At 35.9% G+C, this 72,089-nt stretch overlaps 3 protein-coding genes and 4 long non-coding RNA genes across 17 annotated transcripts; 3 read left to right on the top strand and 4 right to left on the bottom strand.

Moving 5' to 3' along the window:
• Positions 1-2,806: 2,806 nt before the first annotated feature.
• Positions 2,807-5,226, bottom strand: LOC116405835. The gene is made up of 4 exons (XR_004218927.1): positions 4,382-5,226; positions 4,133-4,288; positions 3,547-3,619; positions 2,807-3,431 (listed from the first exon to the last, which is right to left on the bottom strand). It is a non-coding gene; the product is annotated as an uncharacterized LOC116405835 (long non-coding RNA).
• A 3,207-nt stretch (positions 5,227-8,433) lies between these two features.
• Positions 8,434-11,611, bottom strand: LOC116405834. The gene is made up of 4 exons (XR_004218926.1): positions 10,819-11,611; positions 10,461-10,522; positions 9,886-9,947; positions 8,434-9,440 (listed from the first exon to the last, which is right to left on the bottom strand). It is a non-coding gene; the product is annotated as an uncharacterized LOC116405834 (long non-coding RNA).
• Positions 11,612-21,090: 9,479 nt separating this feature from the next.
• Positions 21,091-23,281, bottom strand: LOC116405800 (E3 ubiquitin-protein ligase UPL6-like). The gene is made up of 4 exons (XM_031889580.1): positions 22,986-23,281; positions 22,054-22,134; positions 21,356-21,429; positions 21,091-21,250 (listed from the first exon to the last, which is right to left on the bottom strand). Exons 1-4 carry the CDS (start codon positions 23,007-23,009, stop codon positions 21,091-21,093), a joined length of 339 nt encoding a protein of 112 aa, XP_031745440.1. The 5' UTR covers positions 23,010-23,281.
• Positions 23,282-37,900: 14,619 nt separating this feature from the next.
• Positions 37,901-39,308, top strand: LOC116405832 (phylloplanin-like). The gene is made up of 2 exons (XM_031889606.1): positions 37,901-38,185; positions 38,707-39,308. Exons 1-2 carry the CDS (start codon positions 38,014-38,016, stop codon positions 38,991-38,993), a joined length of 459 nt encoding a protein of 152 aa, XP_031745466.1. The 5' UTR covers positions 37,901-38,013; the 3' UTR covers positions 38,994-39,308.
• Positions 39,309-40,648: 1,340 nt separating this feature from the next.
• On the top strand, positions 40,649-47,373 carry LOC116405799 (condensin-2 complex subunit D3-like). Its single transcript, XM_031889579.1, is given in 15 exon segments — positions 40,649-41,422; positions 41,425-41,495; positions 41,497-42,183; positions 42,512-43,174; positions 43,900-44,129; positions 44,131-44,395; positions 44,756-44,847; positions 44,975-45,062; positions 45,158-45,227; positions 45,230-45,271; positions 45,371-45,497; positions 45,591-45,765; positions 45,883-46,108; positions 46,271-46,402; positions 47,363-47,373. Coding segments are annotated over 15 exon segments (3,615 nt in total). The 5' UTR covers positions 40,649-40,686.
• Positions 47,374-52,702, top strand: LOC116405778. 11 transcript variants are annotated; one of them, XR_004218876.1, is made up of 10 exons: positions 47,374-47,463; positions 47,842-47,921; positions 48,896-48,992; positions 49,068-49,157; positions 49,244-49,306; positions 49,412-49,616; positions 51,761-52,022; positions 52,109-52,221; positions 52,404-52,469; positions 52,559-52,702. It is a non-coding gene; the product is annotated as an uncharacterized LOC116405778 (long non-coding RNA). The 11 variants fall into 11 exon arrangements; XR_004218878.1 differs by having other exon boundaries at positions 49,388-49,616; XR_004218877.1 differs by having other exon boundaries at positions 49,379-49,616.
• A 12,951-nt stretch (positions 52,703-65,653) lies between these two features.
• On the bottom strand, positions 65,654-66,071 carry LOC116405826. Its single transcript, XR_004218921.1, has 3 exons — positions 66,041-66,071; positions 65,876-65,948; positions 65,654-65,690 (listed from the first exon to the last, which is right to left on the bottom strand). It is a non-coding gene; the product is annotated as an uncharacterized LOC116405826 (long non-coding RNA).
• Between the last annotated feature and the right edge of the window lie 6,018 nt (positions 66,072-72,089).

The raw sequence follows: 72,089 nt of genomic DNA, 5'->3' as shown, positions 1-72,089 counted from the left end.
GAGCGAAACGGAATTTGAGAGATAGGAAATCGCAGGGTTTGAGGAAGACGAAGAAGAGAAGGGAGATGAGAGGCAGAGTAAACCGATGGAGAAGAAAAAGGGGAAAGAAATTTGAAATAAAAGAGACGTTGAGGTTGAAGAAGAGGGAAAAGAAAATTGACCGTGGAGGAGAGTTATTTAATTTTTGGATTAAATATTTTCTATGAAAATTAAAAAAGAAAAAGTTAAAAGGCAAATATTTTTTACTTTTTTTATTATTTATTCTATGAAAATTCAATAAAAAAAAGCATCTATATTTGCTTTTGTATGGTTCACATTTTTATTTATTTGACAAAAATCTAACTAAATTATCATTCATTTTGATCTAATATTGCAAATATAAATTTATATTTTGCATCTTAACTACTCTTTGGCATTTATAATATCATTGTTCCACACCTCAATTTTTTATTGTTGTCAAAAATAAACCTAATCCAAAATGAATTAGCAAATTAGGGAATAAATGTAATCATTGTTTTTGGAGTTTGAGTTCGACCGTGATTATTGTTGAATTAATTTTCACTTAGACATGCACATTTTGCTATTTTAGCAATTTAAATTTAAAATTTTCTTTTATCAAAAGTAAACCTCTTGTTTTAATGTTTTTCTGGTCATCCCTTTTAAATACAACTAATGACAAATGAATATAACAATTAAGAAATTCGTAGATATATAACAACATTTTAAACTAATTGCTGCAGTTATTTTAAATCACATATGTCATTCGCTTATAAGCCATAAGAGTCTATTAACGATATAAATCTATCACAAATATATTTTGCTACATTTACAATTTTTAAAAGATATTGTTATATACTTAATTATTATTCATAAAATTGCTAATCCATTATACTTACCCTAAGTTAAATGAATAATGTCAAAAGTAAGTTTACTACGAAGGTAATTTGTGTGACCCTTTTATCCTAACGTAGGAAGTTTGTTCCACTCCATACCATTATTGAACTAAGAAGATTAAGTGTGTATTAGTATGTTTAAACAAGTATAATTATAGCAAAATCTATGAGTGATATATTTATATTAGCAATACAATATGTGTTACATATGCAAATATTTTGTATCTAATCGTTGTATTTGCAATTAACTCCATTCAAATATACAAATATAAACATAACTCTTTAACCTGAGTTTAGCTAGGATCACAAACTACAAAAAGAAAGTATGAATATATTAATTTGTTTTTTTTTCTTTGAAGAAAATTTGGTGTGTAGCACATTATATATTTTTCTTTCCTTTAAAAAACAGTATTGATCTTATAATATACGGCCTTGCACAATGTATTCACCATAAAGATCATATAATTGTAGAGATGTATAGAAGGTCTGATAAACAACATAAACGAAAAGTTCTAATCCTTGAAATTGTAAACATTACCCATATCCTACAATAAAAGTCACATCAACTTGATATTTGTTGAAATTTAACAAAAATGAAAAGAAAGCAACGATAAACCAATGACGATGGAAGAAGATACAGTTTTCAAACACAACCAGCTATCCAAATTATTCATAATATGGTATTAGAAAATATATTGCAATTTGTAACCTCATAAGTTTATAAACAGAGTAAAAATTAAAGGAAATTTTTTTATCAAGCTTATATTAGGACTTTATACTACTTATATGTAATTCTTAAGTTTTCTTCTTTTAGCTATAAAAGACACAAATTAAGAAAAAAAATGACTTGATTGTCCATGTAAAGTTATGCCCCAACTTTTTTCTTCTAACTTAAGAAAAGGAACACCAACAAATATCTATCCCCATAAACTAAAAAGCATAGGAAAATGATAGTAAAAGTAAAATCAACTTTTTCTGTTATCTTTTTCCTTCATTCATTTACTTCTAATTGAAAATAAATCAAAAGTCTAAAACCGATCAAATTATTGAAAACGAAAAAACAAGAAACATAACAGTGTGGAGAGGTAGTTATTATCAAGTATTTGATTTTGTTTAATAGATTCCAGTTGTGACAACCACAACAATTGTATGCATGAAGTTCATCATTCAAACAGATTCTGACAACAAATTTCAACACATCTGCAAGGCGAAAGAAGATAGGAATTAGGATAACAAGGTAATTAGAACACTGAAATAAATTTTAAAAATAATTTTATTGCCGATTGCTACTATAAGCATAATTATCTGCTTGTATAATTGTCTTGCATGATCTGACAAATACATTATGGTATTTGATATTCCATTCAGGTTGTATCTTGCATGTTACCAACAAAATCATGTGCTTAGTGATAAATTACTCTTAGACTGAGAAATACTCGAAAAAAAATCAAGAGTAACAACTCTTAGTTTCCCAGAAAAATTGAAACAAAATCATGACAAACCAACAACAAGAACTTCATAAACTTGTCTGATGAAAGCAACTCAAGAACAGTCTCAATGCAGATCATACATGAGTTCTTTGCTAAATATTTCCAAAGGCTAAAAAGAGTTAAGGAAAAAAAGAAAAACAATAATTACCTGTAATTTTCGTTGGTTCATGATCTTCTCTTGTCATTCCCTCACTTTAATCTCATAACTGAAAAGGAAAAGAGGAGGGAGGGGTGATTAAACTCATGCATGTACATAATGTCGAAACCAGCAAAATTACCACCCTATTAACTATGAAAGTCTGGTTGTGGTCGAAGTAGGGTGAAAGTCAGTGTAGATTAGGATAGATGTCACCGTGAAGCTCACTGTCGGTTGGGGGAGAACATAAAAATTGACTTTTTCTTTTATAACAGGCTGACTGACCTACAGGCTGGGGTGAACTGGCTGGCAAGGAGGAAGTGACATGCTACCACTAGGTTGTGTTAGGTGTGAACAATGGACAATGGTGGCTAGAAGTGAGGGAAGGGCTTTGTCAAAGGGTCGTGCAGGGCTGAACTCCAACTGTCCAATATTAGTTTGTTCGCTTACTTTCTTTGTTTCACCCATATCAATGTCTGCAAAAATTCCCACAATATATAGAAATGGAAATAAAGATCCTTAAGTTCTTTGAGAAAAATCATAAATATAGCCACAAAATTTCTCCAATTATTTGTTACTTAAAAAAGTATAGAAATTGTCAACCAAGCTCAACTAACGCCTGTATGTATGTACTTAGAACCAAGAGGTCTCGGGTTTAAATCCCTCTACCCCGAATTTGTACTCATAAAAAGAAAAATACATAAATTGTATGAATGAGGTGCACATTCACGTAATTTATACGATGATGTGAGAAATGCTATGATTGTAATGGATGCTCATAGTTTGGCTCGTAGCAATAGAAAAGCCCGAATCTTATTCTCAAGTTGAGTCCTTTCTTCAGTGCAAAAAATGTGGTTTCCTGTCGGCTTGGGGAAAGATCAATTGCTGTCTCCACCTTGTTGACATTTCGCCCTGCATAATTATTGACAACGAGAAATAAATAGAAAGGTTATTCTACCATTTTTTTGGTTTTATGAGAACAAATTCAGAGAGCTAATTGCAAGCAATATTTGAAGTAAAGTTACACCTCCTGCGCCCCCAGATCTTGCAGTAGTCAGTTCAATGTCCTTCGGATCAATCACTACTTCAACTTCATCTGCCTAGATGCAATAATAACATAAGCTCAACAAATCAAGATAAACATAGCTGATCAAGATGCAAATGCAACGGAGAACAAAGTCAAATAAGAGAAATTATCATATCTAAATTGTTAACACTCCTACAGAGAAACAGTACGAACACTATGAATATCAACTATATATAAGGATAACTGTATAGTAATGCACTTGGATTTTCATGTTAAGGCACTGGTGTGATATGACAGAACATTTTAATCGGCCACTCCACATTAATCCATCATCTAGGTATTTTTAACAGAGAGATAGCTTTTCACATTATAATTGTTAATGGCAAAAATGGAGCACAATAGCATATCAGGGACCTATAAAGGAAATGGGGAAAGAATTAACATTAGACAACTGTCCAGGACAAACTTAGCAAATTCAGGTAATATTCTACCACACATTAGTCTGATTAACGCATGCAATTCTTATTTGACAAGTATCAGACAGTTCTTATTTCACAATTTATAGTGAACTTATGGAATAGTTTACCTCTAGCATGATGACTACTGTAGTCGTAGAAGTATGCATACGGCCCTGTGTTTCTGTTTGAGGAATACGTTGAACTCAATGAAAACCAGACTCTTATTTCGATTTACTGTAGACACGTTATCCTTTGATTTCTGTCACATAAGTTTCGTGTCCCCCCTTTTCAGCCAGAAAAGTAAACAACGAAAATTCTTCAATATATATACAGAAAGCACTAGGATATTGACTTCTGGGATGTCTGGAGGCACATACCTTAGAACTTGAAACAGGGAAAAACTTCCATGAATTCCGCTCACTGTATTTCTGGTACATACGGACATGTTATATAATTGGAAAAAATGAGTTAGAGAAGAAGAAACGACAATGTAGAAAAATGTATTTGAGAAAAGAAGGGGGTAAAATCAAAGCAGGACAGGAACGGAAGAGACATCAGAGTTTGGACTATGTAACTTGTAAGTTTTACAAAGCCTAACTATCCTATTCACTGTTCAATTTTCTATACACTTATAAGGCCTAAATTGTTGGTAAGAAAAGATTGGAGCATAGGTCACCTCTAATGGATTGATGAGAAAATTCAAAATTTAACATCTTAGTCGTATCTTTTGAATAAAAATAAAAATAAAGCCCATCTTAGTTGTAATTATGTAAAAAAAAAAAAAGACAATTAATGTGATTATTCATGAATTGATTTGGGTGGGCTATTTCAAGATAAAAGTACCAAACAAAAGACTAGAATGGGTTATTTAGTTATGTAATCACAACTGCCATTTCTCCTCCATAAGAAAAACAAACAATTTCTCTAAATTTCATCTATATATATATGTATTTATCAAATGAATCATATCAATAAGGACGGGAAACAACAAAGAAAAATTAAAATGGCCAATAACTCTTGTCTCATTATTATCTCTCTCGTTGGAGTTCTTTCGTTCACCATCATTTCAAATGTGGCATCATCTAATGACGTCGTTTCCACCATCTGTCCAAAAACCTCAAATCCACAATTTTGTTCAAGTGTGTTGAAATCTGCGGGCACTACAAATCTAAAAGGCTTGGCTGTATACACCTTAAACCTTGCTCATACAAATGCTGAAAAATCTTTGACTTAGCCAACTCACTGGCAAAAACCGCCACCAATCCTCAACTTAAGCAACGATATTCGTCTTGTGCTGAGAGCTATGATGAAGCTATTGGTGACATTGAAAATGCCCAAAAGGACTTGGCACTTGGGGACTTTAATGGTGTCAATATTGTAACTTCTGGTGCCATGACTAATATTGGTGACTGTCAGGATAAGTTCGCACAGCCGCCTAAGGATACATCGTTGCTTTTGAAGAATGGCAAGACTCTAAATGATATATGCAGCATTATTTTGGTTATATCCAATCTTCTTTGAAGGCTATGTCTTGAAGATTTTAATCAATAAATAAAATGAAGTTTAATTTTTAAAATAATAACATTACAGTGGGATGGTGATCGGAATTGATTACTTTGGTTAAAATTTAAAATTAGATAAAAAAAATCAATTAATAGATAATTCCAACTAATCAAAATAACTAAATAAAAGACGAGATTTGAAAATATAATATCCTAATAGACACTAATAGACTTATATTAATAGATAATTTCCTGCCGATGAAAAATTACTAAAGTTGTACTATATTTTATAAATATTTTAACATAAACACTAATTAAAGTTGGGTTTAGTAGCAAAAAGTTACAAATTTATGGACACCTTCTTTTAGGGAAAAAATACAGAGTAATATTACCTTGACATGATGTAAACTAAATTTTCAGCGTTGAAATCTCTACTATATTAAATGCGCTCGTGGAGAAAAAAATTATATACATCTATTTTATTCTTAAATTGTCGAAAAAATTTATATTACTTTTTGTGATCTAACGTAGTTGTGACTTTTCTATTGTAAGTGTCCATTTTAATGTTTGGAAAGAAGATTTTTCCAATTTTTTAGTTTACAAAATAAAGTTCTATATTTTAAAAAATAAAACCTTATGTCGAATATGTGTAACTAATATTGATAGGATGTGACTAGTTGATCTTCGAGATACGATGCATTCTGTTTAGAGTGGAGATGGTTGCACACACATCAAATTGGTGCATTGATTCCTCCAAACTTACATGTAAAATGTACGTGTAAAAGAAAAACAAAATAAACTCTTGCAGTTACACATTAGAAAAAAAAAACGTCACGAAATCCCAAAGTTCAAAAGAAAACAAACACACACAAAAGGGGATTTAATTGATTCAAAGTAGTAACGAATTAATGGTGAAAAATTGCATCATTTCTTGTGATTTCACATTGACATATTAGAATAAAAAATTATCGTATTCTTATATATTGACAATATTGGATCACAATATTAATACATTAATTCAATTATTTAATTACTACAACAATGAATTTCTTTTTCTTTTTTAAATAATAATTTTACCATTAATATTGTATAATATTTGTTTATTATATGCTAAAGCATATTTAAAAATTAAATAGAATTAAGATATTTCACGTGAATATGTGCACGTGTTTCAATTGAAAAGATTGAAACAATAGTCACAAATGATTTTTTCATAAAACAAAACATTTGTAACCAAATCTAAATATGCACTTTCATAATAAAGGACCAAAACTCATATTGCGTAGAATTGAGCATGGTTTAAATGAAATTATTAAGAAAATACTTACACTTCACACCAGGTTTTTTGGCAACATATATAGTGAGAAAATTCAAAATTTACCCTCTTACTTGTATCTTTTCAATAAAAAAGTGCATCTTAGTTGTAATTATGTCAAAATAAAATAAAAAAAAGAACCCGTCAATTAACATGGTTATTCATTAATTGATTTGGGTGAACTTTTTGAAGATAAAAATTCCCTATTCTGGTGGTTGAGGAGCTTTTCGATGAATTAAATGGAGCAAACTGGTTTTCAAAGATTGATTTAAAGGCGGGGTTCCATCAGATCAAAATGTGTGGAGAAGACATCGAAAAAACAGCATTTCGAACACATGATGGACACTATGAATTTATGGTTATGGCATTCGGCTTAACTAATGCCACATCCACTTTCCAAGCTCTAATGAACTCAATATTTAAACCATTTTTGCAGAAGTTCATATTAGTATTTTTCGACGACATACTAATCTACAGTGAGAACTTGGAAAATCATCTGAAGCACATTGGGTTAGCATTGGAAATCCTGAGAAAGAATGAGTTATATGCAAACCAGAAGAAGTGCAGCTTCGCGCAAGAACGTATTGATTATTTGGGTCATATCATTTCAGGACAAGAAGTTGAAGTGAACCCCGAGAAAATCAGAGCAATCAGGGAATGGCCTATACCCAGTAATATAAGAGAGGTACGAGGATTACTAGGCCTCACCTGTTACTAAAGAAAGTTCGTTCAGCACTATGGCTTCATTGTCGCACCATTGACTCAACTACTTGGGAAAGGGGGATTCCAGTGGACTGAGGAGTCTAAGGAGGCATTCCAACAACTACAGAATGCCATGATGACCCTGCCCGTTTTGGTGTTGCCTGATTTCAATGCCACCTTTGAAATGGAAACAGATGCATCGAGATATAGGGTAGGAGTCGTACTCGTCCAAGCCAAGCGCCCCATAGCATACTTTAGCCATACGTTAGCCTTAAGAGATAGGGCCAAGCCTGTATATGAAAGGGAATTAATGGCAGTAATCTTGCCTGTGCAACGATGGCGACCATATCTGTTGGAAAGAAAATTTATTGTGAAGACCGATCAGAAATCCTTGAAGTTCTTATTACAACAAAGAGTGATACAGCTTCAGTATCAGAAATGGGTAGCGAAGCTAACGGGATACTCATTTGAGGTGGTCTACAAACCCGGCTTGGAGAATAAAGCAGCAGACGCCTTGTCTTGGATGCCTCCTACAGTTAACCTCGGTAGCATAACAGCTCCTACATTGGTTGACATTCTGGTGATTAAAAAGGAAGTCGAAGCGGATGAAAAGTTGAGCAAAATAATGGAAGAGCTACAAGCAATGGAAGAAGGAACAGAGGGTAAATTCTCCATCCGAAAAGGTATGTTAAGATATAAGGATAAGTTTGTGCTGTCCAAAACATCTACATTGATACCCACAATCCTACATACTTACCATGATTCGGTACTTGGAGACCATTCTGGATTTTTACGCACATACAAACGACAAACTGGTGAGCTATATTGGAAGGAATGAAGGCGGATGTTGAGAAGTATTGTGAGGAATGTGTAATATGTCAGAAGAACAACTCCCTAGCACTATCCCCACCGGACTGCTGCTGTCCCTGGACAGTCCAAACAATATTTGGAGCGATATATCTATGGACTTTATCGAGGGCTTACCAAGATCGAATGGTTTCGAAGTCATCTTTGTAGTGGTGGACAGATTCAGCAAATATATTTGTTAAGGAGATTGTCCGACTTCATGGCTTTCCCAAATCGATAGTGTCCGACCGAGATAAGGTATTCTTGAGCAACTTTTGGCAAGAAATGTTCAAAATGGCAGGCACCCGATTAAATCGAAGCACCGCTTATCACCCTCAGTCGGATGGGAAAACTGAGGTGGTTAATAGGGGAGTGGAGACGTATCTGCGATGTTTTTGTGGAGAACGGCCTAAGGAATGGTCAAAATGGATACATTGGGCTGAATATTGGTACAACACTACTTTTTAGAGATCCGTAGGGGTCACTCCATTTCAGGCTATCTATGGACGTATGCCACCACCATTGATGTTTTATGGTGACCGGGACACTCCAAACACTACCTTAAACGAATAGCTCAAGGCATGAGTTGAAATTCTGGGAGTCCTAAAAGAACACTAATTCGTCGCACAGGACAAGATGAAAAATAACGTAGACTTGAAGCGTCATGATGTGGAGTATGCAGTTGGCGATATGGTCTTCCTGAAGATTAGGCCCTATAGACAGATCTCATTACGACAAAAGAAAAATGAGAAACTATCCCCCAAGTTCTTTGGGCCTTATACGATTGTGGAACGCATCATACTGGTTGCGTATAAGCTAGAGTTGCCAGCATCCGCTTCCATCCATCCAGTGTTTCATGTGTCCCAACTCAAAAAAATGGTTGGTGATCATCAACTTGTACAGACAGACATGCTGCCTTACGTTACTGAAACTCATGAGTGGAAATCTATACCGGAGGAAATATCTGGGTACTCGAAGAATAAAAGAGGAAGCTGTGAGGTTTTGATTAAATGGCAAGGTCTCCCTCCTCATGAGGCAACGTGGGAAGATTATGACAAGCTCCAGTACAGCCTAGAAGCAAAAAGAAAGGCGTTAAACATAACACAGGCCGGCAAAATCATACTCAGAACAGAATATATTCTATACTGACATTATTTTAGATATGCTCAGAATCATGCTTCTGCCTCAAAAAGTCAAAATAGCTAGAGAGAGAGAGAAAGAGAGATGAACAAAAGGATTTTGGAACTTCCTCTTTGTGAGTGTGTGTGTGTGGCAGCTGTAAATTAATTTCCTATGAGTTTCCTTAACACAAATGTTGTAGGGTCAAGCGGATTATCCCGTGAGATTAGTCGAGGTGTGTGAGCTGGCCTAGACACTCACAAATATCAAGAAAAAGAAAACCTTGCCACCCATCCACTTTGCAACAAAGATTCATGAAATTAAGGGGTAAAAGGAAAAAGGTATAGAAGCGGATAGCATCTTGGCTTCTTATTAAAATGGAATAGTGTAACCAGACCTGGAATTTGTAAAGCATCCATCCCAGGTAATTCTTCCAATTTCAATCCTCCAACCCTCTTCCTAACACAAGTAAATTAGAGACAACTTATCAAATAGAAGACCAACAGTCAACATAGGAATAAAAGTGCACATTATCATGAGGTATGAACAAATAATAAAGATGTACATAAGTCGCTAAAATCATACTCAGAACAGAATATATTCTGACATTATTTTAGATATGCTCAAAATCATGCTTTTCAAAAAGTCAAAATAAGTTAGAGAGAGAGAGAGAGAAAGAGAGATGTACAAAGGATTTTGGAACTTCCTCTTTGTGAGTGTGTGTGTGTGTGGCAGCTGTAAATTAATTTCCTATGAGTTTCCTTAACACCCAAATGTTGTAGGGTCAAGCGGATTATGTGAGATTAGTCGAGGGTGTGTGAGCTTGCCTAGACATCACAAATATCAAGAAAAAGAAAACTTGCCACCCATCCACTTTGGAACAAAGATTCATGAAATTAAGGGGTAAAAGAAAAAGGTATAGAAGCGGATAGCATCTTGGCTTCTTATTAAAATGGAATAGTGTAACCAGACCTGGAATTTGTAAAGCATCCATCCCAGATAATTCTTCCAATTTCAATCCTCCAACCCTCTTCCTAACACAATTAAATTAGAGACAACTTATCAAATAGAAGACCAACAGCCAACATAGGAATAAAAGTGCACATTATCATGAGGTATGAACAAATAAATTAAAGATGTACATAAGTCGCTAAATCATACTCAAACAGAATATATTCTATACGACATTATTTTAGATATGCTCAGAATCATGCTTTGCCTCAAAAGTCAAATAAGTAAGAGAGAGAGAGAGAAAGAGAGATGACAAAGGATTTTGGAACTTCCTCTTTGTGAGTGTGTGTGTGTGTGTGTGGCAGCTGTTGTGGGGCACCTCTTCAACTTATACTGAGACAGTCTTGAAGCAAATAACTCCAATTCTTGGGGATCAGCAATTCTTTCCTGTTCTGCCGTCCAGACACGTACTACTCCATCTAAACAAGCTGTGACAATATCTCCATTTTCCAAAAACTTGGCATCCCAAACGCAACCAGGATGCTCAATGCTCTAGACACAAATTCCATCTGCAACAAAATAATCCAACTTCGTGATACTAAAATGCTATTAGGGTTTAGGGTTTATAAATAATTATAGTATAATAAACATAATTCAAATTTAAAAATCAAGCTACAAAAAAAAAAAAAAAAACCCACTCTCTTAAAGAAATTCAATTCAACACATAAACTTTAGCCAACTTCAACACCCCTTCAGGGCTTCACCAGTCCTTCGCCTTTCCACTAAAAGTTAGTCATCTCTTCCCAACCAAATGCTCCATCAAACAGACTTCAAATAGATAGAGAAACATTTCTCATAAATACATGAAAGGTTCAACTCACAAACTCGGTTTGGCCACAGTGAAGGATCTTAAACGAAGCTCAGTATCTCAGAATTATGATAGAACACCACAGCAGTGTTCGTATATGTTGATATAATATGAAAACTTACACGAATTATTGAGACTCTTCGTGGATCAATAGAGTATTGATCGCGATTACAGATTCAAAGCAAAAATTACTCAAACTAATAGCAACCAAATAAAAGACTCAAGAACAATTCAAAGATGAACTTGGACCCTCTGCTTTCCCTCTCTCAAGGAGTAATGCAGATTTCCTTCCTCAAAGTTCCATACCCCTCCCTCTGTAGCTTCCTTTCTTTTATCTCTTTCCTCTAACTCCCGGCCCTACCAAAGTGGTCCCCCCTGGTAGGTTCTTGTTTCACCTGCAAAAGATTCAACCCACACCCACACAAATACAAAGAATATTTCCAGCACACTCACAAACACAGTACAATGGAGAGAAGCTGATATATGTGTGTATATATATTCAATATGGAATCATAAGCTTCAACCAAGTAAGAGGGCTGCTCTCTCCCCAATGAACAACGTTCATTCAAAATACATAATAACCAAGATAATCAACCCTAGCAAAAAACGCCTATATATATATTCCCTTTCTGCTGCTGCCACGTGTTGTTAGGACCACTGGTCATCCTAACAACCATGTTGTCTAGGTGGAATTTTTATTTTTACCCCTCCTTTGGTAAACTTGGGTGATTGGAGGCCTAGTGTAACGGACATACTTGTCCAAGGTGTGTTTACCTATGGCCGTATGCTCCGATTAGCCCCAATTTATCTTGTCTTTATGTCTTGTATGTAGTTTAGGTAGTTGCTTTAAATTTCAAGTCGATATGCTTGGGTGTGACGTTTCGGCATTTTCATATGCAAGCCTACCAGAGATGAAAATGTTAAAAATGTACTATAGGGGAGGCATACCTGTTGAATCCCCGCCCAAGCCTTGTCGTACTCTTTGCAATCTATGCTTTCTTATTGCAATTGACAGTCTTCAATGCTTGTTTTAACAATGTTTTCAATCAATTTAATCATCTTTCACGTTTTCTAAAAATATTTTCCAAGAACGTGAGGGGAGGTTGAAGCATGTGTTAAAGTTGTCCGCGATTTGTGGATTTTGATCGGCTGACTTGTTCGTCGAGCTAGAACAAGTGCCGCACAATCGTTCACATCGTGTTTGAAGAATTACGATTGTGACAAGTGGTATCAGAGCCAGGTTGGCTAGTTGACAGTGCGTGACAGAAAGATGTCGGTGGCGAAACAGTCTAGCAAGACCCATATGAGCGACTTGTGGGAATCGAAGAGCAGATGCTCTACCTGGTGGAAGTTCCTGATTCCATCCGGTTCTTGGAACAGCGGCTTGAGGATATTGCCAAGAAAGCTGATGGCATTGAAGCCGTGTCCGATCGCCTTGACGGACTACCCATCCAAGAGTTACTGACTAGAGTCGACACTCTAGAGTCCCGAGTAATGAAACGGGAAATGTCGCCTACGAGCTTGGGGCAGTTCATCGGGCTCTATTGCCCAGATGGAAGAACGAGTTATGGAGCTTGATAACTCGCAAAAGAACATGTTGGAGATGATCAACGGCATGACAGAGGATTTTCGAGCAACCCTCGATGTCGTGAGGAATGAGCTCGCATAGGTAAACACGAGGGTGAACCTTACTATACGAGAACTAGCAAACCAGGCTCCAGCTGGAGGACCATTCCTGTGCGCAGAATCAAGGTTCCTGAGCCCAAGCCCTTTGTGGGGCGAGAGATGCCAAGGCATTGCGAAAACTTCATCTTTGATGTCGAGCAGTATTACAAAGCCACAAACACAATTACTGAAGAGGCCAAGGTGACGTTGGCAACCATGCATCTGTCAGAAGATGCGAAGTTATGGTGGAGGTCCCGATACATGGACATTCAAGAAGGGCGTTGCACAATCGACACGTGGGATGCCCTAAAAGGAGAACTTCGTTGCAATTTTTCCCTGAGAATGTCGAAATTCTAGCCCGACGGAAGCTGCGTGAATTGAAGCACACGAGAAACATTCAGGACTACGTGAAACAGTTTGCGGGGGTGATGTTGGACATACGCGACATGACCGAGAAAGACAGTTTTATGTTTTGTCGAGGGCTTGAAGCCGTGGGCTAGGACCAAGTTGTATGAAAACGAATTCAAGACCTCACGTCAGCATACGCAGTGGCTGAACGGTTGTTTGACTTATCTAGCGAATCTCAAGATGCAAGACGACATCAAGCTTCCTCCTCTGGAGGAAACAGAAACAACCGCCCAAATTCCCCGAAGACTGTAGGGGGAGACAAGCGACAAGGTGGAGATCGCAAGCCCTTCCAAGCGAATACAGGAAACAACTGGCGAGGACCAAACAATCAGAACAATCCGGTCGTTCCATCAGTTGTTTCATATGTAAAGGGCCCCATCTTGCTAGAGAGAGTGCCCAACCGTACCGCCTTCAACGCTTTTCAAGCTACCCTAGCCTCGACTCAGATGATAGATTGAGTCAGACTGAAGGAGACGTTGGACAGATAGAAGAGGGTGAGAATCCTCGGATGGGGGCCTTAAAGTTTCTGTCATCGCTCCAGAAGAAGATGGGGGAGACCAGTGGACAGACAAAGAATGGTCTCATGTACGTAGACTGTTGGGTCAACCAGAAGCCACCCAAGAGCACTATGGTGGATTCTGGTGCTACTCATAACTTCATTGCAGAAGCGGAAGCCAGACGCTGAATCTCCGTTGGAAGAAAGACGCAGAAAAAATGAAAGCCGTGAACTCAGCTGCCCTACCTATCGTCGGGTTGGTAAAACGAACGACCATGAGGATGGGAGAGTGGAGCGGTCCTATAGATTTGGTGATTGCAAAGATGGATGAATTCGACGTGGTACTAGGTATGGAGTTTCTACTTGAGCATCAAGTCATACCAATGCCGCTAGCCAAATGTCTAGTGATTACTGGAACGCCTACTGTTGTTCAAACGGAGATTCGTCAGCCGGATGGGATATAGATGATCTCGGCTATGTAGTTGAAGAAAGGCCTTGCTCGTGACGATCTAACCTTTATAGCTATCCCACTGGAGTCGTTGGAAAGCTCAAGGGAAACAGTCCCCAAAGACATCCTGAGTGTCTTAGAGAAGTACAAGGATGTGATGCCAGACAGCCTGCCGAAATCATTGCCTCCGTGGAGAATGATCGACCATGAAATCGAATTGCTGCCAGGGGCAAAGCCGCCTGCGAAGAATGCTTATCGTATGGCGCCGCCGGAGTTGGCCGAACTGCTGAGCGCAAGATTTGTGAGGCCTGCAAAAGCTCCATATGGAGCTCCAGTCCCTTTTCCAGAAGAAGAACGATGGAAGTATGCGGTTGTGCATCGACTACCTAAACAAGATCACGGTTCGCAACAGATATCCGCTACCAAATAATCAATGACCTGTTTGATCGCCTTCATGGAGCAAAGTATTTCTCGAAGCTAGATCTGCGATCGGGCTATTATCAAGTAAGAATTGCCAAAGAGGATGAGCCCAAAACACCTGCGTTACGAGGTATGGGGCGTTCGAGTTCCTTGTCATGCCATTTGGTCTTACCAATGCGCCTGCAACGTTCTGTACGCTAATGAACCAGGTCTTCCATAATACCTTAACAAGTTTGTGGTGGTCTATCTGAACGATATAGTGGTCTATAACTCCACGCTAGAAGAAGAAGAAAGGAATAACAAAAACTGATGAACTCCTATAGATTGAAGTATTAACCTTTCCATATCTTTGCCGAACAATCTTCACTCCACTAACAATGACTTCGGAAGCATGTGAATCCACTGAATACACAATGGAAGTGTCACCAACCATCTCCATCAATGTTTCACCACTTAGTGCCATAACTAATGGAACTGTCTGAATGGAAAAGAAAATCAAAGTCAACTTTCTAATTAATTCAATATTCTAATATAAAGAATATAACAAATAGTCCTCCATGTGAAATGAAAAGTGGTTCTACAGATTGAGAGAAGGCAATAGAAATCACTCATTTTAATATCATTTAATATTTCATCAACAACCTATAGAGTTTATTAATCTTTTTCTTTCCTACTAAAGAAGCTCTAATTTATTACTCTAGGAATGGTCCTTTCTAACTTATGTACAGGTAACAAAAAATAAATTGAAGAAATACTCTGAGCTTTTCCATTTAGAAATCCCAATGAGCAAAGACTAAAGTCTTCCCGGGATTCTTAGGATGCCAAACTCCTCTCATTGGATAGACATCAATATATCTTAGATGAGAAGCTACCTTGAATAGCCTTGCTTCCTCAGCATATAAACATAAATATATTTGTTGTATTCAATCAAAAATAAAAGATAAGCTTGTTTGAAACCAATTCCAAAAATCTCTTCGAAAATATGTGGGAGAGTTGTTGTTGTTTAAATACTTGGTCTTCGAAGGTTGGAATTACAATGTAACTTTTCACATATTCATGAAAAGTTATGATTCTTATTATGAAAGAATGAAACTTCGAACTAGTTCCTAAAGGTAGTACTTTTAGCTGATGTGGCAATTTGGATCAGCCATGTACGGTTGCATTCCTCAATGTGAGTGATAATCAAACCCAAACTACCTCAAAGGAATTATTTTCTATAGTAACTCCATCTTTACCAACTTGCGACATAAAACTATCTACCTCAAAGGACTTAGTTTTTTCACAATGAATTCTCCACCAATAGTGGCTAAGAGATGGAGTATATATTGAGAATTGTAAGTACTTACAAGTAGTTGAAATAACTGTTTTTATGAAACAGTTTTAATTGCAGTCTTAACAGCTAAACAGTTTAATTATTTAAACTGTTTTACTAACTAACTACAGCTGTTTAGCCATGGCATTCTATATTACATCATTCCACCCCTAGCATGGAACTCGACCGAGTGACTTAGTTGACAAGGCAGAAATCATATGGGGCATAGTACTGTTTCAGGTCTGCCACATGTTAAAAATAGGATGAATGTGCAAGTCTGGTGGTAGTTCAATTCTGTAAGCGTTATCTCAAATCTTTTCTAGGACACGAAATGGTCCTAATTGTCTGTCTTTCAGTTTGTGTTCCAGTTGGAAATCGAATTTTTCTGAGGTGAATCATTACTAAGTCTCCCTCAGTAAGGGTAGCTTGTCTTCTCTTTTTGTCTGCTGCCTTTTTGTAGGACTGAGTTGATTCTTTTAGGTGGTTATGGACTTCTTCGTGTAAGTTCTGAATCTTTTCTACCATCTTTTCTGCTTCTGAGCTAGTGTCAATAGTTGTGGGGAGTGATGCTAGGTCAAAGGTTGTTAGTCTTGGCTGTTTTGTGTATACGACTCAAATGGACATTTGCCGGTTGATCTATTCTTCATATTGTTGAAGGCGAATTCTGACTGTGCAAGAGCTAAGTCCCACTGTTTTGGTTTGGATCCACTAAGACAGCATATTAAGTTGTCGACAGTTCTATTTGTAACTTCTGTTTGGCCATCTGTTTGAGGGTGTGATGTTGTGCTATATTTCATTCAAGGTTGTGTCAAATTTGCTCCATAATGTCTTCCAGAAATGGCTTAGGAACTTGACATCCCGATTAGAAACAATGGTCTTTAGTACTCCGTGCAACCAAACTATCTCTCGACATAATAAATTAGCTATGTAGGTGGCATCATTTGACTTCTTACAAGCCACAAAGTGTGCCATTTTACTGAATCTGTCAACTACAACCATGACTCAGTCATACTGCCTTTGAGTTTTTGGTAATCAGAGCCCGAAATCAATTGATAGATCTTCTCAAATGGAAATTGGGGTAGGTAATGGTGAGTACAGGACCTGCGTTTATACTTGAACCTTTAGCTCTTTGGCAGATAGGGCACCTTTTAATAAAGTTGTTACAGTATCTTCTTAATTAAGGCCAGTAGTATCTCTTAAAGATTATTTCAAAAGTTTTATCCTGCCCGAAGTGTCCAGCCAATCCTCCTGAATGAGCCTCTTTTAGTAGTGCTTCTAGAAGTGATGTGTGTGGGATACACAACTGATCTCCTTTGAATAGATATCCTTCCATTATATGGAAGTCTTCCGCCTTGGTGTAGTTGCTGCATTTGGTCCATGTCATGGCGAAGTCAACGTCTTCCCCATATAGGTTAGGTAAGTGTTTGAATGCCTCAATCTCCATGGATAGAATAGTGAGTAAGGAGCTCTTCCTGATAGTGCATCTGCCACCTTGTTCTCCTTACCAGTTTGGTGCCTAATGACAAAGTCGAACCTTTGTAGGAAGGAGATCCATCGTGCGTGCATCCGAGTAATATTCTTTTGTGACTAGAGATCTTTCAAAGAGAAGCGGTTCGTTAGGAGTACAAATTCCCTGCATAGGAGGTAACTTCCTACTGTTTGAGTGCTCGGACAAGGGCATAAAGCTCTTGTTCATAAGTGCTCCAGACTGTCTTGTTGTGCTCAACTTCTTACTGAAGTATTCAATAGGGTGGCCTTGCTGTGATAACTCGGCTCCAATTCCGGTTCCGCAAGCATCAACAGCTACTTCAAAGGGTGATGCGAAGTTCGACAATTGTAGAACAGGGCTAGAAGTTAGTCTTCTTTTTATCTCTTCAAAGCTCTGTTGTTGCTCTTCATTCCACTTATAGTTCCCTTTCTTTAGGCAATCGGTTAAGGGGGCCACTATTGAGCTGAAGTTTCTGATGAATCTTCTGTAAAAGGATGCCAAGCCAAGGAAGGCTTGTACCTCCTTGATGGAGGTTGGTATTGGCCAAGACTTTATGGCTCCTGTCTTCTTTGGTTCATACCTACTTTTCCTTCTTTGATTACGAAGCCGAGAAAGACAATTTCCTTGGTGAGGAATGTACGTTTCTTTGGATTAATGTATAGTTCAGTTTCGGCCAGGACTTGGAACAATTTTCTTAAGTGCTGAATGTGGTCTTCAGTACTATTGTTGTACAAGAGGATGTCATCAAAGTAAACCACTATGAACTGGTTTAGAAACGAGCACCTGGTTCATCAACCTCATGAAGGTGCTTGGTGCATTGGATAAGCCAAAGGCCATCACCAACCATTCAAATAACCCTTCATTAGTTTTGAAGGTTGTCTTCCACTCGTCTCCGGGCGGATTCTTATTTGGTGATAACCGCTTCTTAAGTCAACTTTTGAGAAGATGGTAGCTTTACCTAGTTGATCTAGTAAGTCTCCAATTCGAGTAATAGGAAATCGGTATTTTACAGTGATTCGGTTGATAGCCCTGCTGTCTACACACATACTTCAACTTCCGGCCTTAGGTGTGAGCAGTGTTGGCACAACACAAGGGCTTAGCTAGGCTTCATGTGACCCTTTTTCAACAAGTCTTCAATGTGGTCATGTAATTTAGGTAGCGAGGCTCCTGGGGTAAGATCAATTTGGTGTTGGATGTCACGAATTGGTGGCAATCCTTGCAAGTCCTTCTTTAGGTGAGGAAATCTGCAAAAAGTTCTCTAATCTAGTCTCACCTTCTTTCTCCAGGGGTTTGTCAGCCACTACAAGTCCCAAAAGGTCTTGCTCCCTTTCTCTCAAGATCTTCTTCCCGCTCACTGTGATGAAGAGTTGTCCTTTTTTCTTCTGCTTCAGGCTTTAGAGTTTTTCTTTGTTAATGGGAGTTGAATTACTTTCCTTCCCATCCACTGGAACTCATAGGTGTTTTCCCTCCCCCTGTATTTGGTTCAGGTGTCATGTTGCCACGGTCGGCCTAGGAGTAGATGGCACACGTCCATGTCTATAACGTCGCACACAATCTGGTCTTTGTAGCTACTTTCGATGGATAGGGGCACGGTGCAAATTTCCTTGATTGTGGTCACAATCTTTATTGCTAAAAGTTCTCACTGCTTCCACTATCACTTATAATGTCCTCTATAGCCATGAGCCATGATTGTATGGGTGGTTTGTCGAATCTCTGTCTATTTATCTCCAATTGGTCCCACCATGTCAAGGCTCCTCCTCTCAATTCAGAGCCACAAGTTCTCGGTGTTTTTTATCCAATCCAAGAAAGATTCTATATCCCGTTTACCATTATAGGTTGGGAGGTCAATTTTCATTTTGTAGTCGTGATGAATCTCTCGTCATGCTTTATGTCCTCTATAGCCGTGAGCCATGATTGTATGGGTGGTTTGCCCTATCTCTGTCTATTCATCTCCAATTGGTCCCACCATGCCGAGGCTCCTCTTCTCAATTTTAGAGCCACAAGTTCTCGCGTGTTTTTTATTCAATCCAAGAAAGATTCGATATCCCGTTTACCATTATAGGTTGGGAGGTTAATTTTCATCTTGTAGTGGTGATGAATCTCTCGTCATGCTTTATGTCCTCTATAGCCGTGAGCCAGATTGTATGAGTGGTTTGTCGAATCTATGTCTATTTATCTTCAATTGGTCCCACCATGCCGAGGCTCCTCCTCTCAATTTCAAGCCATAAGTTCTCGGTGTTTTTTATCCAATCCAAGAAAGATTTGATATCCCGTTTACCATTATAGGTTGGGAGGTCAATTTTCATTTTGTAGTCGTGATGAATCTCTCGTCATGCTTTATGTCCTCTATAGCCATAAGCCATTCGATATTCTCCGTTGTCGTTCCAAATATTTCCTTGGTCGTGCCACTGGAAGAATCATAATCTTGCACGTTTTGCCACTCCTCGTCATCATCTTGCTCATCATCGTCGGCGTGTCGTAGTGGGATTCCTCCTGGTCTCCTTCTTGATCATTTCTTTGGTTGGGCCAGTTTCTAAGGTTCCTTTGAGCCCGTCAGCCACCTTGTTTCCTACCTTCCAGTCATAATCCTCGTTCCTTGCCGGTGTCGGTAGTTCATCCATTCTTCGGTGAGTGAGTCTAAGTTGTCCATTACTTTGTTCATTTTGTCATGTAAATCTCCCAAGGAGTCTTCGACGACCAGCAAGCGTACAGTGGTGGTCCTTGGAGAGAGGGTGACGGTCTCTTCCACCTCTTCTTGCTCGCGGTTGTCCCCTGCGGCGGGGATTCTTCTCCGGCCAGCCATCCGTCTAGGATCGGGTCTGCTCTGATACCACTTGATGTACGTAGTTACAAGTAGATGAAATAACTTGTTTTTATGAAACAGTCTTAACTGCAGTCCTAACAGCTGAACAGTTTAATTGTTTAAAACTGTTTTACTAACTAACTACAGTTGTTTAGCCATGACATTCTATATTACATCATAACCTAACCAAGTTATTCAACCAAATTGGTGGTAGTTTCACGTAATCACGAAAAATAAAAATTTCTTGGTGACTGGATGTTGTATGGCCAAGTAAAAAAGAAAACCCAAGCATAATGGACGAGCCGCGAAGGTGAAAAACATAGGATATGTTTGAGAATGATTTTTAGAGTTAAAATCACTCCGTATATGTTAGAAGCCACTCTGGCATGCCCTTAACTATTGAGAATCTTAATCAATTTAATGTTTGATTTAATACTTAAACCCGATTTTCATAGCACAAATTTGATTTTCAATGGCTAAAATGTGTTCCTCGAGTAATTTTGGACATGACATGTGAATTTTTATCATTTTAAAATGTTGCTATATACTTAATTATTTTGAATCTAATTGTTACATTTGCAATTATCCCATTTTTTTTATGTTCCACGCTAATCTATATATGCTTGAATACAGTTTCAAGCATGTAGCCAGGAATGTCTCGCAAAGTACTGAGTTACTTTTTCACATGATTTTTGCTAGCAGGATAAATTAGTTTAAGCTCTAGAAGCAACAACTTATCCCCTTAAGGGAAACCAAAACAAATAATTAAGAATAAGGAGGATACGAATTTTACCCAGGAAATGGAGAAAAATGAACAAAACACCAATTTCCTTTGTATGCAAAAACATGGCTCAAGATATTTAAAGCCAAGAAGAGGTCCTCGAGAGTAACCAGTTACAAACCTAATGAAAAAGCAAGATACAATTGTTATATTTCTGAAGTTCAGTTTTTCTTTAAGCCAACTTGAGACAAGAAGTAACCAACTGATGTGTAATGAAAATACTGACTTCAGAAATTTCTTTTGGTTTTCCACTGAGAAACTTTTGATAACTTCCCAAAACATCTCAATGACATAATGCTCCTGAAAGCATGAAATAAAAATTCAAATTTCGAAGTTCCCACATTTCAATCCAGCATAAAAGAACATCATTAAAAAAGTGAAGATATTTCTCCGTTTCCTATCACAAATTTCTTGATCATGGTTGTGCCTGACCAAACAGAGCATTACAAACAATACAAGTCCAAAGTTTGTTTTCATAGTCATAGAAACATAAGAGAGGACTAGAAGTCTGAATAATGGTAATCAATTTATCACCAGTTTCAAACACTAATACAGGCATATACATTGTATGAATTCGAAATTAATTGAAAAATATTAAAAAGAATCTAAACGATGACCAACTCCCTAAACTCCAAAGACTTCAAAACCATCTCCCAATTACCCGGGTGAGATCTTCCAACATCATCTACAATTATGAAATTTAATTGACTTGACATCACAATTCCGATTGCACTACAATAAATCTAGTATTCGATATCCTAAACCAAGAATTGTTCAACCTCCAAAGGAAGATTAATTGTAACTAATCTTCTTGCAAGATTTCAAATTTTCAAAATTTTATCGAACACAATATGCAAAACAATTACGCAGAAAAGAAAAGAAACAAAAATACATATATAGAAAAAAGGGTTTAATAGAACTTACCCTATGATAACCACTTGAATAAGTAGTATGTGTCCGTAGGTCATCAACATCCAAGCTGTCCAGTGAACCTGATATTGAAAGCTGAAATGAAATAGACCACTCGATTTATCCTGGAACCACAAAAGACCAGCAACAAAACTTCATAGTATTTAGCCATTGGTCCATGATTTGACCTAAATTAGGGTTCTCTTTATGTTTTTCTTATCATTTCCCATCGCAAGGGAACTTTTTTTCCCACATCTTTTCCCCTTACAAGGACTTCAGTTGTCACCACTTAGAGTCCATGTAGGCTAAAAATAATCTAGTTCACTTTGTTTATTTCTCAGATTTTAATGATTAGTAAAATTCTGCCTCTACACTTTTACGAGCATTGTGCCTCTTCGAAAATGAACAACTTGAATCTTAAGGAAGACTAGTTTCCTTATCCAGAACCTGAATCTTCACTTCATCAAGGAAACCCACATCTATTCCTTCAGGTGAACTCAATAAGGAAGACCCTGATGCCTCTAGGGTTTAGGCTTTGGTTGGTTGCTGCCCAGATCACAAGATCAAGTGTACTCCTAATCATTCTAGGTTCTTGCTTTAATTAGTTTAGTGTTTCACGTCACATGAAAATTAAAGGTCGACAATGGCACATTATCAAAACTACTAACCCCCTCCCCCCTCCCCCACCCACACACCCACACAATAAGAAGAATAAAAATGCAAATCTAAGTGCTTAACCCTACTGACTTTGTATGGTCTAGGAGAAAAAATGTTCCTCCTTTAACATACTTCTTTCCCAAATAGTATAATTAATACTAGCATGAAACAGGATTCAAGGCACATGAGGCAGTTGATGTGCAATGATAAACGAGTCATCAAGAGATTATATAACAGCAAAACAGCCTTTTCATGCAAACCACGTTACTATCTCAGTGAGTTAGTGATACCTGGAATTCATGCTCATTGAACATGTTGATCCATTCTTTCTGTATAAGCTGCTGAATCCCTCTCAAAAAATGAGAACTTTGCTGTCGTATCTGAGGAGGACATGTTTTCAATCAACATTGGAGTAGGGAGACACATTGGATAAACAAGGGACAAACTATGCTGAAAGTTCAAACGATGATTGGCAACAAGATGAATGAATGTGATGACATTTTCACAGGTGACACGACGGTTTTTTCCTCCAGGAAGTAGCTCTTCTTCAATTTGCTTTCCATATTCATTGTTTATAATAACAAAATATAGCTCTAGTTCAGGAATGTCACCTTCATATTTAAGATAAGAAGTGAGAAAAAGATTCTACCAGGATACTAGATTGATCTAGATCATTGATCAACAGGCTAAGTGTGGTATCAGCTAAAAGTGATACCAGGGAATACACACCTTTAAGAAAATAAGGTGGCGATACAATTCAGGATCCAAGGATGGCAAGTCATTTAGATAGTTATACATGTTGTGATGATAAACATTGGAAATATTCAATGTTGGGTTAAATATTATTCCATCTTTATACCATGCAACCATGCAATATTAAACTCTCATAAATTATATAGAAAGCTGATAGACCTCCCATAGTAAAGGTGTATTCCCGTAGGGACAAGAATAGGAAGAAGAAAGAATGATTGAGAGTTAGTTGGTATTTTTCCATTTGTGTGGGCCCTTAGGAATGTGTTTGTTAGAGTGGGGCCAAGTATTTTATTATTTCTCTGAGCAATTACTTAAGTGTCTTGCGTGGGAGGGTATGGGTATCTTTTTGGACATATGATTTTGGTATAGACTCTCATTAGAGCGTGGAGAAACTGGGGAGCTCTCAAATCCTTCCCCACAGTTGATAAATAAAATTGTGGCTAAAGCCTTAACAATTTTGGTATCAGAGCCATCTTTCCTGGTATGGTTGGTAAGATGGAAGCTAGGATAGTTGAACTGGAAGAAGGTTTAGAGGGAGTAACCACAGGGACTGAAATGGAAAGTAGAGTAGAAGCAAAATTTTTACAAGTAGAAGAACGACAATTAGCATTTGAAAGGAAGATGAAGAAACAATTTGCGGAAGCAGAAGTTCGAAGTACAATGGCTGAACAAAAGATTGAGGATAATCTGTAAAAATTGAGTGAGGATATGAAATTGTTAATACACAGGATGGGAGTGATGGAAGTGCTTCAAAAGGATCCACATCTAGTGAAAGAATGATTACGGACAAGGGAAAGGGAATAATGAATGAGGAACAAGTTCAAGAAGAAAAAAGTGAACAAAAAACTAACCCGTGGTGGATGAGGGAGTTGGAGTACCATGTGCACCAAATATTCGTGAGATACCCCTTTTTGACATGAGGCTACGAAAACTGGAGGTGTCGATATTTAAAGGGGAGGAAGAAGAGAATGTGGATGGATAGCTACAACGTGTGGAGCGCTATTTTGTGGTGAATATCTGACGAGAGAGATAAGTTGGATGCGGCGGTCCTGTGCTTGGAGGGGGAAGCTTTGGACTGGTATCAATGGAAGGAGGATAGAAAGAAAATCGGCAGCTGGACAGAATTCCGATAGCTTCTGTGGGCCAGATTCAAAGCGTCCGACCAAGGAGATAAACACGCAAGGTTGATGAAATTACAGCAGGAGACCACCGTGAGGGATTACCGGCGGCGATTTGAACAATTTTCGGTCGGCCTTAAAGATATGAGTGATGCAGCCCTAGAAAGTAAGTTTGTGTGTGGGCTGAAGGAAGAGATTCAAAGTGAGATCTGAAAATTGAATTCAGTGGGCCTAGAGGCTAAAATGTTAATGGCCCAAATAATTGAGAAGATGATCGAGTGGTTCAATTGAAGAGAATTCATGGGGCAAGTGGAAACCCTAATTTATCAATTAAAATGTCAAATAGTGGGCCAAGCAGGTCGAGAAGTCAAACTGGGTCAAAGGCCTCAGATCGGGTCGCTACATCACGAACGATTACGATTAACCCTAGCGAAATTCGTCGTACTCGTCCACGACGATTACTTCATCGCAGGAATCGGGCGCGAAGAGTACGTTGTCTCAACCATACCGCCGAATGACTGACAACGAAGTGCGGATTAAGAAGGAAAAAGGTTTGTGTTTTAGATGTGACGAGAAGTTTAGTCTAGGGCACCGCTGCAAAAGACGTGAATTGAACATCATTGCTGTACAAGAAGGGGAAGACTTAAGTGACAAAACCGATCAAGTGGGGGAAGAAATCGAAACCAACGGGAATAAGGAAGTCAATACAAAAATAGTGAATCTGTCGATAAATTCATTGGTAGGTTTCAATTCGCCGAAAACCATAAAAATTAAAGGAGAAATAAGGGGACGTGAGGTTGTGGTGCTGATCGATGGGGAGCCACGCACAATTTTATTGCAGAAGAGGTAGTCAAAGAGCTAAAAATTTCAGTAGAAACCATGGATGCATATGGGGTTGTTCTGGGAACCGGAGGCATAGTCCAAGCAACCAGTGTGTGTAAGGATGTAAACCTGACAATCGCCAATTTATCAATCACTCACGATTTTCTCCCTCTACCACTCGGGAGTGCTGACGTTATATTAGGAGTTACTTGGTTGGAAATGTTAGGGAAAGTAATTTTTTATTACAAGTTGTCGGAGATGGAATTCTCACTGGGTGAATGGGTGGTAATTCTTCAAGGGGATAGAAGTTTAGTAAGATCCCAAGTGTCACTGAAATCGATAATGAAAACCTTTGAGAAGGAAGATCAAGGCGTGTCAATCGAATTAAGTGCAGTTGTACAGTGGGGAGTGGGCGAAGCAAGGGAACACATAGCAGACTACTTGAGTAAACTACAACCAGAAATTCAAAAAGTTCTTCAGTCCTTTAGCGTTGTGTTTGAACCAAGCAATCAATTACCCCCACCTCGCGATCATGATCATGCTATTGAATTAGAACCAGGGGCTCGTGCAGTGAACGTGCGCCCGTATCGTTATCCCCAATTTTAGAAAGATGAGATAGAGAAACTAGTTAAGGAAATGCTGCTAGCCGGAATAATTCAGCCAAGCAAAAGTGCCTTTTCAGTGCTCCTTGTTAAGAAAAAGGATGGTAGCTGGCATTTTGCGTTGATTACCGAGCACTGAATCTTGCCACTATACCAGATAAGTATCTGATTCCTGTTGTTGATGAACTGTTGGACAAATTATTTGGGGCAACCATATTCTCCAAAATTGATTTAAAGTTAGGTTATCAGCAAATTCGGGTGCGGGCAGCCGATGTTCACAAAACAGCGTTTCGAACCCACGAGGGGCCCTATGAATTCCTTGTGATGCTGTTTGGGTTGAAATGCTCCGGCAACATTCCAATCAATCATGAGTGATGTTCTTCGCCCATATTTACGCAAGTTTGTTTTGGTTTTCTTTGATGACATCTTAATTTACAGCAAGTCCTTGGACGAGCATTTGCACCAATTGGCAATGGTTTTGGAAACTCTAGTAGCTCATCAACTGGTAGCCAACTTTAAAAAATGCCAATTTGCGGTTGACAAAATTGAATACTTGGGCCATGTTATTTCTTCAGAGGGGGGCAGCGGATCCAACAAAAATAGAAGCGATGGTTAAATGGCCAGCACCCAAGAACGTGAAGGAGCTAGGTGGGTTTTTTGGGGCTAACGGGGTATTATCGGAAATTCGTTGCAAACTACGGTTCTATTGGCTGCCCCCCTTGACACAACTGTTAAAAAAAGGTAACTTTAAGTGGAATGAGACGACCGAGAACGCATTTCAGCAGTTAAAAGTCAGCAATGATGTCTGTCCCGATGCTAGGTATTCCTGATTTTTCACAAAGTTTTGTGCTGGAAACTGATGCTTCGGGTGTGGGTATTGGGGCTGTCCTAATGCAAAATCAACGACCAGTGGCCTTTTTCAGTCAAGCTTTACCTATTACCCATAGGTTTAAGGCTGTTTATGAACGGGAGCTTATGGCAATAGTGCTGGCTGTTCAAAAATGGCGACCATATCTATTGGGTAAGCCTTTTGTGGTGCGTACAGATCAGAAAAGTTTGAAGTTTCTTCTTGAACAACGGGCTATCGGGGGAGAATATCAGAGATGGATCGCTAAACTATTGGGGTATGATTTTGTGATTGAGTACAAGAAAGGATTGGAAAACAAAGCGGCCGATGCCTTATAGAGATTACCACCGGTATTTGAATTGGGCCTCGTAAGTATTGTGGGCGGGCTAAACCCTTCGGTTTTCATCGATCAAGTGGCTGGAAATGAATCTCTTAACAATATTCGATTGTCCTTGATAAATGGACAGCCAGCTCCAGATGGATATTTGCTACAAGGAGGAGGATTCACCTGATATTACTTTATTATTAGCTGAGTTCCATAACAGCCCGATAGGGGGACATCATGGTGCATTGAAAACATATCAAAGGCTAGCAAGGGAGGTCTATTGGCGAGGTATGAAAGCCCATATCCGCACCTATGTTGCTGAATGTTCCGTGTGTCAGCAAGCCAAATACTTGTCTTTAACTCCGGCTGGTTTCCTTCAAGCATTACCCATTCCGGACCGTGTGTGGGAAGATATTAGTATGGATTTTATTGAGGGCCTCCACAAATCCGAGCGTTATGATGTTATATTGGTAGTTGCGGATCGTCTTTCCAAGTATGCACATTTCATTCCCTTGAAACATCCATTTGGTGCAAAAGTGGTTGCTGCTGTTTTTATGCGAGAGATTATTCGTTTGCATGGATGCCCCCGAAGTATAGTGTCGGATCGTGATCGTATTTTCACAAGTCTATTCTGGGAAGAGTTGTGGAGGTTGTTGGAAACTCAGTTGAGACGAAGCACCACTTACCACCCCCAAACGGATGGTCAAACAGAAGTTGTCAATCGAGGGGTGGAGACGTATCTACGGTGTTTTGCTATGAACACACCTAAACAGTGGGTTAAATGGCTAGCTTGGGTTGAATTGAGCTATAATACAACAGTCCGTACAGCCATATTGATGACCCCCTTCGAGGCCCTCTATGGGCGACCACCCCCTCTATATTACCGTATGTGAAGGGCTCGAGTCGGGTGAATGAAGTAGACCATTTGATGAAAGAAAGAGATGAAATTTTGGGTGTTTTGAAGGCCAATTTACTGAAAGCACAGCAGCGAATGGTCAAATATGCTAATGCTAAAAGACAGGAGGTTCTGTTTAAGGTTCATGATTGGGTTATGTGAAGTTACGCCCTTACCAACAGTCCTCTCTCAGCCGTTTTAAGCACCCCAAATTGGCCCCAAGATTCATTGGTCCATTTATGATCGTGGCACGAATTGGTTTCGTTGCATACCGTTTGGCCTTTCCCAAGGAATCGCTTATACACCCATCTTTCATGTTTCTGTTCTTCGCAAGGTTGTGAGTTCAAACAGGCCATTATTCCCAATTCCAAAAGATTTGGCTGCTGATTTGTCTATGCAAGTGTCTCCAGTAGAAGTATTGGGAGTTCGCAAAACAATAGAAAAGGAGGACAACTTAGAAGTTTTGATCCGTTGGAGTGAGGGGACACTTGAAAGTGCAACATGGGAACAAGCTGCTCTTATTCAAGAACAGTTTCCTGAATTCCACCTTGAGGACAAGGTGGCTCTTTGGGGGCGGATAATGATAGACCTCCCATAGTAAACGTGTATTCCCGTAGAGACAAGAATAGGAAGAAGAAAGAATGATTGAGAGTTAGTTGGTATTTTTCTATTTGTGTGGGCCCTTAGGAATGTGTTTGTTAGAGTGGGGCCAAGTATTTTGTTATTTCTCTGAGCAATTACTTAAGTGTCTTGAGTGGGAGGGTATGGGTATCTTTTTGGACATATGATGGAATTAAAGAGCTCACCTGTCTTAAAATAACGATCAGGCATCTATGTCTTTAACGATAGTGGCTTCTCCTGCTCATAAAACTCCTCATTGTCAATTATTATGAGCATGTGCCTGATTGATAAGGAAAGAAGTGATCAGGACATGCCGAATCTTATAACATACCATATAATTATATAACATCAGATGAGGAATTAAAGCGAAATTCAAAAGTAGAGGAACAGGAATAAAGAAGATAATCTTACTTGTACACAGGACAAAAAACAGCCAAAGGTAATAGCCAACCAGGTGCATCTCCTGATAAATATGCCAATTTCTCTGAAAAGGATGACCATTTTTTATTCTCGTGGCACTTTTTAATAAAACTCCAGAGTACTGGAACTAACTCCATTCTGTATGCTAGAATAGTCATAATTTTTTATGTCCCACACCAAGTTGTACTTAAAAAGATCTTTTCAAAAAAAATCTATAGAGTTTTTTTTTCTTTTTTAAATGAAGTACATGCATGTTATGTTTCTCGTTATTGAGAAAACATGACCTTTAACCATTACTAACGCCATTATATCCAAACAGCAAGGTACACAACCTAGTAGAGGATGACACATGCAACTTTGTCCATTGGGTAGAGAGAGGTGTGAAATGTGAATGTCCGCCACAGTAAAGGAAGAGTAAGAATTTGAGAGGAGAAACTCCAATTGGGATCAACACGTGGGCAACAACATGGCTTCTTACCAACATGAGAACTCAAAAGAGACAGCAGATGTTCTAGAGAAGCCAATGAACTCTTGGAATGTGAATCTGCACTTTCCTGCAATAGTTTGAGTGTGAATTAGTTCTCTGAAAACACCTGCAGAGGATAATCCACGGCAAAACAGAATATCTATAAAAAAAACCACTTGCAAGTAGAAAAAAAGGAAGTACATTTATACCTTCCCTGTCAAAGTGATATCCCTAATCAACGCATATGCATTTCTTTCCAGGAAGTAACCAACAATTTTACAAACCCATGGGAGTTCAGGTTGTAATAAGAAAATAATTGTGTCTAACAATAGAGTTGCAGGTGTGTTAGAGTTCACAGGTGCAGCCAAAAGTTGATTCCTCAATTGGTTTCTATCAAGAACAACATCAAGTAAGAATAATTCAGAGGAAAAATAAAGACAACTTATCATATATATAAATAAGATCAGTCTGAATTCGTTAGCTGAAGGTAAAAAAACCTTTATGTCAATTATATATATCTGAACAAAATCTAAGAAATATATCACTTTTCAACAAAAGAAATATATCATATACAATTAAAGGATCATAGCATAGAAAGCCAACAAAATCAACAATGATAGATCAAACATTTGTTTTTCCATTCAAAACGTTAAAAAGGATAAGTTTTTAATAAGGAATGTTGAAATGGAAAAAACTAATTACCTATTATGGTGTACAGTCTGGATGCAAGCATATGCAAATTTCTTAACTCTCTAATCCACTAAGCCTTGTTAAGTACATAATCCTTGCTAGCGAAAATGCTCAACATATCCCTTATATATGTAAGAGAGAAAAGGTAAGAAAGTACTAACACTAAGAGATATGTGCTATCAATTAGAACACTTTAAGATGATATTATCAATTAGAAAACCAAGCATAGAGCAACATAAGGGAAAATAACAAACAAGGGCACCACAGTGGTTCAGAAACCAATCAATATTTTCATTTGTCACTTTTATAATAATTTCCCAAGGGAAAACCCTCATAACAAGCCTCGTTTTCCCCTACTATGGAACGAGGATTCCTCCTCTTTTCAAAGCCCTCGTCAAACTCAATGCTAAGTTTGACTGCTCCCTTCGGAGTGACAACAAGCCTTGTTTTCCCCCTAATGTGGATCGGGGAGGATTCCTCCTCTTTTCAAAGCCCTCATCAAACTCGATGCTAAGTTTAGAACGCTAAGAGTAGGTGGTTTGGTTTTGGTTAGGCCAAAAGTAAAGTTTTCTGCTAAAAGCTCTGATAGTTAGGGAACTCAACACATTCTACTTGACCGAACCAAGTTGGCTCTTTGCTTTTTTATGGGATTTTTCTAATGTATATTGCATGTGTTGTTTGTTTTTTTATAGCTCTTGATTGTCTAACCTTTTTACGTTTTGCATTTGCAAGTCTCTCTTTTGTTTCTTTGGTATGCAATGTGGTAACAAGGTCTTGCTAGAACCGGTGGGCTAACCTTTCTATGGTTCTACATTTAGTTACTAATTAAGTTTGATTGCTCCCTTCGAAGTGACAATAAGTTTTGTTAATGTCGACCCTTTTCTAAAGGGATTTAGTTCACTGTGGCTAGACAAGAGGCTTCTAACTCATGTTTGACAAGATAAACTTGTTAAAACCATCCCAGTTTCTAAAGAGTGCCTCCTATCCTTTGTTACTCTATCTAGGCTAGGTTTGGACTAAGTGCGTCATAGGTAAGTCACGACAAAGCAACAAAGGAAGACAAAGCTAGAAAAGTATCCATGCACTTATTTATTATACATGCAATCAAGCATTCACAACACACATACCATTTTCTCAATCATGCATTCACATCTCAATAAGAAATAGCTAAAAGGAGCTTAAAACAAAAAAGACAGCAGCTTATGCTCAAATTTCAGCACATATACTCATCAAAATTCAGAATTTCACATCATAAACCCGAGCTCAGTGCTCAAGGGTTGCCAATCATGCTTTTTATGCAAGATCTAATTAAGCTAAGAAGGTATAATGCTCATTATTGTATGGAAAGAATTCTGAAAAATTTTGAAATTTGGGCAAAATTTGAACCCCCAAGTTTACACTAAACATGCAAGCTAAGCAAGCTATTACCCACACCCACTCAAAAAATTGCTTTTTCTGTCCTAAAAGCTTTTGAAAATCAAAGTAAATGGAGAAAAATAAGGGGGGAACTTTGGACTCCCTGGAAGGATCGACATCCTTGACTTTGGTTTGAAGCTTGCATGGATAAACCTTTTCATTCATTTTTCATTGATTATTCATCCTTGTTCCTGAAAATCAAAGGAAATTCTCTCAATTTTATATATTACTAAAATTAGGATACATATAAGTCTTAACTAGTCTAATAGCACCCTCCATTCATCTTCCCCTACACTGGCTACGGTATCAAAATTTTCAATTAAGTAATACGTCTACTAACGAACTTGAAAACAAAAACATCACACTAAAAAACACAAACATCACTTTAACCCAACAGAAGCAACTCTTTTTACCCTTGCACTCACTATCACATTACTATCATGTTTGTCAACTGTCAAACTAACTCTTTTAAGTTATTTAGTGTGACTACAAAGTTATGAACACCATAATCTTAATTAAAACCTTTTAATAAACAAATGCCAAGTTACTACTCAACAATGGCAAGGAATTCAAAAAACATGACAGCTATCCTAATTGGTTGAAAATGAGAAAAAGAAAGTTAGCCAGACAACCTGTTTGGACTACAAAGCCAGCAGATACGATTCCTCAAATTTGACCATTCACTCTCCATACTCTACAAGTCTTCAAGCACATGATGTGCCTTCTTTCAGATGAGCAACATCATTCCGATCTTAACAGTCAGAAGAGCAAATCAAATCAATCCTAGCATATTCACAAATCACAACTAAAAAGTACAAACATTACAAAATAAAACATGCAGCGATATCAACAAGCATTCTGATAAATAATTAGCCAACTAATTGACATTACAAAATAAATAGAGAAAAAATCATTGGAAAGATCACTGCTTAAATGAAATTTGAAATATCTCCAATAGTTTTGATCGGTTACCCGAGTTGTGAGAGTGGTCGGTTGATATTGCGTGCTTCCTTCAAGCGCTCCCCAGCTGCACCTGTTAGCTTCTGCCTCCGGAACCAGCTACTTAAACCATCTGCCAGTCTCTGCATAATAAAATGATTATGATCCTAAATTTTACAAGTACCAGTCCGTTGAATATAGAAACGTGATACTCATGCTTTTCCATCCTAAACAACAGAACTATCTGCACTTCGATTTACAAATTCATTGCCTTTTTCCGACAGTGCCCACAACTGTTAGTTGTTACAGGTATACTTCTTTTATTTATTTATTTATTTATACTAAATTCAATAATACCATATTCCAGATATTAGCAACATTATTTTAGCATTTACTTGGATCGGGATTCAACAACACAGGTAAAAAAGCAGTATGTGATAGCGAACTCTCAGGAACGGTCGGGTTAGAAGAGGGAGGCCTAGGTGGAAGCGGGCTCTTCAGGATTTGGAATCGAAAACCGATCTGAGGGTGGAGAATTTTCTTTGGAAGACTTGGGTTTCCGAGGGGGTCTGCGGCCCTTGATTTCGGCACCGTTAAGGCTAGAAGAAGAAGAAAGTGGTGGATCGACGAGATGGGTATGTCGCAAGATAGAGTTTCTTGGCTGCTTCACGTTAGAGAGGAGAGCGAAATTTTGGAGGTATAGGAAGAGCGAAATGGAATTTGAGAGATAGGAAATACGCAGGGTTTGAGGAAGACGAAGAAGAGAAGGGGAGATGAGGCAGAGTAAACCGATCGAGAAGAAAAAGGGGAAAGAAATTTGAAATAAAAGAGACCGTTGAGGTTGAAGAAGAGGGAAAGAAAATTGACCGTGGAGGAGAGTTATTTAATTTTTGGATTAAATATTTTCTATGAAAATTAAAAAGAAAAAGTTAAAAGGCAAATATTTTCTACTTTTTTTTATTATTTATTCTATGAAAATTCAATAATAAAAAAGCATCTATATTTGCTTTTGGTATGGTTCACATTTTTATTTATTTGACAAAAATCTAACTAAATTATCATTCATTTTGACCTAATATTGCAAATATAAATTTATATTTTGCATCTTAACTACTCTTTGGCATTTATAATATCATTGTTCCACACCTCAATTTTTTATTGTTGTCAAAATAAACCTAATCCAAAATGAATTAGCAAATTAGGGAATAAATGTAATCATTGTTTTTGGGAGTTTGAGTTCGACCGTGATTATTGTTGAATAATTTTATTTGGGATGCAAGTTTTTCACTTAAACATGGACATTTTGCTATTTTAGCAATTTAAATTTAAATTTTCTTTTATCAAAAGTAAACCTCTTGTTTTAATGTTTTTCTGGTCATCCCTTTTAAATACAACTAATGACAAATGAATATAACAATTAAGAAATTCGTAGATATATAACAACATTTTAAACTAATTGCTGCAGTTATTTTAAATCACATATGTCATTCGCTTATAAGCATAAGAGTCTATTAACGATATAAATCTATCACAAATATATTTTGCTACATTTACAATTTTTAAAAGATATTGTTATATACTTAATTATTATTCATAAAATTGCTAATCCATTATACTTACCCTAAGTTAAATGAATAATGTCAAAAGTAAGTTTACTACGAAGGTAATTTGTGTGACCCTTTTATCCTAATGTAGGAAGTTTGTTCCACTCCATACCATTATTGAACTAAGAAGATTAAGTGTGTATTAGTATGTTTAAACAAGTATAATTATAGCAAATTCTATGAGTGATATATTTATATTAGCAATACAATATGTGTTACATATGCAAATATTTTGTATCTAATCGTTGTATTTGCAATTAACTCCATTAAAATATACAAATATAAACATAACTCTTTAACCCGAGTTTAGCTAGGATCAGTATCAGCACCAACAGCAGAATGCAAGGCATCGGAGAAGTGAAACGAATCATGATTCGTCTGAAAATAAAATTGATCCCAACGGAGGTAGGGAAAGCCAACAGAAGACTGAATCTGATGGGAGAGGTCCCAAATTTTTTATCATTCTTCTAATGTTACCATTGTTAATTTACTTGTTGGTCTATATGCCATTTCCAGAGCCTGAATATTCTTTGCATGAAAATCAATTCTATAGTATTCCTATGGTTACAGAGAAACATGGCGTGGAATTTTTTGTCAAATCATCAAATTTTGATGTAAGATATCCTCTTGGAAGCCCAGCTCGAGCTGAAATAGAGAACAGTGTGATAAGGGATTATCGAAACCTTGTTTCGCGTTATTGTGACGTAGAACTCCAGAGACTCCAGTGGAATAAAAATCTCCCAACTCCTCACTGTGCAAAGCTTAATAATCTCGAGGTAGCATAAGGTGACAAAGGTAAATGTGGTTCTCTTTCTTTTCTTAGAAATGATATCCGGTTATTTTTTTGGAGATTAGTATCCATCTTCTGTTGCTTGTAACTTCACTTGTTAACCTTGCTTGGATATAACAATGCAACAGTAAGTAAGTTTGTTATTTCTTGGTGGTCACAAAGTAATTAATTGCATAATTATTAATATATTACCCCCCAACGTTATGTTGGATTAAAGTTTGAAAAGTATAGTAAATATTATATTGTGAAAACTCCCACAGGCATTAAGAAAGGAGCCGTTGATAGTTTATGGAGATGGCAAGCAAACCCTGAGTTTTCAATACGTTTCTGATCTGGTAAAATATATACACACTTATTTATTACCACTACAAAATTAACGGACTGTTTCATCTTAATTTCGAATTTAGCAAATGTGATTTTTAAAGATAGGATATTATATAACTTTGTAATTAATTTAATATTGTGATATTGTTTAGAGTTTTACATAATAATAATAATAATAATAAATAAACTGTCACAGGTGGAGGGCTAATGAAACTGATGGAAGGCGAGCACGGGGCCTTTTAATCTGGGCAACCCCGGCGAATTCACTATGCTCGAACTTGCTCAAGTCAGCTCTCTACTCCCCCATTCTCACATTTATACTCCTAAACTAATCTACTCTCTTTTAGCATTTAAAATATTTAGGTTTAATCCTTTTTTTGGAACATTTACTCATCAACCCTAATTGCTTTGCCCTCTAAGTTTCTTTCACGTAATAAATAATTAACTTCATTCATGAAACATTTAAGTTGAGATAATTGGGATGGTTAATTTGAATCTTATGAAAAAATAAACTCTAACAAAATCATAAAATTAAAATGAATATAGGTATGTATATTATTTTTTTTGTAAGTAAAAAAAATATGATTTTAAAATTAATAATAAGTTTGTATTGGTGGGAGCTATTTTAGCATTTTAAGTAAATTGACCAACCAATTCAAACTATTGATATTGGTTTTAGTTATATTACAAACACTTATTTTCAAATAGAGGATAATGAATTAAAATATTTATAAAATATAACAAAATTTTACATCAATAGATAAACACTAATAGGTTTTCTTTCCATAACAATGTTTTAAACTTTTCTTGTCTCGTAGGTTTTTTCAATAAAATATTTTGTTTTGTACAACCAAAACTGAATTCATGGAGAAGCAAAACTAATTTTAAGAATAGTCGACTTAGTTATTATCTATAGATCAAAACACTTTATAAGGTTGCATTTCTTTATTTTCTAACAAGTTAAACTATAGACTTAAATTGTGATAAAAAAGGACATCCTAATAATTTATATGATACAGTCTATTTTAAATATAGATCCTTAATTCTATTTTATGAAGCTACCCAAATGGTTCCATATCAACAAAATAATTGTTATATATGTGTTCGCTTTTCATCGAATATTTGAATAAGTGACACAAATATAGGTGCAACTCGAGATGCACTAAAATATTTTGTTTAAGTACTTTCTTTCTAACCAATAAAGTTATTGTGCAGGTAGTGCAAGAGACAATAGATCCAAATGCAAAGATAGAGTTCAGACCGAACACGGAAGATGACCCATAAAAGAAAACCTGACATTTCTAAAGTTAAGGACCTTCTTGGTTGGGAGCCCACCGTGTCCCTTCGAAAGGGCCTTCCCCTTATGGTTTCTGACTTTCGTCAACGCATCTTCGGTGACTCGAAAGATGACATTTCCACTGCTGCCGTCCTCTCCACCACCACCACGGTCTAGTCCCTCCTTCTTATCTCTTCTCATACCTTTTAGAATAAGAGATCTCTCAAATCACTTCCTCCCAAAGAATAACATTTGGTAGTTTGAAGAGATGAGAGAAAAAAGAGGAGGGGATCTTCCCATCCATCAAAACCTCTTTCTTTCTCCCAATTTTCACATTTTTTATTCTGTGGGCCTAATTTACCTCTCTCTTCCTCTCCTGTTTTGTATATCTTTGCTCTATATTATTTATGAAACTCTCCTCTCTCTTTTTTTATTTCACTTCTTCCCATATACATTATATTTATACCTTTCTTTTTGTTAAATTATAAATATGAACTTTTGTAGTTATATATATATATGTTTGATCAATCTACCATTCTTCTCGTTTCATGAATATATAAGTCTATAAAATTTTGAACATGTATATCTCCAAGATTTTAACTTCGTGTCTATGTGAAAAGTTATTTATAACTATTTGTGTACCAAAGAAAGAAATGCAATAACTAGTCTTGCTCGTTTGTTAATTAGTTATTGTCACCAATATGTGATCAATATATGTTATATATAGTTTATCAACAATAATTGACACGCCTTTCTTTTTTTATGATCAGTAGTTTAAATCCACATGTTTCTAGCTATTTATTACCTTAAACAAACTATCAAACTGTTATTGAATGTTAGAAATAAATTTTGGTCTCCTTCGATCTACTTCCATTTGCTCTTGAGATCATTAATTAACAATGAGTAAAGTTTCATTTAGTTTGTTTTAATAACTTTAAAGCATGTATGTCCTTAAGTTCGTTCGACTGGGTGATTTTTGTTGAGTGCCATGCTAAACATAACTCAACTATTTAATAATATATTCTTGATCATGAATAGAACGATTTATGTTATGAATATTTCAATCTTGCGTTATTGCGATGTAAAGAACATTCAACAACCATATATCGTTTGCTTTATCTTTCCAACAACAATACAATGCCAACGAAAGTCATAAATAATTCAATTGATTTTATTAGATTAAAATAAAATTACGTAACAAATGGAAACCAATTATGAATGAACCAAAAGTTTAGCCCATAAAAGGCTCATTTTCTTTTGCACACACCAATCTATTGTGGAAATTTTGTAGCAAAGTTTGTTATGAATTTGGTATTCCAAACTAAATTTCAATTTATATTCAAGGAGTACTCTTCCCAAGGTTCAATTATCTTTCCAAAGTTTGCTTCCATTACCATACAACAATAATTGATGTCTTTAACCTCTCTTTTCATTTTCTTGTTAATCTGGACGATGACATCGACAAGTTCATGTCAGCTTGATTTGATTCGAATACTTCTTGGTCCTGCTCACATCTATGGAATGCTCTATTGCACTATTGATGGGAGTGTGATCTATGGAGAGATAACTCCAACATTCCCGAGTGAGTTAAAAAAAATTCTTAAATTAGTTTTCATGTTACGCACGCTACTGTTTGTTTGATCTCTTACTAAAAAATGTTCTTTTTTCTAAATTAAAAAAAGAAAGAACGGTAAACGGTAAATTTTTAATTAATATGGAATGAACCAATCTTATAAAATTAATAAAAATTTGATGTTACATAGCTTTATCGCTTTAGTGTGTCCCTCCATTGGTTTGTTTTTCAATCAAATGTTTTCTTTTCTCATCGCTCATTATGACTAGAAAAGAAAATCGTGTTAGGACTCAAACCATTTTACAATAGATTAGTTTTACTTTTCAAATTTTTCGTTGAATTTTTTAGAATTAAACCATTCAACATTAACACGGCAATTATAATTAAGTCAACTATTTGGAATTCATGCCAACTAAAGACAAATATGAAATAATTTTAAAATTATTAAAATCACTACGTCGGATAAATTTTTCAATATCAAATGTTGGTGTTATTGTGTGTGTATATAATATATGACATGCATGTTGAAGATGCGGCGGTGCAAATGCAATGCGGAGTCGGAACGGTAGTTACATCGGTTAAGACCGACGCCACTGGCAATTTCTCCATTTTTCTCGATGCTCCTCGATTGATGCTCCTTTATGTACTCACCAATTGCACTCTCGTTGTCACTACGCCGCTTGTCGACTGCAACGCCGCCCTGCCATCGTTCGGCACCCTCGTCTCGCCGCTGCAGCTCATTGGAAATACCTTCCATGGACTCTTCAATGTCACCAATTTCATTCCGGTAGGGTTCCGATTCGTTCATAGCATTTGAGGAAATTTCTTCTCTTGTTGCTGCTCTTACTTTTTAACTCACACTTGAATAAACGAAGCACTTGATCTCTAGAATAATGGTTGTTTGTGTTTGATTTGAAATAATTTGAGGTTTTATTTGTTGTGATGATGAACAATGATGTTGCCAATGTGTTTTTGAGCCAATAGTTTGGTTGAATTAATAATATTTGAAGGCAGCTCAAATCGCACATAAATGGTAACGAACATAATCAAATGAGATCGAGATTTATTATACTTTTTCCTATCTAAATTTGGCCTAAATAATTTCGAATACTCGAAAATTAAATGTAAATACGATTAGATTATTGTAATAAAATATCCACAAACTTTGTTCTTATTAGTTTATAGAAAATCAATACATCTTTTACTATTTGGATTTTATAAATATTATACGAATAAAAAGTGATAAATTATAGAGATGTTTTTCATTAAATTTGTTATTTTTCACCATTTCCCTGTATTATAAACAAACATTTTTTAAAAACTTTTCTTAATATAAGAAATACTATTATATATATCACTACCTAATAAAAAAAAACTTAATTTTAAATTTCAACAAATCGTTAAAAAATAGGATAGTTGCAAATTTAGCTATTATATTCAAAATAATTAAATATATAGTAACTTTTTAAAAAATTTACAAATATAACAAAATTTGTCAAATTCTATCAATGATACAAGTCTATCACTAATAGACTATATTGTAAATATTGGTCTATCACGGATAGATCATACAAGTCTATTAACGATACAAGTTTATTAACGATACAAGTCTATCAACGATAGTTTTGCTATATTTGCAATTTTTAAAAAATATTGTTATATCCTTAATTTTTATTCCTCAAATGGCTATCTACTACAATTACCCAAAAAAAACTCTTAAAATTGTTCAAAGCTCATTCCAATATACGGTGAGTTGGGTTTGATTTTAAAATGTTTAATTTTAAAACATAAAAAAATCAATAAAATTAATGAAGTGATTGGTAAATTAATTTTTTAAATATACTAAAAAATGCTTTAGAAACACTCTCAACCTTTTTTTTAACATTTTCTATCAAACTTGTGGTAGTGTCATTTCTTAAAGAGTTCGATCACTTTGTTTCACAACTCTCGAATTTAAAAAAATTTGTAACTAAATATGTCATTGTCAATTACCACATATTCACAACTCACATAAAAACGATCTACTGTATTGAGTAATAATATCATATATATGGTTGAAGTATTGAGTTAGACTATCATTTAATTCAAAACGTTGTTGAATAACTCAACTGAAGTAAATGTGTGCAAGTCATCAACGTCGTTTTAATAACTCAATTGGTTAAATGTATAAGCCATTAACATCATTGTATATATAGCTCGGTTGATTAAATATATAGACAATATACCGTAGAAACTTAAAGTAACAAACAAATATCAACATAAAGTTTAATCAAACGAAACATCAACTAGCAAAAGCATTACTACTACAACTAAAATTAGCTTATAGTTTGCACTCATTATATATTAGCTCATTAATTTACTTTTAAACATTGGAACTTAGTTACTATACAGTATACATACTTTGAGAGGCTGGTGGGAGAAAGGGTCTAAGCGGGAAATAAAAATTTAAAACTCAATAAATTTATATAAAACACGGCGGCGGCTTCACGAGGGCTTCACACTTCACTCCCATGGAGGAAGCCATTTCTCGAATTCTCACAGAGCTCGAAGAATTTCGCCATTTCGACCACTCTACAACTCTCCATTCCCATCCTCCGCTCTCCCAATCCGCTCTTTTCGACCTTCAAACTTTGTTAGACAACTCAATTAGTACCGATGAACAACAACCACTCGATCGTCTCTATGAGGACCTCTCGGCTAAATCCCTCTCTCCTTCCTCTCTTACTCGCGCCATTGCTTCCGCCATGGATGAATCTTCCACCTGTGTTTCGGTTTTAGCCTCTACAGTCTATCTCTCTCTTCTTTTGGCCTCTAATGCACCGGTCTTCACGCTTTTCAATCCCATGGATTTCCTCTCGTTTCTCAGGTGTGTGAGGAGATTCTTGAAGCAGCGACCACAGGGTCAACAGGACCAGGATGATTCTAATAAGGAGTCTAGTGCTCCCAAAAGGAAGAGGAAAGCCGGTTTTAAGGGTAAGGGTTTGCGGAAACGTCCGAGGCAGAGTTCTAGTGGCAGATACGATGATGGTGAATTGGATGCAAGAGTTTTGTATCCCGTACTTGAGAGGTTAGAGATTTTAATGAGTGTAATTCATTTGGATCGATTTCCGGATAGTTTGAAATCTTTGATTGAAACTGTAATTGATATTCCTGTTTTGGCACTTGAAATATGTACCAATTTAAGTATCTATAGTAAGTTCACTGATTTTTGTTCGCGGATTTTGAGTGCTATGTTGCGTCCTGAGGATGGGATCTATCGAATACTGCTGTTGAGGTGATTAAGTCTCTATCACCATTGATTCTTAATCATAAAGATCAGCGCGCGAGCGTTTGCGCTAGAGTTTGTGACTATTCAAATAGGGAAGGTGGCAAAGGAATCAGATGGTGTTAAGAGTGCTCTAGTGAATCTTCCAAGGTATTTGGTTCAGAAGGCGCCTGAGAAATCTGAGCCTCGTAGTTTAGCAGTTGATTCAATAATGGAGGTTGTTAAAGCGCTGGAATTACCCGATCAAAGGTTTGTGGATTATGCAGTGAAGATGACTCAAGGAAAGTCTAATCTTAGGCTGTTAGCGGTTGATCTCATCTCAATGCTGATAATGTCCTTGAGTGATCCAATGGTCATTGATTCGAAAATTGAGTTAAAGGATTCGTGGGTTTTTGGGTGCTTGGTGGCATTGGTTCAACGTTGTTCAGATGCCAGTGCTCCAATTCGTGCTCGAGCACTTACCAACTTAGCTCACCTTGTGGTGTTCCTGTCTGAGAATGACAAGAATAAGGCCTTAATGAAGGAAATTTTGGGGCCTGGTGATGGTGAAATTCTTGGTCTTTTGCGGAAAAGGTGTGTGGATCAAAAGGCGGCAGTTAGGAAGGCTGCATTATTTCTGGTTACCAAGTGTACAACCGTCCTTGGTGGAGCAATGGATGGTGATATGCTAAAGACGGTAGGAATTGCTTGTTCTGACCCACTCGTTAGCATACGGAAAGCTGCAATGTCGGCTCTTTCCGAGGTAAATTCCTATGTTTACACTAAGTTGGGTTTTTTAGTAAGAGTTCAATAAGTTTAAAGTTGATATAATTTGTATTTAGATGGCATGTAGGAGTAGGAGTAAGTTTGACAATTTGGCCACGTAGGGGAGACGTCTCTGTATCATGTCACATGCATTAATGGTGTTGGACACCGACATTTGGCCACTTTAGAAATATGGATGTTTTCTAGAAGTTGATATACAGTTTTATTTTGCTTTATATTTTTTACTAGGCTAAACTGCTAAAAGTTACAATTTCAATTCTTCACTCACTATTGGTCTATCATTGAATCTATATTTACTTCTATAGGCCTTTCGAAGATTCCCAGATGGAAGTGTCATGGTCGAGTGGCTACACTCAATTCCACGTTTGATTGCTGACAATGAATCTAGCATTCAAGAAGAGTGTGAACACTCGTTTCAAGAACTAGTGCTAGACCGGTTGGCTAGAGCTGAATCTTCAAGTTTACCTAAAGGAGTATTGGATCTTCTTAAAGAGATAAGTCATGCAGAGGTAATTCCTTGGGTGAAGAAAGTTTGTGCCAACTTAGGAAAAAAGAAACGATTAAAACGCACAATTGCCGATTCACTTCAGGTAATTATAAAGACATCTGAATCCTTATGGCGAAGCCAATCTTTGCCTCCAGAGAAGTGGACAGCTCCTCCGGGTGCCTGGTTCCTGTTGTCAGAAGTGTCCACTTATCTTGGGAAAGCCATTGATTGGGAATTTCTTCATCAGCACTGGAAACTCCTTGATGATCATGGTAGGACTGTTCAAAGTTCAGTGACTCAAGTAGGTTTATTTGGAGAGGAAAACAATTCAGAGTCAAATTCCGTCGCTTGGGCTCAAGATCGGGTTTTTCTCTTACAAACCATCTCCAATGTTTCTGTTGAGCTGCCTCCAGAACCTGCAGCAGATTTAGCTCATGAATTGCTTAAAAGGGTTGAAGAATTCAACATGCATCCAACGGAGGTAAGCATCAACATCATTGTTTTCAAACTTTGTTTTACACTTCATCATGGTTGGTTTATTTCTCCGGTACAATTGTTTAGATAATTAAAACTATTCACCTATACGTAGTTTTCTAACACGCTTCCATGGACAATAATCTCATCTTCTAGACTTCTATGGTATGTGAACACTGTTCATCCGGACATTGTCCTATACTACATACTATTTATCTCTATGACTCTATACATGCATGCTATAGTTTGGGCTAGTTACTAATGTGCTCAGCTCAACGTGTATGCTATTGTTTTACTAAAATGTCTTTAACGTGGGGAAAGATTCTTCTTGGAATTATTTGACAATACATGTAGTGAACGCGTATATATGGCCGTGTGTGTAGTGTGGATATTATCAGCCAATGCGTGTGAATGCAGCTCCCTGTGCTTTGGCAATTGGGATTTTTTCACTCTTGATTTTGTTTCACTATTCTTTTTTATTGTTTCAAATATCTATACAGTCGGATAAAAGGCCTGAAAAACATTTGTGGAATAATGAAAAATTAATAAAGTACAGTGATAAAGCACTAATCTAAATACAAGCCAAAAAAGTGTTCTGGGTTTGAATTTTCTTATAGTACTCTACTTTTCCTGTTAATCACCAATTTTTAAAGATCAACACGTACGTATATATTTAGTCTCTTTTTCTTGATACCTCACACGCATTTTCAAATAATGATGATATCTTGGTAGGTGAATGCACATGTAAAAACACTTAAAACATTGTGCAAGCGGAAGGCTTCGCAATCTACTGAAGCCGATGCCCTCATCCTAAAATGGGTAAACCAGCTTCTTTCGAAAGCCTCGGACATATTGGAGAAGTACATATCCAACCATGCGGAAGCAAACAAAGATGTGAACTTCACAACACCACCTCCTAAAAGTGGTAGTCGATGGGGAAGAAAGCATCTGCTAGGAGCAAGTCCTTGTCCGAGCAATCACTGCAGCTTACACCATTGGCTCTTTGATTCTCATTTGTCCATCGGCTGACATGACTACCATAGTACCACTTCTCCACACCATTATTACTTCTGGAAACCGTGATCTCAAATCTAATAAACTACCAATTCAAACCGCATCTCTGAAGGAAACTGCTCCTTCTTTATACATTCAAGCATGGTTGACAATGGGGAAGATTTGCCTTACTGATGAGAAGCGAGCAAAGAGTTACATTCCTCTATTTGTACAGGTTAAGTCTCGAATCTCAGGCCTCATATCACTCATGTAGCCTGATCTTTTGATGGTTTGAATGAATGTTACATGTAGGTCTCTGGCATTTTGGTTTTATAATACCACATATACTACATGAGCCAATCATAATCTTTTCGACTATTCATATATATGGTAGATAAACTTTTACTCATTTGTTTGTTCATTAAGTTCTATTTTTACTTACAGTATATTGTCTGCGCTAGAATTTATGAGATTTTCCTTGTTTTCGTATATAAAATTTCATGTTATATTCCTTTATCAGTGTCTTTTATGTAGTCAAATTTTGTTCGACACAACTCAAATTGCTTAAAGTTTTAAGTCTTTTATATTGGTTTAGGAGCTTGGAAATAGTGATTGTTCAGCGCTTCGCAACAATCTTATTATCACAATGGCAGATTTTTGTGTACGCTATATTGCTCTAGTTGAGTGGTAAGGCTGATACATGATACAAGTCTTGGAGATATGCTAGCTTTATCAAATACTTTGAAATGGCAGGGAAATAGAATCTCTTTAAACTTGTTCCTTGTTACAATCAGACTAACTCTGAATTGAACAGCTACCTTACGAAAATCACAAAGTGCCTTAGCGATCCTTGTGAACTTGTCAGAAGACACACATTCATACTTCTATCCAGATTATTACAGGTAATTTGTTCTTTCCCAACTCCTAAGAACTTCTCCCAATTTTCACTGTCATGTTTGTGATTAACAATGTTCAGCAATATCGTTTTAATTTTCAGAGAGACTATGTGAAATGGAGAGGGGTTTTGTTTCTTCGGTTTCTTTTGTCACTTGTAGATGAATCAGAGAAGATCGTCAACTAGCAGATTACCTTTTTGGTAACATTTTGAAAGGTTATAAAATTTTACATTTTCAGCCACTGTCATGGTTATAATATTGGTCATACCGTTCCAACGTGGCAATGGAATTGAAATGTGAAACTGAATTTGCAGTGAAGGCCCCACTTTTGGCTTACAACAGTTTCATAGAAGCAATTTATGTTTTGAATGACTATCGTGCTCATTCTGGACATAGCGATTCGAAGGCATCACGAGCTGAAAGTCGACCATTCTCCATCCGGTAAGGAATGTTTGAACTATGTGCCTTATTATACAGTTACATGTAATGGAAAATGATTATCTTTTGTCTATCTTTCCAACTTTATATTTGAAGAGGCAATGATGAAAGGTCGAGGTCCAGGAGAATGTGCATTTATGTTTCTCTTTTGAAACAAATGGCTCCCGAGCATCTTCTGGCCACCTTTGCAAAGTTATGTGCAGAAGTTCTTGTTGCAGCATCCGATGGTATGCTCAATATAGATGATACTACTGCACGTTCTGTTTTACAAGTCCATATTCAAAAGCATTCAATCATCTTTAGTCAATAATTTTGCTGCTATTCTAATTTTCTTTTGTCAGTATTTGCGACTTGGAATCTCATTAGTTCCCCATGGCTGAAAGCGCAGGATACCTTTGAGATTCTTGCTTCTAAAGAGATTCGACTATCAATAAATCGAGTATCATCATCAGAATCTGGTGATGTAGGTGAGGAAGGGGGTGAGAGCGGAGAAGCATCTGCTGCTAGAGGAAAGGTCATCACTCACGCAGTGAGAAAAAGTCTCATACAAAACACCATACCCATCTTCATTGAGTTAAAAAGGCTAATGGAAAGCAAGAATAGCCCCCTTATAGGTACGAATACTCCAAAACTTAAATAATTTAAATTGAAATGTGAAGTGCCTGTTTGGGACGGTTTTGTAAGTGCTTTAAAAAGTGTTTTTTAACACTTAAAAAAGTCCTTTCAAATTGATCCTAAGACATATTTAACATTTTATTTGTATTCTTTAATAATAGGTTCCCTCATGGAATGCCTTCGAGTTCTTCTCAAGGACTACAAGAACGAAATTGATGACTTATTGGTAGCTGATAAGCAACTTCAGAAAGAGCTCCTCTATGACATTCAAGATATGAATGTACCAAAGCCAAGTCAGCCGTTTATTTTAAGTAAAGATTTCAACAAATTTATTTTAGTGAAAGATTTGTAAAAGTTTGTTTTAGTGAAAGATCTCAAAAAATTTATTTAATAATATTTTATTAAAATATTTTAATAAATCTATTTAAGGAAATATTTTCAATAATTTTATTTAAAGGAAAATTTCAAAAATTTATTTTAACGAGAGATTTTAATAAATTTAATTTAATGAGAGAATTCAAACAATTATGTAAGTCAAAATTAGTTGATTTAAAAAAATTATTTTAATAAATTTAATTATTTTAATAAGTTGATTTAAACAAAATTATTTTAATAAGTTTAATTATTTTAATAAAGTGATTTTAAAAATTATTTTAATAAGTTGATTTTTATACTTTTTTATTTTCATATTTTTAACGTTTTATATTTGACATTTTGGCAATGACATTTTAAAGTGTTAAATAAAAAAATGTTAACTATACTTGACGTTATTTTCGCGTCAAGTAAATGTCCACTATGCGTGACATGAAAAAAACGTCAAAGAAAATCTCCACTATATTTGACGCGAATAAACTGTCAAATAAAATCTCCACTATATTTGACGCAAAAAACCATAACTGTCATATAAAAGTTAACGTTAAAATTTTATTTTTTAAAACCATACCTGACATGTTTTTTGTATCAAGTAAATGTTCACTACTTTTAACCCAAATAAAATGTCAAGTAAAATCTACTTATACTTGACGCGAAAGAAAAAAACGTCAAATAAAGCTAACATATAATAATTAAAAAAAAATCGTGAAAACTTCAATTTTTTAAGACTATACTTGACGTTTTTTCTTTTAACATAGTTCATACTTGACGTTTTTTAATAAAAACGTCAAGTATGTAAAAGTTGCTAGCGTCAAGTAAACCCATTTTTTAGTAGTGGGTAAATTAATATTTTTTTATTTAGTTCTGTTTTTATTTGGTAGAATTTCACTAATCTATCTATATTATCTTTTATTTTCAGAAACGATGGTGGCCTTAAAGGTAGATGTTCAACTATTGTTTCTGCATCTGGTTCATCTGGAAGGTTTATAAATTTTTTTTATACCTTTCTAATGGATGAAAATCATGAAATTTAACTATATATGTGCTATAGCTGGAGTCTTAATCTTGCTTGCTTCCTTCCCTATGTTTCAGGGGTTAAGGCCTCTGGTTGACATCAATATGATACTTAGAAACCTATGTAATTAGTTGTCAAATCATCAAGCATGACATGTTGAAAGCTCTTCAGTTCTTGATTTTGTAGTACAGCTCTCCCCCTTTTTTTTTTTGGACATATCACATATGATTGATACCGTGAATGGGCCTTCGACATTCCTAAAGCTCCTCATTGTTGAGCTTTATTTGTTAGGCGACACCCTTTAAGCCTGCTCTTTTCACATTTTTAGTATCCGTGGTCTTATAGGGTCAATATCTGCAATTATGGAAAGAATTCCAAGCAAGTGACAACGTTCGGTTTGGCATGCTCCATGGAGAAATAGTAGGGTTAGTTATATTATATATATATTTTTCCTATTGCTCTATGTGTTTTTTGTCATGGATCTCAGTAGTGTTTCAGATGTAATTTATTTAAATGAGAAAAAAGTGGGATGAGGTTGAAGTTTTAAACCTTATGGTCCAATTTAATTCAACTTGTATATAAACGTCCTGTATTCCACAATTTATAGGATAAATAGCCTCTAGTCGGTAGCCTATAGATGCTAAATACTCAATGAGAAACTTCAAAGAAAGCTCCAAATTTGGTCCATCTCCCTCCATTGGATAACTTTTTATGCACTGTTCTTTTTCGGCTCTTTTGTTGAATATATACATTCCTGCTTCTTATAAAAAATAAATAGAAACAAAATCTTAAGCTTGCTTTTCTGAAGCAGTGATTGAAATAAACGCCACATGGAGTTAGAAAGTACATTATATTTGAGAAAAAAGAATACTAATAGTTGAAAATAACAGAATAGTAACTGAAATGATAATTGCATACTGGCCGTTTTTATGTCTCTTTCTTTGACTTTATTATTCTCTCATTTATGATTTAACATCTCATATGAATTATTATGTGTATCTTGCATGGGATATTTTGCCACTTCGTGCCCATAAAAATCAACACTTGTCTTTCGGTGTATAGGTCATAAGTAGTCACTTTGGGTGGTAAGGACCGTTGCATTTGATCCAAGTAACATGTGGTTTTGTACTGATTCAGCAGATTTGTTTAACATTTGATGAGAATGGTGATGCGTTAAAGATTCGATTTTATTGCCAAGTGTCTTCGTGAGATTATGTCTTTCGGTAGTGTTGAAAGAGCTGCTGTTTCTAATTTTGGTTCATTTCTTGTTATGGGAGATTGGTTTAAGATATGGAATAAATGTAGTTCATTTCAGGGTAATAATGTTGCAAAGCTTTTTAATATTCCTTCACACAACCATGGTTCCCTGTATTCAGTCACCTTTATTTTCTTGTGGCAGGCTACATTAAGATATATCAAGGTTGGAGACCAAAGTTGAGAGGCTAAAGTCGGTAGTACAAGTTAAAGATAGGGAGATTGCAACAGTTACACGAATAGTACAATCTCGAGACTTGTCTAAATTCTATGATTTCTCTCTATTTAACATTGAACAAGGAAGTTCTTTTCCACAGGAAGCCAAAGGTAAGGCTGCTTTTAAAGCTCAAATTGACAAGCTACAGTAGGAAAATGTTGAACTCCAGAGAAGGGTTATTGGCAATCAGGTTATGGTAGTTGGATGCTGTGAGATAGATACTAGTTTCTATGTAATAATTTTAGTACTAATGTTGTTTTCTGTTTGTGTGCAAAGCAAGTAAGAACTCAACAAATACATGAGATGAAGAAGAAAGAAAAGGAGTACATCAAATTGCAGGTGAGAACCTTTTAGTTATTTTTCGGTTCTAGGCTCAAGTTGGACTCTGTTAGAGGTGTTTATTATTTACAGCTGAGATAGGAGCTTTTGTATGTCTAAACCAAGTCTTAAGGGAGAAAAAGAAAGAATTCCTACCAAACCCTTCCACCAAGACCATAGAATTCCCTTGAAGAGGCAGAATACATAATCATCAGTCTAAAGCTTACAGTACTCAAGAGACAAAAGAGTTGAATTGAAATGTTCATCATGTTTGAAATGCCAACAAAGTTAAATGGTAGATGAGATGTGTTGAATTCGTGATTGACTCAAAGTAAGTTCATCAACAATACGTAATATTTTCTTCTTCTTGTGTTCTTATTACAGTTTCTTTTTAATTTCTCAGTATTTCTGTGCTTACTAGGGGTGAGTATCTTATACATCTTAGATTGGTATTTCCAAGTGCTGTACTTTCGTACTTTTAAAGTATTTCATTTGGATGTCATCTACCTCTAAGCCTAAACGCTACAATGACAATGGAAGATATTAGGCTGTGCAGTAGGTGATAAATTTCAGGTTTCTCTTAGGGTGGAATTAGAAGAGAATCTAGGTGTTTTGTACACAGAAAAAGAGAGGGAATATAAATGATGATTGATCCTGTAAGCAAATAATGTGTTGTTTTGTTAAGGAGTCAAAGGGAATTTAGATGAATGGGAAGGACAGGTTGGAAGGAGTGATTAGATTTATGAAATTTATGGACCAAGTTACCGTGGGGGGGGAATTACGTTGAATGGTTTGTCCAATTAAAAATTTCCATTACTTTTATGGTACCCTTATTGTCACCATTCGTCTCTTTTTCTATCACTCGAGATCCCTTCCTTGCCTTGCCTTTATCCAAATTATTGTCTATTTCTTGTAGCCAGTGAGTCCATCTAGCTTTGCTTAAAAATGTTAATTACCAAAACTTTAACTACGCCCTAATAATGCCTTTTATTGTTTGTTTTTGTTTTGTTTTTTTTTTTTTTCTTTTTTGATTTAACAGTTAAAATCTATGTGTTGGTATAACGTACCACAACGTATCTATTCTTATATTGCTATATCTTATTTACTTCAAATCAATGTCTTACGAGCTAACATCTTATTTCATGAATATACGCACTTACATTCTCACTTAGCGTGGCTCTATTTTTCATATTTCAAACTCACAAGTGAGAAAGAGTGTTGGATGTTATGTTAAATTTACTCTCTTATCCATTAGCTTAAGCTTCTATATGTATTGGTGCTTTCTTGATACACTCAAATATTTCTCTTTTATTACTTGTTTTCTCAACTGATATGTATCATAAGACCTTTTACATGTCTTCATCAACATGATACTTAAAATACAAAGCTCAACCTCTTTTTTGCCACTCCATGGCATGAGTATCCTGGCCCATTAGTCATTTTTCTTGAAAACTTAAACCAGGTTATGGAAGGCATATTTGAGAGTGTTTTTAGAAACTAGTTAACAAAATTGATTTTTACTAATAAATGTTTTGTTAAAAGTGATTTTCATGGCATATTAACGTTCGTTTGTGTCTATACTTTTAAAAGTGATTTTGTAACATAAAAAGTAATTTCCAATGACTCGAAAACATGTTTGGAACTTAACAGAGGTAGGAAAAATTCAAATGCAAAAATAGACATGGTATGTTGGCTTGTCTGATTCTTACTTGTTTTCTTTTATTTATTTTTTTGAAAAATTTGATGAGATATGACATTAGTTTGTTGTTGATTGTTCTATCATTATGGTTTTGATCTTAACTATCTTTTTCTCTCTCTCTTTGGTCTTTTGTGTTGCTTTTGATTCTATATGTTCTTAATTTTAATGTCTTGGGTCTTTGTCGGTGGTGGAGATTAGAGATGCTTGTGTTCTGAAGAAGATAATGGAAGAATTTTTTATTTGTATTATGTGAGATTGTTTTGAGTTTCATTTTGCATTTGTTGGAATGGAAAGAAAAATTACTCTGTGATCCATGCTTAGTTAAGTTTTAGTTAAGTCTACCTTGACATTTCTCATAACACGACCCGTCCTTGTCTTCTGAGCTAAGAGGATCAGGCTTAGTCAAGTCTACCGTCACATTTCAATTTAATGATCTATTATGTTTGATTTTTCGTGAATTTGTGTTACTTAATGATCTATTTTGTTTCTCGCTTATCAAATAATTGGAATTAAGAGGAGATTTGTTTAACATTTGATGAGAATGGTGATGCGTTAAAGATTCGATTTTATTGCCAAGTGTCTTCGTGAGATTATGTCTTTCGGTAGTGTTGAAAGAGCTGCTGTTTCTAATTTTGGTTCATTTCTTGTTATGGGAGATTGGTTTAAGATATGGAATAAATGTAGTTCATTTCAGGGTAATAATGTTGCAAAGCTTTTTAATATTCCTTCACACAACCATGGTTCCCTATTCAGTCACCTTTATTTTCTTGTGGCAGGCTACATTAAGATATATCAAGGTTGGAGACCAAAGTTGAGAGGCTAAAGTCGGTAGTACAAGTTAAAGATAGGGAGATTGCAACAGTTACACGAATAGTACAATCTCGAGACTTGCCTAAATTTTATGATTTCTCTCTATTTAACATTGAACAAGGAAGTTCTTTTCCACAGGAAGCTAAAGGTAAGGCTGCTTTTAAAGCTCAAATTGACAAGCTATAGTAGGAAAATGTTGAACTCCGGAGAAGGGTTATTGGCAATCAGGTTATGGTAGTTGGATGCTGTGAGATAGATACTAGTTTCTATGTAATAATTTTAGTACTAATGTTGTTTTCTGTTTGTGTGCAAAGCAAGTAGGAACTCAACAAATACATGAGGTGAAGAAGAAAGAAAAGGAGTACATCAAATTGTGTGTGAGATACCTTTTAGTTATTTTTCGGTTCTAGGCTCAAGTTGGATTCAGGTTAGATAGGAGTTTTTGTATGTCTAAACCAAGTCAAGTCTTAATGGAGAAAAAGAAAGAATCTATATCAGGAACGGAGATAATGAATTTGCTACAAGTATATTTTAGTTATTTATCAATATTTTACCCATAATGGATCATTCCTTTCATTTACTGGCTTTTGTAATGTATGATATGAACAGAAAGAAGGGTGACGACGTGGAACTTGGAATGGCAAGAAAACTGATAACGATTTCTATAAAAGGATAGTATGTTAAAACCTCTATTTTAAATGTCTGTGCATGAGCATGATTGTTAGTGGTTAAATAAAATATTCTCATAATTGTCTCATGGTTAGGTGGATGCTTATGAAGTTAAAAATCAAGAATTGACGTCAGAGAATGCTGATTTAAAGACATTGACCAGTAAATGCAGGTTTGCAACAATTTTGTTATTGTCTGTGTTTTAAGTTTACTAAATTTTTATCAAATAAATTTTGGAAGGGGTTGTGAGCATGCAATAAAACAAGTTTTTAGAATGGATCTATTCCGTCTTATTAATTTTGTGATATTGAGGTTTTTTGCCATTCTTTTATTGAATTATTTTTGTGAATTTTAATTCTTGAAGTTCATTGTTTTATTGGTTTATTTGATAGACAAAAAAACCCCTAAATTTGTATCAGATATGGTTTTAGTAATTTGTTTTCTTAAGATTCATCCCTTACATTTTGTTTAGTTAATTATTCCTTGTTTGGTATAATTAATTTTTTTTGAATTATTTGTTTGTTTTTTATTTTTATTTTTTTGTTTGAAAGAGCTTTTGTGATCAAATTTCTTTAACTTTGTTTGATCGAAGATGAATGAATGAGAATAGAGGAAGGCCATAGTAGTTCACAAACTAAATGAAATGACATGTTTAACACTACTCATGCATTGTTGATACTACAAACTGAAGAACATTAGGTTTTCTTATAATGGACTTGAGATATGCGGCATCTTTTGGAAATATTACATTTTTTTCAGTCAGTTATGCAAGCATGACTGGTATTTTTGAATCTCATTAGTCTATTCGTAGACATTTGACCCTTCTGGATGTTTATAATTGTAGTTTGTGTTTACTCCATTTATTCATTTGATTTTCAGAATATTTGTACAAGTTATATTTTATTTCTTCCTTATTAAACATAATTGACTTTCTTTTTTGAACTTGGCCTACAAGGCTGAGATACTTAAGGGCATACATGATATGTCACGTTTCTACTTTTAAGGACATCAATGATTAATCAACCATAATTAGGAAGAGCTTTAGAACTTAAAATCCTGAACTCAAATAAACATATATCCTTCTACAAAGTTGATGAAAAACGTCTTGTTATTCATACCTAAAATTTTCAACTTCAGATTCCAACGGATGAACTCTACAGCCCTCTGGAAGTCCACATTGTTCAGAACCACCTGTATTCTGACCTTTCTTGCTTTCTACCGCCAAAACGCAACTCTCCGTTACTCAAATTAAATAAAAAACCACAACTTAGAAAATAGACTCAAAATGAAAACTTTTAAGACTAATTTCACTCAAAACACTCGAGTGGATTGTGAGAAACTTAATACTAAATTTGGCCTATTTATAGAGTTCATTGCATGAGTACAAGTTGACACCTCATCCTTGCTTAAATTCACCTTAAACCTTCTTAAGGAACCTCCTACTTACTTTACACCTTAAAATGCATGCTAACAAGGTTTTACACCTCACTAAAACCTTAAACCGCTTGCCCTTATCATGCCACATAGTTGTCCAAAACGCATAGTTAACTTCCAAGGTCATCTCACCTAGTTTCTCGCCCAAACTACATAACCCAACTTAGAAAAGTTATAACTTAAAATCCACAACTCTTTTGACAAAACTTTCTTCTACAAAGTTTCTCTAAATGTGTTTTCTTCCCTAAAAAATTTTTCCTGAAATTTTGAGGGAAGAAAACACCAAACGATGCGTTCTGTAGCGTTCTAAGAGTGTAGCTTGCTCAGATTCACTCGCAAACTGACCCTCTTGCCTTCTTTTGTCCAAACGTCAACTTTCTCATATCCAAAACGCCCAGCAACCTTCTTCAATAAACTAGACTCAAATTATGAATTTTCAAGTCTAGATTGAGTGTAATTTTCCGAGTTGTGAGAAACTCCTTTCTGAAGTTAGCTAAAACACCTAACCTCTTTAATCCTTCTTTCTTGCCAACCTTAAACACTCAAAACCCTTTCTAACCTCTAAAACCATTTTGCCAAGTCAACCCAATACGCCTAAAAAGTACTATTCTTTGATATTGAACCAAAAACTTTCCTTCTTTCAAACCTCTTAAACTCTTTGAAAAAGACTACACTACCCAAAGTTTGGGTCTTACATAAAGAAAGAAGAAGATAGACCTGGTTGGATAGCCATAGGTCCAAGGTTTCTAGTCTTTTTACTAGTTTGGAAAAGCCAACTAATTCAGTTTAGTAGAGGTGTTAAACGGAGATTGCTTGAGTTGACGAATGAAAGAGAGCTCGTACCCGCAACTTTTCCTTGATTCTGCACTCTTGTGGGTAATAGGCTTTCCTTCCTTGTCGTAGGTTCCTTTTGTTGGGACTTTTTCCTTCCCTCCTTCTTACTTGTTCATCATACCATAGTAATAAGAATTTCTTAGAAATAAGCTACTTTCTCTCCTTAAACTACTGATCAATTAGAACCTCGCGTCTGCACGCACCTTGTTTTTAGGACTTTAGGAAATGGAAGAATGTCAAATCGAATAATTTGACTTTATGTACACTAAGACAAGTGAATGGGTGTCTGTCTTTTAGCTTTTCTTGATATACATGAATATAGGACAACCATAGAGTATATGAGATTAGGGGAAGATTCTTGAGACCTCAACCTTTGCCGCGACTATCAATATTCTTTGAACCTCTTTTCCTTGCCTTTGTCTCGTTAGTTTGGGAATCAAGAAGAAGCTAAGCAAGGCATGAAGAAATTATTAACCATTCTAGATGTCATTCAGGTTGGATGCCAAATACGAGAAAACCTTTCTGAAGAGTATGAATGTGAAATTCTCATAAGCAATGAGATAGCCACTAGCTTAACCACCATGAGCCACACCCCGTGGGTCGATCGTACCCCTTCAGTTCTTTTTCAACCTCAAAAAATTGAGTGAAGCATCAAAATGAAATTCTTTCACTTCGTTTTCATCTATTTTCTAGAGAGCTTTACAAATAAGGTCTTCAACGCAGAACCTAATTACAAACTGGTACAATTGTCTTTCTGTAAGAAGGTATCATGTCCATTTATCACAAGAGATCGACTTAGAAGTTCAAATGCACTTAAATAATGAGAAGGATCATTATGGGTAGTGCCAAGAGGCACAATTCAATATGCGTGAGAAGCGCATTTAAGAAAAAAGGTTTGAGGAGGAGGGGAGATCCAGATACTCGTTGGAGACTCCAACCAGCATGATTAGTTGTCTTCCTGCTCTCAAAAGTCTACCTGGAAATAAAAGGAAGTTTCAGAAACTTTAGGATGAAAGGCATAGGAAGGCATAGGAGCGAGGGAGTCAAAACCTTGCATTTCTGAATTTGAGCTAATACCTACGGTATTTCGACTATTATTTCTCCTTTTAAGCCACTTATCTAATAACCTCACGAATGAAAGAGTGATCCATCCTTAGCAAGAAGAGCTGAAACTGGGAATGAATAAAAGGAAATAAGAAGGAATGAGGCTTCCTGCTCCAAAAGAAGACGGTAAAGCTTTTGGTCTCGCCTTTTCTCCTCTGCCTTTCTTTTGCACTCCTTTCAAAGTCACTGATTATTATACATAATCAATTCTATTTCCCTTTCATGGGATAGATGATGGAATTTCCGCAAATTCGATTAGGATGAAGAAGCCCACGTAGCAGTTGTGAGTTTTTCACGGACTGACTCGTACATTATCGTTCTCAGCACCTCAATAGAGGGTTCCACTTCTTATGGAAAAAGTTCAAGACCTAGGCTTGATCTTTGTAAATGAGAATATATAGAAAGATAAAAATCTAAGATAGAAGAGTTGGGCACAAAAAAATATATAGAAGATTTTCGCTTGATTGTAGGCAATATCCCAAAAATACCCTATCTTATGGAGCCTTTGTTTTTGTTCAATGGATAAACAAGTCTAGAGGATGAGTAGGAGGTACGAAGAATATTGCAAAGATTTTTGGTTCATTTTGCAAAGGAAGAATATTGACAAAGATCATTGATAAGAAACTTTCTAGAATTCTTTTTCTTCATATGGACCCCGTCCAGAGGACTTGTTTATCCATTAAAAGAGTCATGTTTCCTTTAAAAAGAAGTTTCTGATGTAGGCTTTTTATTTTTTGACGTTAGGAGGTTATATTCCAATAATATCCATCCAGATTCCACTAAAGTTGCATACGTTAGGAGTATTAAAACTTGGCTATCCATTAGGGAATTTGAGAGTTATTTCACTAAAGTCCTAATCCTTTATAAAACAATTTTTCACGACAAAAAAAAAGTGAAAGATAAAAAAAAAATCAGAACTATGTTGTATTACAAAAATATACAAGTTATTTGGTTATACATTACAATTTCTTTAATTATTTTTGGATTCAATATTTTTGGAGTTTGATTCAGTAAAAAGTTGGACAGTGTATAAAATTTCGTAAAAGAAACTTTTTTTATATTATTATTTTATTATTAATATTTTAAAGAAACTAAATACACTATAAGAAATAATATTTATACAAACTCAGAACCACATATATGCATAATGCATATTACAACTCATCTAAACGTGCAGCACTTAAAAAATTCATCAACAATTGTAGTCATGATTCAAGAATCTAAGGACACCTTGAACTCGGCTTTTATAAAATCATTGTGGAGTTCTAAGGATATTGGCTGGGATTATGTGGCTTCTGTTGGATCTTCTGGGGGAATTCTTACCATGTGGGACAGCAGTAAAATATCTGTAACAGAGGTCATTAAAAGACGCCTCTCTTTGTCAATCAAATGCCTCACTTTGTGCAAAAAGGTTTGTTGGATCACAAATGTCTATGGCCCTTGTGGTTGCAGAGAAAGGAAATTGGTTTGGCCCGAATTGTCTTCCTTGGCTGATTGTTCGGTCGTGGCCTGGTGCATAGGTGGGGATTTTAATATCACTCGTTGGGCCCGGGAAAGATTTCCTTTTGGCAGAAGTACTAGAGGAATGTCATTATTCAATAAGTTTATTGACATGGTTTCTCTCATGGAAATTCCATTGCAAAATGGAAGGTTCACTTGGTCTAGAGACGGTAATTCTCGTTGAAGATCATTATTAGACAGATTCTTCATAAATCAGACGTGGGATGTTTGTTTTGAAAATTCTCGGGTTTCTCGAAAAGCACGCATCTTCTCGGATCACTTTCCTTTATTCTTGGAGGCTAGTTCTTTTCTTTGGGGTCCCTCTCCTTTTCGGTTTTGTAACAGCTGGTTGGTGTCCAGTGATTCTAATCAGATTATTGTTGAAATAGTGAGCAACTCTAACTTCCAGGGATGGGCTGGTTTCATTCTTCATGAGCAGTTGAGATCAGTTAAATTGGCAGTAAAAGCTTGGAATATTGCTGCGCAAGCTAAGGTAAAAAAAAAACAGAGAAATCCTTGATGTCAAAATTAGAAAAATATGATTCTGTGGCTGAGTTGATTGGATTAAATCAAGAAGAGTTGAATTCTAGAGCTGCTTTGCAAGCGGAATTACTTAGTATTTATCAAAACGAAGAGCGTAATTTTATTCAGAAGAGTAAACTCAATTGGCTTTCTTTGGGTGATGAGAATACGAGCTTCTTCCACCGCTTTCTAAATGCGAAAAAAAGAAGGAACCTCATAACTGAATTAAAAAATGATGATGGGGTTGTCTCGACTTCATTCCGCGACATTGAAAGGCTTGTGCTGGAATTTTTTGAGTCACTTTATACCAGAATTCCGGGGGACAGATTCATCCCTATTAACAGTAATTGGTCTTGTGTTTCCTCAATTCAGAATGAGGCTCTTGTTACCCAATTTTCAGTGGAGGAGATCTTTAAGGCATTAAAGGCACTTGGCAACAATAAAGCTCCGGGCCCGGATGGCTTCACAGTGAAGTTCCTAATCACCCAATGGTCTATTTTCAAGGATATCTTCAAATCACTAATGTATGATTTCCACAGAAATGGAAGATTAAATGCTTGCATCCAAGAAAACTTCATTTGTTTAGTGCAGAAAAAAGAGAATGTGACTCTAGTCAAGGATTTCCGTCCAATCAGCCTTACTACGTTAGCATACAAGGTTGTTGCAAAGGTTTTATCTGAACGTCTAAAACAAGTTATGGATGCAATTATAAGCCCCACTCAAAGCGCCTTTATTGAAGGTAGGCAAATTCTTAACCCAATATTAATTGCTAACGAGGCCGTGGAAGATTATAGGGCAAAACGGAAAAAATGAATGGATTTTAAAACTTGACTTGGAAAAAGCCTTTGATAGGGTGAATTGGAACTTTTTAGAAAAAAATTTATCTTTGAAAAAGTTTAGTTCAAAATGGATATCATGGATAATGGGCTGCCTAAAAAATCCAAAGTATTCAGTCTTCATCAATGGTAAGCCTAGAGGCCGGATAACAGCATCTAGAGGTATCCGCCGGGGACCCCCTCTCCCCCTTTTTATTCCTCCTAGTAAGTGAGGTTTTAGGAGAAATCATAAACAAGCTTCATATTAACAGCCAGTTTGAAGGTTTCCTTGTTGGCAAAGACTTGATCCACCTCCCTTTGCTTCAATTTGTCGATGATACTCTTCTCTTTTTATTCCAGCTTCCGATTATATATTTAGGTCTCCCTTTGAGAGGCTACCCTCGACAAAAGTCTTTTTGGCAACCAGTCATTGATCGAATTCACAAGAAACTTGAAAGGTGGAAAAGATATAACATCTCTAGAGGCGGAAGACAAACCTTATGCAACTCAGTTCTGGTTAGCCTTCCTACATACTACCTACTTTATTTTCTGTACCTGAAAATGTGGCTGCCTCTTTGTTAAAGTGAGTTTTCGGAGTGAAGGAAAAGGTCTGCAATACTCCTTGAAAGACAGGGGAAGCAGAAGATTGGTGTTCTATATTTGGTTTGCTTATTAGTATTTTGTTGTTCGGAATTTTGGATTAGGAGGTTTTCTTTGTTTGATGTTTGTGAATTATATGTAACGTGACTCATTTTCTGAGGTTCACGGTTTGCTTATGTTGTAAGTTGTGTTTGAATTGTCAATATAATAGAAACACTACATCAGTGTTCTATCATGATGTCATCCTTGGAATGCAATGGCTGCACACGTTGGGGTAACTGAAGTGGATTGGCGGAAACTCACTTTAACTTTCATACAAAATGAAAAGAATGTTGTTATAAGGGGTGACCCGAGTTTGACAAAGACTAGAGTGAGTCTGTAACACATGATGGAGACATGGACACCATCTGATTACGGTTTCTTGACAAAATGTCGAGCTATGGAGGGAGGAATGACATTTACCGAACTATATGGAATTGATGATGTTCCTACATTTCAAGAGTTACTACCAGCAGACAATTTTGGCTATCCTAAAAATCCAGCAACAAAGAAGTGGGAAGTGCTTGTTAGTTGGAAAGGAATACCACCTCATGAGGCTACATGGGAGAATTGTGATGATTTTACACAAAAGCTTCCTCATTTCCCACCTTGAGAACAAGGTGTCTTTGGAGAGGGAGAGTAATGATAGACCACCAATTGCAATACAATATAGCAGAAGAAAGACAAGTGGAATTGCACGTGCACAGGTGATGGAATTGGAGGAAGTGGAAACCACCTTAGTGGGGACAACAGTTAGTTACAGGGGGAGGTTAAAAGGGAGAGATGGAAGGAAAGATGGGGGTTGGTTAATCAGTTTCTGGAAGTGGAGGGGCTGTATTTTCTGGAGAGCAGAATTACAGAAGTTGTTCAGTTACTTTAATCTTAGAAAGTGTTTTCCATTATCGTAAACTACTTTTGATGTTTGAATGTTTTATTTTGTACTTGGTTATTGTCTGTAATAGTACTTATTTGTTCTGTGTTTTCAAGACTGGTTTGAGTATTGTATTCTGTAATAGTTTGGTTGCTTAATGAACAAATAAGAACCATTACTTGGTGTTCTATCAGCTTCTCAATCAAGCATTCACATCTCAATAAGGTATCATACATGCAATCAAACAATCACAACATACATACCATTTACTCAAAACGACCTAAAACATGCTCAAAACGTGTCTAAGTTTCACTTGAACTTTCAAAACGACCTAAAACAGCTTACGTGTAGGTTCGTAACTCATAACCTACGAAAAAAGTTCAAACATTGTGAAAAAAGCACTACAAGACCCAAAATGGCAACCAAGTGTGTAAGTGCAACAAACTTAATTCAAACCAACCTAAAACGTGCTCAAAACGTGTCTAGGTATTACTTGAGTTTTCAAAACGACCTAGCAAATCCTAAGTGTAAGTTCGTAACTCATAATCTACCAAAAAGGTTGAAAAAAGCATTTCAAGACCAAAAATGACAACCAAGTGCAACAAACTCAATCTAACCTAAAATGTATTCAAAACGTGTGTAAGTATCACTTGAATTTTCAAAACGACCAAGCAATGCTTAAGTGTAAGTTTGTAACTCACAACCTACCAAAATTTCATAAAGTATGAAAAAAGTACTTCAAGACCCAAAATGTCAATCAAATGTGTGTAAAACTTAGTTTCAAACCAAACCTAAAACGAGTTCAAAACGTGTCTAAGTTTCACTTGAACTTTCAAAAACGACCTAACAAATATTCAATACAAGTTCATAAGTCATAACCTAGCAAAAAGTTCAAAATTTTTGAAAAAGACACTCCAAAACCCAAAATGTCAAGTGTGTAAGTGCAACGAACTTAGTTCTATACAAACCTAACAAGTATTGAAAACACATATAAGTTTTCAAACACCCTAACAATGCTTAAGTGTAAGTTTATAATTCATAACTTACCAAAAATTTCAAAAAGTGTGAAAAAAAATCTTTCAAGACTCAAAATGGCAACCATGGCTGTATGTAAAACTAACTTAGTTTGTAACAACCTAAAAGGTGTTCAAAAAATGTTTAAGTATCACTCGAACTTTAAAAACGACCTAATAATGCTTTAGTGTTACTTCATAACTCATAACCTACCAACAGTTCAAAAAAATGTAGAAAAAGCACTCCAAAATTCAAAATGGCAACCAAGTGTGTAAGTGCCAACAAACTTAGTCTCAACTTTAAAATTAGTGCGAGTTGGGAAATGTATTAACTCAAGCATGATGTACAAACTTGAAACGACTTACATATTTATTCACCATCACATAAAAACAGTAATTAAATATATAGATAACATGTGTAAATAAAGGGAGAATCACCTTTCTAGCTTCAGAGTAAGACCAAACACCATCCTTCTACTTGTAAATCTGCTCGATTGTCTACTTTGTTCTACACTCGTCATTTCACCGTCTCAGGGCCATCCATTGAATTGGCCACCCAGCCTTGGCATACAAGAGTATGTCTCAGCCTGTTTAACAAATACCACTAAAACTAAGAAAGACGAAGAAAAAAGTTTTCAAAAAATTACCTAACTTTTAGGTCTTCATGTGACCTTTAAGTACTTCTGTCTTCTCCTTCAACTCTTTGACAGATTGCTGAAATTATGTGTTTCTGCAATGTTTAAGTACTTACTCCTGAATTTTTTGAACAATAATGTTATCGCTTCTCTCCCACGTTTCACGAAGGCCCTCAGCCATCTGCCAATTCCAATATATGAAAATTGTTTTACATATTATATTAAACATTGAAAATTCTTTTACGTATTATTTTTTTTTTTTACGTATTCCTATTGAAGAATCTCATTTGAGCATTTTGTGGTCAATTTGACTTGACAGAAACAACAGAACTTTCAATTAGAAGGAAGCAAGATGCCCAGTTTTTTTGAACAACTGTTTTTTTTTTTTTTTTTTTTGCTTCAAGTTGCTGTAAGTTGGAGATGTTTTCCATAACTACTTCGGCTTTGGAACCCTCTCTCTACTCCTTAATGTAATTTTAAGAAATAGATAAAATCCAAGTTAAACTAGATAAGTGGAAAAGATATCTCTTTTTTTTCTCTCTCCCTCTTTACCGGCTGCCATGCTGGGTGAAGAACTCTAAGCACCTACTAGGCGGGAATGGGTTTTGCTTAGGCAAGAAAAGCGGAGAGGATCCCCACGAAAACTCTGAAACCGGGGGATCTCGGCGCGTATTTTACTTGACCTACGCGGCTGGCTTGGCTCCCTCTTTTTTTCTCTCTCCCTCTCTACCAGCTGCCATGCTGGGTGAAGAACTCTAAGCATCTACTAGGCAGGATCAGGTTTTGCTTAGGCAAGAAAAGCGGAGAGGATCCCCACGAAAACTCTGAAACCGGGGGATCTCGGCGCGTATTTTACTTGACCTAAGCGGCCGGCTTGGCTCCCTCTTTTTTTCTCTCTCCCACTCTAAAGACTACCACGCTGGGTGAAGAACTCTAAGCACCTACTAGGCGGGAATGGGTTTTGCTTAGGCAAGAAAAGCGGAGAGGATCCCCACAAAAACTCTGAAACCAGGGGATCTCGGCGCGCATTTTACTTGACCTACGCGGCTGGCTTGGCTCCCTCTTTTTTTTCTCTCTCCCTCTCTACCAGCTGCCATGCTGGGTGAAGAACTCTAAGCATCTACTAGGCAGGATCAGGTTTTGCTTAGGCAAGAAAAGCGGAGAGGATCCCCACGAAAACTCTGAAACCGGGGATCTCGGCGCGTATTTTACTTGACCTAAGCGGCCGGCTTGGCTCCCTCTTTTTTTCTCTCTCCCACTCTAAAGACTACCACGCTGGGTGAAGAACTCTAAGCACCTACTAGGCGGGAATGGGTTTTGCTTAGGCAAGAAAAGCGGAGAGGATCCCCACAAAAACTCTGAAACCGGGGGATCTCGGCGCGTATTTTACTTGACCTAAGCGGCTGGCTTGGCTCCCTCTTTTTTTTCTCTCTCCCTCTCTACCAGCTGCCATGCTGGGTGAAGAACTCTAAGCATCTACTAGGCAGGATCAGGTTTTGCTTAGGCAAGAAAAGCGGAGAGGATCCCCACGAAAACTCTGAAACCGGGGGATCTCGGCGCGTATTTTACTTGACCTAAGCGGCCGGCTTGGCTCCCTCTTTTTTTCTCTCTCCCTCTCTAAAGACTACCACGCTTGGTGAAGAACTCTAAGCACCTACTAGGCGCGGAATGGTTTTGCTTAGGCAAGAAAAGCGGAGAGGATCCCCACGAAAACTCTTGAAACCGGGGGATCTCGGCGCGTATTTTACTTGACCTAACGCGGCTGGCTTGGCTCCCTCTTTTTTTTCTCTCTCCCTCTCTTACAGTTGCCATGCTGGGTGAAGAACTCTAAGCATCTACTAGGCAGGATCAGGTTTTGCTTAGGCAAGAAAAGCGGAGAGGATCCCCACGAAAACTCTGAAACCGGGGGATCTCGGCGCGTATTTTACTTGACCTAAGCGGCCGGCTTGGCTCCCTCTTTTTTTCTCTCTCCCCTCTCTAAAGACTACCACGCTGGGTGAAGAACTCTAAGCACCTACTAGGCGGGATCGGGATTTTCTTAGGCAAGAAAAGCGAAGAGGATCCCCATGAAAACTCTGAAACCGGGGGATCTCGTGCGCGCATTTTACATGACCTAAGCGGCTGGCTTGGCTCACTTCTTTTTTTGCTCTCTCCCTCTCTACAAGCTGCCATGTTGGGTGAAGAACTCTAAGGACCTACTAGGTGGGGTCAGGTTTTGCTTAGGCAAGAAAAGCGGAGAGGATCCCCACGAAAACTCTGAAACCGGGGGATCTCGGCGCGCATTTTACTTGACCTAAGCGGCTGGCTTGGGTCCCTATTTTTTTTTCTCTCTCCCTCTCTACCGGCTGCCATGCTGGGGAACTCTAGTGACCCACTAGGCGGGGGTCGGGTTTTGCAACCCTTAGCAGCTTGGTCGTATTGTTTTGTTTTTATCGGCTGTTATGTTGGGTGAAGAACTCTAAGAACTTGCCGACTTTGCTTTCTACCTGACCTAACAATCATATTTTGCTTTCAAAAAATCTTATACAAATGTGTATGACCAAAAGAGGGATTTAAAATTAATATAAAAAAGGCATTAGAATATGGCAAAAAAAGGGGATTAAAATTGAGATAAAAAAGACAACCGCACATATTATTATGTACATAATTCACAATATTCAGAAAATGAACCAAGTGTTCTACTCATTTCTAAGCTATCAATATATGCATTTTCAACATATGTAACATATTCAAATAAAAAATACAATCACAAATTCGAGCTCCATTCTCATGCGTTAGGCATACATGCTTTTTTATGCTAAAAAGCGAAGTAGACATGGTACTTATCTCTAAGCATAGAGCATTGCAAAAGTTTCTAAATTTTGACATTTTTAGCAAAATTTGCAAAATGAAAATTTCCCAAAGGACATGGAATGTGCAAGGCTACAACCCCACCCCCCACTTAAAAATTTGCATTGTCCTCAAAGCATTTTAAGCAAGATTCTACGGATGGAAAAAAAAAGAAAAAGGAGAACAGAAGACCTCCCCTTGTAACCTAGTTTCTTCATGGAAGCTTGCTTGCAAAGATCCCAAGTTTGGTTATATTTCATTTTTCACTTTATTCCTACAAAAAGAAAACAAGAATTTCCATCGAATTTTATTAAAAAGGTTAAACTAAAAAATTTTAGAAAAATGTGCAGAATTGTTTAAGCTCGGTTGCATTTTCTAAGCACCACTTGAATTATTAAAACGACCTAACAAATATTCAATACAAGTTCGTAATTCATAACCTACCAAAAAGTTCAAAAAGATTGTTGTAGGTGTTCCACCAAACCTTTTGTAAATTACATACATCAATAAACTTACTTCTTATAGGGGGGGAAGAAACTATGTTTTAGGGACAGATGGCTCTAAAGCACACAAACACTCTCCATCTCACTCTCTATCTACCCTGTATCTAATTTAATCCAGCATTCATTTGGGGCATTGTAGGTTCATATTAAAAAATAGTCATTCATGTCGTGATGCAAAGGCCCTTTTTATGTATCTAGAACTAAAATCACGAAAATCATCGTGGACATGCAGCACAACAAACTGAATATCCATGGGAAGCCTTGGCTAACAAAATGGTTGACAATAATTACTCAGACAAGAGAGAATGACTATAATTAATTAACAGAAGTACAAATCAATATAGGTGCACAACCACCAAGCCCCCAACAAAAGGAACAATAAACTTCAATAACAAAAGAAAGGTAGTATCAGGACTATCCTTACCTTGTTATCGAAGAAGATACCTTGGCTCTGGAAAGCCCGATGCTCTGCCTTACAACATTCAATTACCCAGTACTGTAGTGTTTCTTCAAAGTTTGGGAATCTACCTAAAACATAAAAATATATATTACAACTTGAAAACCTCCATGTCAGAAACTTTACTTTAATTATCAAACCAGATGCTATGCAAGAATTAGTTAGCAGAAACACAACATAAATAGTAATGATATTCTTTGGGGAGGGGATAAAAGCATCTTTCATCTTAGAAATAAGCTTAGCAGTTAGCACTAACCTTTATATAAGAAGTTAACACCGGTTTGATTACTTCATAAACTTCAGCTACGAAATCTGGTAAAGAGAAAGACCTAATCCATAATGTTAAAGAGGAAAAGATCAAGTCAGATTCCTTTATTCAAACAGGTTAGTATCACATCTCCAAAGGAAAAAACTTACGGACCTCTACGACGAATTTCCTTGAATGATGTAGCCGCACCTTGTTCTTGAAACACAGTTTCATTTATGCTGTGAAAAATAAGATTGATAAATACAACTTTCGACTACAATTAGCCACATAAACATAAAGTTGTGACAGGAAAACAAAAGCTAACAGATAATTAACTATACAGTTCGTAGGCAAAATACCAAATAGCCCATAATCAAGATCACAACTGAAGCAAACAATAATGTGTAGTTTATCATTTCCAACCAAATAATTCAATAACAAATAAGGTCAAATGGCCAAATAATATGTCCTTTCACATAAATATTTACTCCTGAATTTTTTGAAGGATAATGTTATCGCTTCTCTCCCACGTTTCACAAAAATTCTTTTACATATTATATTTTTGTTACATATTCCTATTGAAGAATCTCATTTGAGCATTTTGTGGTCAATTTGACTTGAAAGAAACGGCAGAACTTTCAATAAGAAAGAAGCAAGATGCCTAGTTTTTTTGAACTGTTGTTTTTCTCTTCTTTTTTTTTTTCTTTAACTTGCTGTAAATTGGAGATGTTTTCCATAACTACTTTGGCTTATGTAATTTATCTTCTCCCTAAATGCAACCATAAATCAAACAAACTAGATGAATAAATTTACACCACAAAAATCCATCCTATGAAGACTAGAGCGGAGAAAGATGGGATAAGGATAAAGCATAGGAAAAGCAAATACCCGATGGGAAGTAAACTGATAAAAAATACTTTGTGTTGAGAGTAATATATCCCAAACCAATTTTCTGCCAGCCATTAAGATTTACCCACTGCAACTCTACACACAAATATTTTTCTTATAAACAATAATTAACACAATCTAATTGGTATCTTATGGATATAAAAGACAGCATGGATCCATATTGGAAGGATTTCAAATTAGTCTACAAACAAAGAATTTGGAAGGATTTGTGATCAACTAAGGAGCTCTCGACTTTCTCCGCTGGAATTTACCTTCCTTGGGTACTTATCGACCAGAGACTGGAAGTAGTTGTGCTCTTCGTCCATAGTAGTCATCCAACCAGCAAGGGAAAGACCACGACGCGCAGTGGAATAGGAAAAAGAGCGTTGAGCACAGCTTTCGTGTCACCAGCAATCGTTTTTCCTTTATTGGTAGACCGAAAAGGCTTTGTCAAGCAGGCAGGCATGATTGTCACTTGATCGACAGTTGAGAAATCTGGCGTTGTTAGGGCGATTTTGAGGAAGACGTTAGAGAAGAAGTAGGGGAAGAAATTTGAAACGTGAGTGAGAGAGAAGGGGAGATGAGGGATTAAAATATATTTGAATTATTTGTGATAAAACCCATTTAAAACCCAAAAAAATTTCTTTATAACTAAAACAAATATTTTGTTTTTAAAATTTAGACTAAAAAAATCAAATTTTACGAGATAAAATTTTTCAGTAACGATAAAGCAAAAAAATATATATTTTGTTTTTCAAATAATTATAATCCAAAATTTTCAAGAAATGTGAAATTTCATTTAATAAGATAAAAAAAATTGTGAACATTAGTTTCCAACTTTGGCAATGGATGAAAGTATTAGAAATTGAAAATAATTGTTAGACATGCATGTTAGCCGTCACCACAAACCAATCCAATTTTTCATTCAAAAAATGTTGAATTTATAATTAATGGTTCTCGAAACATTCATACAATTTTTTTTTTTAATTTAACTTACTTAATTTGAGTTTTCTTACGATGTTCATGTCGATATTATACGAAAAATTGTCTTAAATGATTAAAATTGCTTTCTGAAGATATTTCACAAATATAACAAAGTTTTAGTGATAGAACATGTACTAGTGGTCTATCAATTATCCTCTATGGTTTTAGTTTAGTGGTTATTTATCAAGCTCTTAATAAATTAAATAGTGATTTAACAAATATAATGTAAAAGAATATTCCAAGAATAACCTTGGAGTAATCACTTGAATTTTCAAAACGATACTAACAATGCTAAACTATAAGCTCATAACTTCTAATACCTATCAAAAAAGTACAGATAACACAAAAAATCTATTTAAATCTTAAAAAATGAAATATGAGAAAAAAATGAAAAGAGAAGAAATAAATTTTAAAGTATATGTAAATTTTAGATATTAAGTAAAAAAGAGAATATGTAAGTTGAATTTTAATCGGTAAGAATATGGATGTCTAGAAACAAATTTTTAATTTTTTAAAAGTTGATTTATAATCATTTGATTTCTTTAAATTCAACAACATAAACATAAAATGATTTGATTTTGAATTTATCAAACCTTACAAATATTTTTCAAATTTCAAATCAAGAGATACTAAGTTTGTTGACCTTACCCACTTGATTGCCATTTTGGGACTTGTTTAAGACTAAGTTTGTTTCACTTGCATACTTGGTTGTCATTTTAGGTCTCAAAGTGCATTTTTCACGCATTTTGAACTTTTTTTTTAATGGGCTTTATAAAAATAATTCAAATGGAATTGGCAGATGGCTGAGGGCCTTCGTGAAACGTGGGAGAGAAGCGATAAGAATATGGATGTCTTAATGGTCATAGAAATTTATTATGCTTGGTTTTTGCTTGAAAAGTTTTCTATTATTTACTTTATTGAACACCCACGAGCACCCGTACATCTGGATTTGTAAGAATATGTATCATTATAAGGTTTCCATCCATCTTTCTTATGCCATCGATGAAGTTTTCGCTTAGATCTTTATCTTAGTTCGGCCTCTTTAAAATATATGTTACTCCATACAAGGAAGATCGAAAGTTGTGATTACCAAGTGTAGATTTGTATTGTATAGTTGCCTTAGTTATTTTTTTAATTATTTTTTTAGACGTTATTTTCATTTATAATTAGTTCTCTTTAGTTAGAATTTCTATTAAATTATACTTACCTATTATCAAATCCTTTTTCCGTAATAAGAGAAAATGGAGTTTTTCTCAAATAACAAAAAGTGATTATTTAAGATAGTATGCTAAAGGGAACACATCCAACTACCATGTTCAGAATATTACCTTTGCCGATTGAAATTCTTGGATTCTTGGTCAACTTTGAACGCAAATTTTTCTTAGTTGATTAATAAATATCAGGGTAAAAAGATCTTATATTGTAATATTGTTTTGCTTCACTTGCATCATACACTATTTTTTTACACTTATAATAAAAAGCCCATAGAAAGTAGAGAACTTGTGTAGAGAACTCTTCACTCTTGCCTGAAGCTACAATAGCCCGTAGAAAGTAGGAGAGTTAAGCTTGTTAGGTTAGAATGCGTTGGGTTCACTTGGGATCAAAACTTGCATCTGAACTTTTCACTCACAGTCGAAGCCACAATAGCTGGTAGAAAGTAGGAGAGTTAAGCCTATTAAGTCATAATGCATCGGGTTCCTTCAGGATCAAACTTTGGTAGGAAACTCTTCACTCTCGATCGAAGCCACAATAACACGTAAAAAGTAGGAAAGATAAGGTGGTTAGGTCGGAATGCATCGGGTTCCTTCCATATTAGTATTTGCGTAGGGAACTCTTCACTCTTGGCGAAAACAACAATTTTCTGTAGAAAGTAGGTGAGTTGAAGCGATTAGATCAGAATGCGATGGGTTCCTTCGGGATCAATACTTGCGTAGGGAACTTTTAACTCTTGGCGGAAGCAAAAATAGTCCGTAAAAAGTCGAAGAGTTAAGCAAATTAGGTTAGAATGCGTCGAGTTCCTTCGAGATTAAAATTTTCGTAGGGAACTCTTCACTCTTGGCCGAAGCAGAAAAGTTAAGCCAGTTGGGTCAGAATGCGCTTGGTTCTTTAATATATTACATGTTTGTACCTTTTCAATTCAATACTAGATACTTTTCACTTGTCAATGTGTTATTAGTAGTTTAATTTAGCGATAAGTTGTTGATAAGAAGTTTAGTTTATAATTCACGTCGCATTAGTTAGGCTATGCTCATCGCTTAGCCAACGTCAATCGCCAACTACTCGAGAGGGCAAGTAGCATGGATAAGGCTAATACGTGCAAGGGGGAGTTTCGCGACAAACTCCACCTTAGTGAGATAACTTCCATCATTTGTATACCGAGAGATGAACAAGTGTGGACATTAGGCACCGAGAGGTTGTTGTCCTTAATTGCGAAGCTCTATACGTTTTATAAGTGAAATCTTCTAGATATATCTCTCCTAAGCACACTTAATCATATGGATTCTGAGAGGTGACCATATGTGACGTTTAATGACTCTGAGAGGAGCACTTCTTAATTATAAGTTAGTTGAGCGAGATATATCCTATTAAAGTTGTCGTGTTACTTAATCGCATTATAACGCAAAGACATTCCTTTGCTCTTTCTTGCATACAAGTTAGTTCCCATTTCTATTTTGTCATCCATATTCCCTTTTATAGAATCTCTAAGCGTAGATATCTAGTGGTAGTTTGTTCTTGTATTTCTTTTATACCATTCGTTATTCTTTAATTCTTTTATACTGCCTAGATGATAAGTAATACCTAAAATTAATATCTTGAATCAATTCCTTATGTTCGACCCGGGATCACCCCGGTAAACCTACCATTTCACTTGCACTTGGACAAGTAGTAAGAAAACTTGTACTCAAGAGGACTTAGTTGCCACACGATATGAAGGTCTAGTGAGCAATTCACATGCAGTTAACATGCTTAGTGATATATCGCCTAGATTGAGTATAATTTTCATTCACCATTTACTAACACTAAGCCCTGATTGTTGAAGAGAAACAACACCTCAATAACCGGAGCGATCGACTTCTATCTTTAGTTATTCGATCTTGAACCTTAATTGCACCGAGAGATGGCCTGGGATGAAACAAATTTACATTTATTTTATTCAGTCTCGAGCATACATTGTCCTAAGATGCTACATTATGAAAGACTTTTGCCTTTAGTTATTCGATCTCAGGCCTTAATTGCACTGAAATGGCTCGGGATGAAAGAATTATGTCTTTATTTTATTTAATCTTGGGCATACATTACATTGAGATGCTCCGAAATGAAATTTTTTTGCCTTTAGTTATTCGATCTCGACCTTAATTGCATCGAGATGACCCGTTATTAATAAATCACAAAGAAGATATAAATCGCAAGGACGTCTATGGAATTTGTGAAAAAATAATCTCGCATCATGGACTTTTCTTATTTTGTTATACGAACCATAAATATTTTGGATTTTTCTACATTTATGTAAATTACTCTTAAATTAATCTAATTAATATTTAATTGGAAATCACTGCCACTTGGATATAGGAATACGGGAGCATCCCACATTCTCTAAATAACACCCACATATGGAAGTTATTATCTTAATTTAAATTAATGATCACAAATAGCAAAAAAGTTAAAACTATTTACAAAATATAGCAAAAAATTGAAACTATTTACAAAAAGACTCAAATGTGCTATAGAGAATTTAATTATTATGCTAATTAGTTTCAATTTAATTAGTATATTTGAAAATTCCACTTAAATTTGATTAACACTAAAATAATTAGTTAATATATATTAATAATTATTTAAATCATATTTAATTAATATTTCATTTAAATCACATTTAAATGAATATCTCTCACATAACCAATAGTTTGAATTTAATTAAATAGAATTAAACTAAATTATTAATTAATTCTTCAATTATTTAATTTCTAAATTAAATATTTTATATTTGATTTAATATAGATTTGAATCATACTCATATATGAATTTCTCTCATAACCTATTGTTTGAATTTGTATCATATACGTATTAAATTTTAATCTATAGTTTTATTATAAATTTAATTCATATTAAATTAATATTTGAACTCATTCAAATATTTATTATTTCATAAATTAATTTTAAATCATATACAAAATTAAATTTATATAATAAAGTTCAATTAAAAGATAAATTTTATATTATAATATATCACCATACATTATACTAATTTTCAAAGTAAATATGAACATTTCAAATTACAGTCAATATGTAATAACCTTAATACCCTTTACATACTAGGAAGGGACCTAATAAATTTACATTTCAAAGTGTT

Source organism: Cucumis sativus, unplaced genomic scaffold (assembly GCF_000004075.3).
Source record: "Cucumis sativus cultivar 9930 unplaced genomic scaffold, Cucumber_9930_V3 scaffold31, whole genome shotgun sequence".
Taxonomy (NCBI): domain Eukaryota; kingdom Viridiplantae; phylum Streptophyta; class Magnoliopsida; order Cucurbitales; family Cucurbitaceae; genus Cucumis; species Cucumis sativus.
Note: the sequence above shows the minus strand (reverse complement) of the source record. Positions and strands in the feature narration are given on the sequence as shown.

Coding starts and splice junctions, on each gene's coding strand:
- LOC116405800 (XM_031889580.1), bottom strand. CDS start 23,009: ATGTTCAATGAGCATGAATTCCAG. Junction 22,135..22,985: donor TCAATGAGCATGAATTCCAG/GTATCACTAACT, acceptor ATTTCATTTCAG/CTTTCAATATCAGGTTCACT. Junction 21,430..22,053: donor ATTCAAGTGGTTATCATAGG/GTAAGTTCTATT, acceptor TCATGCTTTCAG/GAGCATTATGTCATTGAGAT.
- LOC116405832 (XM_031889606.1), top strand. CDS start 38,014: ATGTCTTTAACCTCTCTTTTCATTTTCTTGTTAATCTGGACGATGACA. Junction 38,186..38,706: donor GATAACTCCAACATTCCCGA/GTGAGTTAAAAA, acceptor TGCATGTTGAAG/ATGCGGCGGTGCAAATGCAA.